We start from the raw sequence: 71,405 nt of genomic DNA on the forward strand, positions 1-71,405 counted from the left end.
GGCTGACCTTGCTTAGCTTCTGAAATCTGACGAAATCGGGCTCACCTAAGCTATCCAGATCAGGGCATGTTCTTGTATACTCTATCATAAAAGTATGACCAATTTTTGAAACCATGGGAGGAGAAGGAGGAGGAATTTTCCCACTATTACACTGCCCATTATGTAAAGACCAAGTTGAATTCCTTTCTCAATAGTAGAGTCCAATTGCACCTAAAGACCAATTAGATATCCAAAATATGAGTTTCAGATCTCTTTGACTCTCAAAAGCTCATACCTTGGAAATCTAATAGGTCTTTAAGGTGCTATTGGATCAGGATCTTACTGGAGACCAACATGGCTACCCACCTGAAACTATCTCAATAGTAGTCATCACAGACAGCGTACCAAATCTCGAAGCTGTACATGTGTTCTAGAATGGTTTTTTTCCCTAGCTATCTTGGATACTGTTGAAATAGAAAACACATTTTAAAGAGCAGATCCTATGCAAAAGGGAGAGGAGGGGAAACTTTGGCCTGTTATGAAAAAAGTCATTCCCAGCCAATAGCGCAGCCAGCTTCCTAAAGTCAAAGTATTTTATGATATGCAGTATTTAGATTCCCTAATCAGTTCCTCGTGCGTGACCTCACTCTAAACTGCCCTGTAGAATTAACTGGGTCCAACTCAACCCATTGCAAACAATCCCCTGAAGTGAATCATTTGTCTTCTTTTAATGAGCCAGTCGGAGCTGATGAGGAGTTGGGGGGATCTTAAGTTTCTTAAAAGCGAGCGCCGGGGCCCTGCTCGGTTTGGTCTGCCGAGACTGACGTTGCCTCACGTTGGAGGCTGCTAATTTGAAAACGACTCCTGGAATTTCTCTCTCCCGGCCCTTGCTTAGACATCCAAGTGCTAATAAGGAGTCGTGTTTCCTCCTTCAGGAAGGATTCTTAATTGCCTGCAATGTGAAGGTTTGAGAGATGTTATCATTTTTTCTTTTAATCATGGCAAGTGGCGCGTATTACCTCACTATGTTCCACCTTGGGAGGGGTCCAGTGTCCATCAAGAGGCACCGTCCTTTTGGGCATTCTGGTGACATCACCGAATCAAAACCTTGTTGCCGTGAGAAGGCAGAGCTCAAGAATGAAAGCTCCTTTGGAGAGCTCTGAAAAGCGTGTGCTGCTCTGACAGAGGCCTGCCAATGGCAGGCATCAGCATGAGAGATGTCACAGACGTTGGCCAATATATGCACATGACAATTGAGCAATGACATTCTCTGACATCTGACACGTGAAGAACACATGTTGGGAGATGCAGTGTTAACAGGGAAGGGTAGTTTCAAAAGACAGAGCTGCCAGTAGGGCAAAGGCTTTGCTAGACACTGGAGTTGTGGGAAGGGGTGGTGAAATGTCAGAAGGAAAACTTCAGCCCATTAGAACCTCTCCAGGTCCAAGCCCGGCTCTGGAAGGCAGCTCCAGCCCATTTCCATTCCTGGCTGCCCTCTGGTTGCCATCCCACACAGTTTTTGACTGGAGAGGTGAAACTGACAGAGCCTTCGAGGTGAAGTTGAAATTGACAAACCCTCTGAAGAGCCATCTCCACCAGCTCTGCCTTTTTAAACTACACTTCCTGGCTAACATTGCATCTCTCTACACTTGACAAACATGCGCCGAGGCATCTCGTGTAGAGAGACTCTCTGAAGACGGTAGACAATCGGCATAGATGTTAGCTGTGATGGCAGCCAAACATGACTAGTTTAGGAGACCCAGGGGTATATGAGAACAGACAAATGTGGGCTTATTTGCTGCACATTAGAATATGTGTGTGATTATTGTTCACAAGGTATGATTATTGGAAGGAGTTTTGTCTCAATGACAGCGCCCCTGCCTTGCAGGTACACGCCCCAGGTTCCGTCTTTGGGATTTGGCTCATTTGTGAAAGATAGTGTCTCCGCTGAGGCCAGTTCTTCAACCCAACCACCCAAGCGGCTACTTGGGGTAGCCACCACACCACAGGAGCTCAACTTGCTCCTAAGCCATCAGTGGCACATGTGGTTGAGTGGCATCTTCTCTGGACCCACGCTGCTACAGGATCTCATATTTGACCTGGCGGGAGGCAATGCAGGAAGAAGCTACGGGTGTACCTTGCTAGAGATACAGAACACCTTGAGCCATCTGCGGCCCCTCTCCTTGACATTTCCCACCAACACTGATCTGCCTCTGCCTGTGCTTGATTGAGCTGTGGGGAGGGCAGAAATATGGAAGAAAGTAACATCAATAGTGCTCTAGGAATCTTGTTAAGCCCAATGGTTTTTATGACTTGGAATTGCTGACGTCCTTTTCCCTACGCCCCGTCCCCAAAAGTCTTCCAGAGTTCCAGGCATGCAGTCCTACTGGCTTCTCTATGTCTGCTGTTCTCCTGAACCCCACTTTCAGAAAAAGTGTGGGATTCTCTCTTTTTTCATTGTTCATCTGCAGAACTTTGTTTCTCGCAGGTTCAAGTGTGGGACTTTTATTTTCTGACAGTGCATGTCTGACATAACTTTCCTAAAAGCTGCTTCTATGCACAGTTAGAATTCAAACACTCTTTCCGCTAGGGAAATATGTTTCTACTTTTAGCTGCCCTAGTTTCTCAGAAATTATTTTCGGCTAAGTTGTTCGATTTGATAAGCGCTGTTTTTCGAGACCAAAGCCCAACTGATGCTGGGTGAATGTTCCCCTCTTTTTCACAAAAACACTCTATCAATTTGTGGGGCACAGATTCACATTCAAAAGACCTAAATTCTCCAATCTTGTTGATGTCTTGGCTTAAGAAGGAAAGCTTCATGACATCCAGGCAATTAATGGATAAGATATAGATGCAACACACAGTGATTACTGGTATAATAATAATAACATTCAATTTATACACCACTTTTTTGACAACTTAATGCCACACTCAGAGCGGTTTACAAAGTGTGTTATTATTATCCTCACAACAATCACCCTGTGAGGTGGGTGGGGGTGAGAGAGCTCTGAGGGAGCTGTGACTGACCCAAGGTCACCCAGCTGGCTTCAAGCGGAGGACTGGGGAATCAAACCCGGCTCTCCAGATTAGAGTCCTGCCACTCTTAACAGCTACCCCAAACTGGCTCTCTGATGGTTTGGAGTGCAGAATTCTCTGTCTAGGTGTTTGCAAATTACTGTGATTTAGCTAGGCTAAAAGGATATTACTCTTCGCATCTGGTGCTCTTAAAATGCATTTACTCTGTGATTAGTGGTGTGAAGTTGTGCCTGTTTTTCTTGCTTTAATGTTGTCATCTGCTGTGCTTTTTCTTCCACTCGTTTTCTCATTGCTGCTGTTTCGGAGTCCGGTCAATCTTGGGCTGGGCCCCTCTCAAATAAAACATCTCTCTGTACACCTGCTTTGCTGATAAGCTGACAGTAATAACTGCAGCTTCTCTTTATACTGAATATCCGGCAGGCTTTTTTTGTACTGGGGATTGGGCATCTATGGCACACCCAGTTCATTGGTGCTGTGCCTGCTTCTCTGTCCGCCTTAAGGTTTCTGCTGGTGCCTGCCTGGGAGGGCTGAGCACATCGTATTTCTCACCACAGGAACTCCCTGCCTGTCTTCAGAAAGGCACTCCCTAGTAATGACTGACTGGAGGTACACTGGATGAACCCAAGGACAATGTTTCATCATGAGGCTGTCTTGAGTGATCCTGCCCAGGCAATGCCTCCCCAGTGAGGGTAATTAAAGGGCCACATACTTTGGGGGATTTGCATGTGTGGGAAGGGAATTGCATGAATCCAAGGGCTGCTTGGGGTGGCAAGAGAGGCTGGTTAGCTAGAGGTGTTGACAAGACAGCAAGAATTAATGCCCCAGTGCAAACCTGCTAGGAAAGGCACCGCTCCCTCAGCTGGCCTTCTGCTTGCATTCTGAGAGTTGCGAAGTCGGCCTAGAGAATCTCCAACAGCCCTCTGTTGACTTTGGTCAGGATGAACCAGGCTGCGCCATTCGAAACCTCTCTCAGAGGGCTGCTTCGTATGTATTCCAGAGTTTTGCTTTATGGCCATTGTGTTAATATTTCAACCCACCGTTTTCTTTATCACTCCTTGTTCTCTCTGTAGCACATGCTATTCTCTTTCTCTGCATTCCTTCTCTCAGTGAACCCCACTTCTTGGTCTCACATGCACAGGTATTTCAGAACCCCAACTCCCATCTTTCAGCTACCACTTGTTTTCTGTGTCTGCACCCCAAAGTTCTCTCTGCACCCCATATTACCTTTCTCTCTAAAAACCGTAGCTTTTATCCATGTATGACCACAGCGCCCCACTGCGTCTCTCCGCATTGCAATTTGTGATCATCTGTTTTTACTCTCCCTGCCCCCACATAATAACAACAACAACAACATTCAATTTAATATACCACTCTTCAGGACAACTTAACTCTCACTCAGAGTGGTTTACAAAGTGTTATTATTATCCTCACAACAATCACCCTGTGAGGAGGGTGGGGCTGAGAGAGCTCTAGGAGAGCTGTGACTGACTCAAGGTTACCCAGCTGGCTTCAAGTGGAGGAGTGGGGAATCAAACCTGGCTCTCCAGATTAGAGTCCTGCCACTCTTAAGTGACTGACTCAAGGTTACCCAGCTGGCTTCAAGTGGAGGAGTGGGGAATCAAACCTGGCTCTCCAGATTAGAGTCCTGCCACTCTTAAGTGACTGTCCCAAGGTCACCCAGCTGGCTTCAAGTGGAGGAGTGGGGAATCAAACCTGGTTCTCCAGATTAGAGTCCTGCCACTCTTAACCACTACACCAAAGTGGCTCTTGACTTCAATGTACCTCCATCTTGGTCCATCCTTTCATCATCCTTTTCTCTATTCTACTTCCATCCTTTGCAGCTCTGCTCCTCTTCTACAGCCAGAGCAAAAAAAGGCTTTCACGCTCCCAGCAATATACACACTGAGGCAGTCTCCTACTGAGGATGGGTGTGCCTCAGTATGGTTGCCAACCTTGGGTTGGGAAATTCCTGGAGAGTTTGGAGGCGGAGCCTAGGGAGGGCAGGATTTGGGTGGGGAGAAGGGACCTCAGTGGGGTATAAATGCTATAAACCCCACCCTCCACAGCAGTCATTTTCAAGTGATTTGATCACTGTTGTCTAGAGATCAATTTTAAGTCCTACCCAGAGACTGGCAAATGGCAACACTAATAATAATAATGATAATGATAATATACCGCTCTTCCAGACAGATTAGTGCCTCACCCAGAGTGGTGAACAAGTTAGTGTTATTATTATCCCCACAATACAGCTGGGGAGCTCGGGCTGAGAAGAGTGGCTTACCCAAGGCTACCTCCTGAGCTCATGGCAGTAGTGGGATTCGAACCAGTAGAGTGCTGATTTGCAGCCAAACCACTTAACCACTGTACTACAGCAGCAGCTCTAGCCACATGGTGCTGATTTTTCCATATCTAGAAAAGGACCAATGCAGTCAGTCAAATAATGCAAGCATTCTCTCAATTCTTCTGCACACACACACGCTTGATAGACATAGGTGGGGCGAAACTTCAGGATCTCACAAGTCTACGGTGTGCGTGTAGTGCTGTGTCTGTGGCATCAGGTGATGAATCAGAACATTGGGGGTTCTTAGGTTAGCCAGCCCCAAGTTGGGAAATTTCTGGATATTTGGGTGGGGGGGGGGGGTTGAGCCTGAGGAGGGCATGGTTTGGGCAAGGTATAATGCCGTAGATTTCACCTTCCAGAACAGCCATTTTCTCCAGGAGGGCTGATCTCTATGACCTGGAGATCAGTTATGATTCCAGGAGATCTCCAGGCACCAACTGGAGGTATATGTAATTGTGCAATATTACATATATGTGTTAAATGCACAAGCACTTTAATGCTCTGAGATACTCTTTTTGGATACACAAGATTTATTTGTTCTGTTAACAATACCCTTGGAGGCTTGTGTAGTATTATGAGCAGACTGGAGATTAACACAACCCACCTGCTATGCTATTGAAATGCATAGAGAACTTTGTTAGATATTTAAAAAGCTTTGTAAATGAGTGTATACATACGTACTTAAATTTGTTTGTATTATTAAGATCCTAATTGAACAATTCATAGGGTGCAGCGTTTTGACTTCTGGTTTAGTTAGGTTTCACAGCTTGTTTTTTGTTCCCCTTTGTTCCATGATGCTCTCACACCTGAGGGTTGGCAACCCTATCTAAAGACACTGCTTGGGGGGTGTTGATGTGTCACAGTCATTTCACATACTTTCAGTGCAATCCTATGGAGAGTTACTCCAGTCTAAAGCCATTGACTACAATGTCAATGTTTGTGTTGCAGTCACTGAGCGATTAACACAAATGCGTGAGCCCACCCTTAGAGAAATACCGCCGAGGATCCCGAGATTTATGTCGTGCTTTTCCTATGCAAACAGTCAAGGCATCTAAGATGCTGTTTATTTATTTAAAACATTTCCAAGCCCGGCTTTCTCCCAGGCAACTGGGACTCAAGACGGGCTGCTTTTTCCTTTGAACAAGTATGGGACCCGTCAGATTTTTCCAGATGACACCATATCGTATATGTTGACCAAATGGAAGATTATATATAAATAGTATAAATGTATATATAAAATGAATGAAAACTTAGTGGAGAGGGCAGCATGCTTTCCTTCAGAGTAGGATTTCCTCTACCAAGTCGTCATCAGGGCCTGTCAGAAGCTGGGCAAATCTCCAAAGGTTAGAGTCGGGGCCAAAACACATAATCTCTGCTTTACAGACGGCCATTTCTGTCTCTGAGATTTTAAACAGCATCTCACAGCAGCTGCGAAGCAGACTTTTCATAATTCAGTAGGCTGTGCAGACTAGATCAGCAGCCACTCCTTTCTCTGCAGAGCTCCTGCACCAGTTGCATGACAGAAATCCAACTGGTGAAGCTTTTTTCCTGACCTGGAAATAAGGCACAGGGGAAAGCTTTGCCTGTTAGTGATGGGCAAGCAGCCCTCTGCTCACTTTGCAACATGACCCCCCCCAGGGCATTTTTTTCTGGGAAAAGAGGTGGTGGGACTCAGGACCGCACAATGACATCACTTTGGGTCAGCTGGAACAAGGGGGGAGTTTTTTAAAGCTTAAATCGCCCTTGGCGAAAATGGTCACATGGCCAGTGGCCCCACCCACTGATCTCCAGACAGAGGGGAGTTTAGATTGGCCAGTGGCGTGGAGGGCAATCTAAACTCCCCTGTCTGGAGATCAGGGGGCGGGGCCACCGGCCATGTGACCAGGGGTCATTTCGTAGAAAAAGAGCTGGAGGAACTCATTAGCATAACTCTCATTCGCATATGCCACACCTCTTACCATCACAGGAAGTGTGTCATTAGTATAACTGATTTGCATATGCCACACCCCCTGGCATCACCTATTCTGGCTGTTTTGGATCCAATCCAAGCCATGCAGGGCTGAAATTGGGCCCAAAATGGCAAAAAGGGGCTGAAAATGGCTGAAAAGAGGCCCAAAATGATCAGGATCAGGCCGCTGATGAGCGGGAGAGTGATCCACCACCCGTCAGAGGCCTGATCCAGGTTGTTTTGGCCCCATTCCACACCGAAACAGGCCCAAAATGGCCAAGAGTCAGGTGGGCGGGGCCACCTGCCATGTGACCTCTTTGGGGAACTGCCGGAACTGCATTTCTGTGTGTTCCCCCTCAAAATGAGCCCTGCGTGTGACCATTTTCAGGAGGTGCCGGAACTCCATTCCACCACTTTCCATCTGAAAAAAGTTCTGACAAGCAGAACTCATCAACACTCGAAAACAAGTTGTTCCATGTTGTACTGTAAATGTCTTGCTCATGCTCATTCTCACAGCCCTTTCCCACAGTTGTCTCCTCCTCTGCCCCCACTTCCTTATCTGCTGTGCACCCACCCACCTGATCGGAAAAAGATATTCACTTACCAGTGGCGTGCTCTCCATGACCTTCAGTGCAGCTGGAGCACGTGGAGGGGTGGGAAGGTTGTCTTTCTTATATCCCTACCTTTTTTTCCAAAGCTCAGTCATCAGATGTTCTGAATGGAATACAAATAAGGACCAAACTAGATGATACATGTGACAAGTGTCCAGTGGCTCCCGTCCCCTGATCTGACCCGCAGTCTCACATGACTTAAGGAAACTAATGTTCCCAAGCACATCGGGGCCTGTATCGACTTGGGAATACAGCACAGAGGAATGAGGGGGCTTCAGCCTTCCCTCCCACATCCTTTCCCAACATGAAACAGCCGGGGGTGTTGTTTGACCTGCTGTGGGGTTCCATGTACTGCAATCACTGCAAGTAGCCCCACATCAGGGCGCACATGGCCCTTCTTTCCTGTTTCAGTGTGGAAAATGGTGTGGGAGGGAAGGGTAATGTCCCTTGCCCCCTTCTCTGTACTTTGTGTGCTGGGGACCATTAGTTCCTGAAGTCACATGCACCTGCATGTCCTGACGTATTCCATGTATCATCTAGTTTGTTGGTTAGGTGGGCCTTTTTGCACTGCTGCCTGGAAACTGTAGTTTGGTCTGGAAGTTCTGAGCATGCACCAACATGATGAATGGCACTTACCATGAAAGAGCAACTAGGGATGCTCAAAGACCCGCTGGTTCAGCTCATATCCTGTTTGATAGTCAAGAAAAAGGAGCTGAATTTTCGTTGCTTGGCTCAACTATTCGTCAACCCGTTCATAGCTGTTTGGCGCGACACTTCGCTTTATTCCTTCTTAACCATGCAGTACAGTGAAGAGGGTTTTTCCCACATGCGTGTTCTCACACAGCTCAATCAGTTTCTACTACGTCCCTGTCCTTCATGTGTAGCTGTTCCGCTCAGCAGACAATGGTTTAAACAGACAATTTAATCAGCCACAAGTCATATAAATCAGTCACAAAAGTTTTAATAGAATCTTGCCCTTTGTGGTCCGTTTAAGTAGTTCTCAGAAATGCTAACAGCTGCTGGTCGGTTTGAATAGGAGTATCTTTGCGCCTGCACAGTTTTGCAAAAACCCAATTCAGATCTGTTTGGCAGGCATTTGTGGTTATTTGGCTCAAACTGAACAGACTATGCGATCTGCTCACGTCTGATTGGCACCTTCAAACATGGCAAATATGACCATTGCACATGTACATGGTGAAATCTGCAGGATCCCTGAGTGCAACGCTAGCCCAAAATGTAACTTATTCGAAATGATGCGTGACCTGTCTACATCTAGGGCATATGTAACGCAAGCAAGCCACTCGACTGCTAACCTGTCCAGTAGCCGACTTGCTGAATGTTGTCAACTACTCAGATGTGAAAAGGAGCCCCGTGGCGCAGAGTGGTAAGCAGCAGTATTGCAGCCCAAGCTCTGCTCACAGCCTGAGTTCGATCCTGGCGGAAGCCAAGTTCAAATACTTGGTTCAAGGTTGACTCAGCCTTCCATCCTTCCAAGGTTGGTAAAATGAGTACCCAGTTTCCTGGGGGTAAAGTGTAGATGACTGGGGAAGGCAATGGCAAACCACCCCATAACAAAAAGTCTGCCAAGAAAACGTTGTGATGCAATGCCCCCCCACCATGGGTCAGTAATGACTCGGTGCTTGCACCTTTACCTTTACTCAGATGTGAAACCTCTTAAAACGCTACTTTTTTTAAAAAATCAAAAAAATCCTCAGTGAGCCATTTTGGTGTATTGGTTAAATGTGCAGGACTCTAATCTGGAGATGCGGGTTTGATTCCTCAGTCCTCCACTTGAAGCCAGCTGGGTGACCTTGGGACAGTCACAGTTTCTAGGAGCTCTCTCAGCCCCACTCACCTCACAGGGTGTTTGTTGTTGTAGGGATAATAATAACACATTAGTTGTTGTAGAATAATAACACACTTTATAAAGCACTCTAAGTGGGTGGCTGTTTCCACACACATTAGATAATGCACTTTCAATGCTCTTTAGTGATCATTTGGAACTGGGTTTTTGTGTGTGAAACAAAAATCCATTTCCAAAGGATTGCTAAAGTGTATTGAACATGTATTATTCAACGTATGTGGAAATGGCCGGTGTTAGGTCATCCTGAAGGGCGGTATATAAATCAAATGTTGTTACTGTTGTTGTTGTTGTTGTTGTTGTATAGTTTGAGCCTATGGTATGCTGAACTCCAGAGACTGTGGGCATTGCAATCAGAGTCTTTCTGATTTTTCCAAACATATTATTCGCAAAAGATTGCGCATCATTGCTAAATTTCTGCCTGTCCCCCAGCTTTAAAGGCACAGAAGCAAATTTTGGTCAGCCTGTATTTGAGTACAGTGTTGGATTTCTGCCAGTGTAAATGTTAAAAAGGATCGGCCTTCCTTAGCAAATCAGTTATGGACCTCCAGCCAAACAGAGGTCCAAGATTTTTGGCATCCATTTCCACAATTTGGGCCTCAGAACTTCAGCTGACCCCTTTTTTTTATTTTTTCAGCTTCGCCCGGAGAATGTTTAACTTGCGGTTTGATCACCAGCAGAAAACAGCAGGTCCATTATGAAAACTTCGCCTAACCATAGCTTATATTAAAGACACTGCCTTTTTTTTTTCTTTTTACATTTCGAAAGGTCAAGAATGCAATCCATGCTTTTTATCTGGTTGGAAAAGGAAGAACCGGCTGAGGAGAGAGGAAATTGGGTTTGGTTCTCATTGACGTGCTGGTAAAGTGTACCACTCCGGAAGTTCGGGTTGGAAGGGGATTGCCTCCTCCATACCAATTGTTTTTACAACGGAGTCAGAGTACCAGATTAGCTGCTTGTGAAGAGCCCTATTGGATCAGCCCAATAGTCCATCCAGTCCCACCTCCTGTCTCACAAAGTAGCTAACCAATTGTCCTAGAGGGCCAACAACACGGCATAGAGGCCGAGGTCTTCCCCGATGTTGCTTCCGAACACTCATCTTCAGAGGTTGGCTGTGTCTGTATTCCTTTTGCTCACTACTGGTTAGTATCCATTGATGGTCCTCTCTTCCCTCCCATAATGAATCTGTCTAGCCCCCTTTTAAAGTCATATGTTTGCATGCCATCGCTTCATCCACTGGCAATGAATTGCTCGTTGAGCAAAGAAGTATTTATTTTGTTCTTAATAGTTTGCCCATCAACTTCGTTGGGTGTCCCTGAGGGCTAGTGTTATGGGCCAGGGAGAAAAGCTCCTTCGATCCACTTTCTCCACCCCATGAATAATTTTATAAACCACTATCATGTTCCCCATAAGTGGTCTTTTTTTCCAGACTGAAAAGGCCCAGACTATCTAGCCTTTCCTCCTAGGAATGATGCTCCAACCCCAATCTTCTTGGGCACCCACTTCTGTACCTTTTCCAGCTCTGTAATAGCCCGTTGAAGATAGAGCAACCAGAATTGTACATAGGGCTGCCAGCTCCCGGTTGGGAAATTGCTGGAGATTTGGGGGGTGGAGCCTGGAGAGGGCAGGGCTTGGGGGAGAGGAGAGACCTCGTCAGGATATAATGCCAGAGAGTCCATCCTCCATTTTCTCCAGGGGAACTGATCTCTGTGGCCTGGAGATCAGTTGTAATTCCAGGAGATCTCCAACTACCACCCGGAGGCTGGCAATCCTACATTCGTACTAAGTGTTCTAAACGAGGCCATACCATAGTTCGATACAAGAAAATTACAATAGCAGCCATTTTATTTTTAATTCCTTTTGTATCGTTTCCTAATAATATCCAGAATGGTGTTTGCCTTTTTCCACCACTGCTGCACACCAGGTTGACATTTTTATCAAGCTTTCTGCTCCTATTTTCTTTGGCTTCCCTACAGAATTTCTTAACTGCACCACTGCCCAGCTCTGATAGTGTACATCACTTCCTCTGGCCCCGCCTGCTGCGTATCCGCATTGAGAAATACAAAGCCACAGTACACCCAGAGGAGTTAGCCGTGTTCGTCTGTAGTTGCAAAACAGCAAAGAGTCCAGTGGCACCTTTAAGACTAACCAACATTATTGTAGCATAAGCTTTCGAGAACCACAGCTCTCTTCGTCAGATGCATCTGATAAAGAGAGCTGTGATTCTCGAAAGCTTAGGTAAAGGACCAATCTTTAGGTGAAGGACCAAGCTTGGTGCAAGCACCAAGTCATTACTGACCAATGAGGGGATGTCACATCCCGACGTTTTCTTGGCAAACTTTTTACAGGGTGGTTTGCCATTGCCTTCCCCAGTCATCTACACTTAACCCCCAGGAAACTGGGTACTTGTTTTACCAACCTCAGAGGGATGGATGGCTGAGCCAACCTTGAGCCGGCTACATGAACCTGGCTTCCGCCAGGATCGAACTCAGGTCATGAGCAGAGCTTGGACTGCAGTACGGCAGCTTACCACTCTGTGCCACAGGGCTCTTCTCAAAAGCTTATGCCGCAATAAACTTGGTTAATCTTAAAGGTGCTACTGGACTCTTTACTATAAAGCCACAGTACTGATCATTGGAAGTCTGTGTAGTGTAATGGTTAGAGTGTCTGGCTAGGACTGTGGTGGCCAGAATCCAAATCTCCATTCAGCTATGAGACTCTCTTTGGCCAGTCACTCGCTTTTAGCGCAACACACTTCAAAGCTGCTTAAGCAGGACTGGGATTCCCTTCAAAAGGAAGCTGCGCGAAAATGCTCCCCATTCTACATGGGAATTAAATATTCTACCCAGTTTGACCTGCCCCATTACCTTAGTATGCTGGTAGTTCCCAAACAGAGGCAGTCATACATGATTGCACATTGCAACACATTGTTGACAGCCCAAATGAAGCTCAAGATACCCTTGGACCATCACTTCTGTGACTGCTCTTTGGCTGAAGTTAACGCGCTTTCCCATACCTTCTCTCACTGTCCAAAGCCTGAACTAGCCAGAGAGAGATTCTTTAAAAAATGGCTACTGATGCATTTGAACATTCCTGACTCCTAAAAATTAAGACTATTACTGAGTAAGCTTGTGAACGCGGCAACCTTTTCTTTAACTGTTATTTTTAATTCTTAAAACTTTGTTACAGTGTATGGCCTATGGGCTGTTAAGCTGAATAAACTCAACACTTCAAAGGGCGGCTGTGAAAGTAAAAGAGGATTAGCACCTTTATTTTAAAAAGTGGAAAGTTGCTTCAGAATGCCTCAACCCACTCTGTGCATGGAAGTCCAAGGAGAAGGCAGCATCAGTCTGAGGAGTAACCAGGGCTTTTTTTCAGCTGGAACGCGGGGGAACGGAGTTCCGGGACCTCTTGAAAATGGTCACATGGCCGGTGGCCCCACACAGCACTGAGGGCAATCTAAACTCCCTTCTGTCTAGAGATCAGAGAGGGGGGCCACCAGCCATGTGACCATTTTCACTGAGGGCAATTTAAACTTTTAAAAAATCCCCCCTTGTTCCAGCTGACCCAAAGTAACATCATTGTGCAGTCCTGAGTTCTACCACCTCTTTTCCCAGAAAAAAAGCCCTGTGTGTAACCATTTATTTTGACCCTTCTATGGGAATAAGGTTATTTAACCACCACGCCACCCCCCACCCCTTCCTGGAAATCAGGATTTTCCTTCTACAAAAAGTCTTGAGGCCGGTCTTGCTAGCTCACTTTTGTTTCTTTAGAAGGCTCTCTTGAAGTTCGTTTTCTTTGGCTTCCCCGTAGAAGAGTGAAACTATTTCTTTTTGAAGTTTTTATTGATTAATGAGCCCCTATAAATAACTCTTCCAGAACCGCTGCCTCGTCTCCCTACATGTTCTGGAGCAATTGCAGTAACAGAAATTGGAGGGGGGGGGGATTGAGGACTAACTGATGCAAAATAATTTCAGTGGGCTGCCTACTTTTTTTGGTCTGATTTTTTCAGATGTAAAAGCAGCCCCGTGGTTGTCCTCTGGCCACAGGGCTGTTCCAAGAGAAGCAGCTAGAGCCTGCATTGCCGCAGGTATTCTGCTAAGACTTCCATGCCGTGCACAAAGAGCAGGGATAACAGAAAGAATTGCGGGGAGAAGACGAGATCCCTACCAAACGCATCTTGTGCAGTCATCCAGAATCAAATGCAGAATTGGTCACCCTAAAAAAAACCCTCCATATTCACGTATCAAAAACAAAACGTAAGTGATCACACCTCTTCGTGGCAAATCAGTTCTGACAGATATGTATGTGGCTTGCATATGTAGTCATAGCTAGGACGGCAACAGGGCTGATTCACAATTCATTATTTTAAACAAAGTGTTCTTTTTATTCGTGACAGTTTAGTTTAAAGAGTGAGAACTTGGTTTACATTAGGGAAATATCTGGGATTTTTTTAAAAAAACAAGTATTAGCTACCACTCCCCCATAGTTATAATTCTCCAGATTCCACCCCCCCACCCGACTCCAACTTTCCCCATTTTTTCCCACCCCAGATTCCCCCTGCTGGATTTTTCAAGGTCACTGTCACCCTGTGTGTGTGTTGTGTGCTGTCAAGTCGCCTCCAACCTATAGCGACCCTATGAATGAAAGTCCTCCAAAACGTCCCATCATTAACAGGATTGCTCAGATCCTGCAAACTGGAGGACGTCGCTTCTTTTATTGAGTCAAGCCATCTCGATTTAGGTCTTCCTCTTTTCCTACTGCCTTCCACTTTTCCTAGCATTATTGACTTTTCCAGAGAATCTTGTCTTCTCATAATGTGACCAAAGTACGTTAGCCTCAGTTTTGTCATTTTAGCTTCCAGGGAGAATTCAGGCTTGATTTGATCTAGTACCCACTTATTTGCCTTTTCCTGTCAGTGCCTGATTTCTTACGAGGTCACATTTAGCTCCCATGACTGCTCTTTACCTGACTCCAGGATCTGCACATGTTTTCTGTATGCTGGAAATTGCATTGAGTCCCCAAATATCTGTTTCACTCAAACTGCGCTGTATCCTTCCTCAGGCCCAGAGCTCCGTTAAATAGCCCTGTCACTGAGCAATTGAATTTATCCCGTTTGAGGTTGAAGAATCATGTTAAGTTATAATCATATTATAATGCTCCACCACAAGTTAAACAGACCAAACAAAACAAACATGGGGGGGGACCCTTTCAATTTTTCCTTCCTCTTGGCCGCTGGATCTATCCTTTCTTCATTGTTTCTGTTACATGGAATTCTTCCAAGTGCAGACTTTGATCGGCAGTAGTCGTAACCGGCTACCCAGGGTCAACTTCAGAGGACAGCAGAGCTGGGCATTTTTTAAAGGTTCCAACACCAACAAAGCTCCTATCAGATCATTATTCCTGCTTTTTAAAAGGAGCATTCCAGGAGGTCAGAGACAGTTTGACAGTTCTCGGTTTGCATGTCCCAACTCTTCCATGTTAAATGGCCCCACTGAACACCCCTTGTTGAAGAGACCTCCTCCCCTCCCCATACCAACCATTGATGTTGCCATGTGATGCTTTTCAGCAAATTGTCAATGTAAAGCAAAGACCAACAAGTTAAATGCATAACAGGGAAGGGTCAAATGTATTTACGCAGAATCACTTTTAATGTAAGAGCCAGTTTGGTGTAGTGGTTAAGAGCAGCTAGACTCTAAGCTGGAGAGCCAGGTTTGATTTCCCACTCCTCTGCTTGAAGCCAGCTGGGTGACCTTGGGTCAGTCACAGCTCTCTCGGAGCTCTCTCAATCCCACCCACCTCACAGGGTGATTGTCATGAGAATAATAACACACTTTGTAAACCTCTCTGACAGGGTGTTAAGTTGTCCTGAAGGGCGGTATATAATTCGAATGTTGTTGCTGTTGTCATTATTGTGTTTTTAAACTTTAAAAAAGTGTTTTTAAAAAAGTGTTTTTAACTTTAGGTGGGTAGCCATATTGGTCTGCAGTAGAACAGTAGGGTTTTCATCCATTGGCACCTTAGAGACCAACAAGATTTTCAGGGTGTAAGTTTTTAACTGTTGTTTTAAAAAAATTAATGCTGTTTATATTTTATGTTGTAAGCTGCCAGGAGCACCTTTGGAGGAAAGGCAGCTAATAAATGTTTCAAATAAATAAATAAACACACACACGGGAAAAAAATTAATAAAACACTGCTTTCAGTTTACAACTTCATACTCCATGTATTTCTCAATCTTAAGGAGGTCTGTCAGCCTGTGGTGTTCCATGCTCTGCCACTTGTAATGTGTTATAAATTGCAGCACCACTACTCCAATAGAGCCCCGTGGCACAGAGTGGTAAGTGGCAGTACTGCAGCCCAAGCTCTGCTCATGACCTGAGTTTGATCCTGGTGGAAGCTGGGTTCAGGTAGCCGCTCAAGGTTGACTCAGCCTTCCATCCTTCCGAATCTGCCAAGAATATGTCGTGGTGCGACATATCATACTTCATACTCCATGTATTTCTCAATCTTAAGGATGTCTGTCAGCCTGTGGTGTTCCATGCTCTGCCACTTGTAATGTGTTATAAATTGCAGCACCACTACTCCAATAGAGCCCCGTGGCACAGAGTGGTAAGTGGCAGTACTGCAGCCCAAGCTCTGCTTATGACCTGAGTTTGATCCTGGTGGAAGCTGGGTTCAAGTAGCCACTCAATGTTGACTCAGCCTTCCATCCTTCCGAATCTGCCAAGAATATGTCGTGGTGCGACGTTCCCCCATGGGTCAGTAATGACTCAGTGCTTGCACCTTTACCTACTCCAATGGTATTTGGGTTGTTTTTACTCCCATATGGACTGGATGGAAAATTGACACAATTCTACTTCCTTATTTTTTTCCTTAGAGTCTCTGCTATTGTCCTGCCAAAAGGGAATATTTAATGAAATATAGATTTTTTTTTCTGTGCAGATAGTATCATAACCAATAAACTCCACCCCCTCTTATTTAAATGTCTATTATTTCCTTTGGAATCTATTAGGCTTCATTCTGGGTAAGTAAAGTAACATTTTTGTTCTGTCAAGGGTTAAATATGTAAATGCCCAGGGCTCATTTCGAGGGGGGACGCACAGGAACACAGTTCCGGCAGTTCCCTAAAGAGGTCACATGTCAGGTGGCCCCACCCACATGACTCTCGGCCATTTCGGGCCCACCATCCTGGATTGGGGCCGAAATGGCCCGGATTGGGCCTCTGACGGGTGGTGGATCACTCTCCTGCTCAGCAGCGGCCCAATCCTGACCATTTTCGGCCCCCTTTTGCCATTTTGGGCCCTATTTTGGCCCTGAATGGCCAGCATTGGGTCCAAAACAACCAGGATAGGTGATGTCAGGGGGTGTGGCATATGCAAATCAGTTATGCGAGTGACACATTTCTGGTGATGTCGTGGCATATGCTAATGAGTTATCCTAATGAGAGTTCCTCCAGCTCTTTTTCTACAAAATGACCCCTGTAAATGCCCCATATGCAAGAACAACAGATTCAGATGATTAGCATTTTATTAATTATAGCATAAAGATTCTTCAAACGGCACGTGTTCCTTTCTGCCTGTATAGGAAACACACTTTGTGCAAGAAACAGCAACCACATTTTTGACCTGATTTCCAGAAATGTGGGAAAGTTTATTTATTTCTCCATGCATTCCTGATTTGCAATGTGCTCTCTAAAAATGTCGCTCAGATTTAGGCTGACTGAGCTCATGCTAAATTTAGCAATGATCTTTTAAACAAACATTCTTTATGCTTTGCTGAATGGGCACTGAAGTTGGATTAAAGCAAATTGTGTTTGCATGAACTTTACTCACAATATGTTTCATTCTTCTGCAAGATCTTGTCTGGGTTTCTTGTAATCTGATGGACGAGGTGCCACCAGATCTATATGACTTTAATCTTACCGTGGGGAGGAAGCCTGAAACGAACCTATTGTGAAGGTTAAAAGATCTCCAATTATTTTCCCCCTTTAAAAAACAAGTTTCTAGTCCTGGGCATGGATACGAAATTTCTGCGATAAAAACACAAAATTTGCCATATAGGGTGAGTCTACTTTTTCATCCACCTCTGCCATCTGTTTCCTCATGGTGGTCAGACACGTGCCTGATAAAAGTTCATAAGCAGGACACGATGAGTCATATCCATTCTCCAATCTCGGTTAGGCTGAGAGTGACTTTCATGACTGAGTGAGGCTTAGGTCGATATGGCTGCACCGTGACAGATTTTTTCTTAGATTTGTGGTAGATAGACAAGAAAACCGGGGGGGGGGGGGGGCTGCAAGGAATAACAGAGGACAATAAATATCACCCCAACTCAAACCTCTTTCTAAAATGTTAGATCTGGGGTAATTTCTTCCGGCTGTCCTGCTGTCATTGCTGTAAGTCAACTGCAAAGTGAGAGAACCTCAAAACACAGTGTGCCCCGTCTTCATCAGGTACTTGGGGAAATTGTTCTCATTTTTTAATTTACAAAATCATATTCTTCTGCACACTTCGCGCAGTATTCTGAAACACTTTCTTTCTCTGTGGGTGGGTCAGTTTTGTTAGCCTGCTGATAGGTACTAACACAACCATCAAGTTTGCTATCAGAGGGAACCAGCTGGTAGCCTGGAAGGAATCATACTGGATGGGAGACATAATTTGGAATTCCCCCTGCAAAAATCTGCTCTCCTCAAATTCTCCAGGCCAGTTTTCCCATCTCCATCTGTTGCCCTCCCCCTCCACCAGCTTCCCTTTATTTGATGCTCTCAGCTGTTCTCAGCATGCATTATATGTTGACACTTGCTCAGTCCTCTTCAGTCTATTTGGGGTTTTTTTTAAATTTTGTTTCGGTTCATTCACCAGGTGGTCTATTGCATTATACCCTGCTGAGGTCCCGCCCTCTCCAGGCTCCACCCACAAAGTCTCCAGGAATTTCCCATCCTGGAACTAGCAACCCTACTCACAATGTCACTCCCTCCACTCCAAGCCAACTCCGCCTGTGTTATTAACCAGGGCCAAGGCTTTTTCTGCCCTGGCCCCGGCCTGGTGGAACGCTCTCCCACTGGAGATCCGGGCCCTGCGGGACCGGTTACAGTTTCGCAGGGCCTGTAAAACGGAGATGTTCCACCGGGCCTTTGGCTGAGTGCCAGCGGTTGTCCTCCTCCTTCCATCTAAGACCACCACTTCTTCTGGGGCTGCCCTCTGCCATTTGCTATGCCCGTATACAGACTCCCAATATTTGTTTAAATAGCCTGCTCCTGGACTATTTTAATGACTTTTAAACAATTATTATTGATTTTATGTTTTTGTGACTTTTAATGTATTTTTTTAATGTTGTTAGCTGCCCTGAGCCCATCTGTGGGGAGGGTGGGGTATAAATCAAATCAAATCAAATCAAATCAATAAATAAATCACATCCAAGAGGCCCACTTTGATCTCCTGGTTCATGTTTGCTACTTTATAAACTCTTCTAATGCTAGAGCTGATGTTTTCCCCCAGTTGAACTTGCACTGGAACCCATTGAAGGTCACCCTATGAAGGATCTAGTCCATCAGAAAGCACTTAATGATATGTCTGGATGAAACATTGTAAGTATCCTACAGGGAACGATACTGGCAACAGCCGGCATGATGAATAACAGACCTTAATAGGCCATTCCCATCTGCAGCTTTTCTTAATGACTCTCTCTTCTCGCCCTGGAGGCTAAGATCAGAGGGGATGGCCTGTGGAGTACAGGATTGTGGCTTGACTCTGCCGTGCTTGTGTAAGAAATCCGGTAGATTATTCCTCACACCTTTCCAGACCCAAGAGGAGAGAAAGAGGAGAGACAGAATGCACAGACAGCAACACGCAAACACCAAGAAAAAAATGATACACACCATAAATATCCCTACATATGGAAAATCTAGCTTGTCAGGGATAGGGATTCTATCCTAGCCTGTTCTTTGATTTGCTAGTTTTCAACATGGAGGGATGGTGGGGGGGGGGGGGTTAATCACTCATGTAAACACACACTCCCAGTTTGGAGTGGTACCTTTTATGAAAGAGTTATAACACCTTCTCTGCTGTCTGTGAGAGCTGGACCTTATTTGACATAGATCGAAATAAAATAACCTTTTGCCAGAGGTCTTTTTTCTGGGCAGGAAGAGGACAATAAGACATTTTATTGAGAAATATTCAACCCTTCAGCAATATTAATGCTTAAAAAATTCAGTATTTCAGTTCACTCGCAAATTAAGGGGTAAAATCCACAGATGCGGAGAGGGTCTGTTCCTGAAAAAGTGTAGCACAGACAGGTGCCCAATGAAGCTGATGGGCTCTTGTTAAAGTGTAGATTTTTTTTCGCTCCCCGCACATAGAAAGCTAGTTCATAAAGGGGGGAAACCAGGTTGCAGCTTTTCACTTGGACAAGCTAGGGAGGTTGCTGGCAAAGGGATATTCAACCATGCAGGCCCCACCACTGCATGCTGAAATGGGGCAAATCCGAGTGGCTTTTTGTGCTAGCTGTGTTTGTTGTGGCTCAGCTCTGCCATGGTGTGCTCCCATCATCTTCTGCAGCAGCCCTCCAGCCGGGAAAGTAGAGAAACGCAGGAAGCAAGACTCATCGCATGCCGCTGCTTTTTGGCAGGCTCTTTCTCCCCTCGGAGCCAGAAAAGCAGCCAGGGTTGGCCTCAGGAGAGAGGTGAATAAACTCATGATGGAGGACAGGGATGGTGTGTGGAGGGAGACGTTTCACGGGCTGGGCAAGAAGCCACAAAGCAGGGGTGGACCCAGAGGCAGCCAAGAGAAGGGAAAGTCTGGGAGCCAAGTTGTGGGCGCGATTGAATGGGTTTTTGTTTTGCTGGGGACATTTAAATAGGGTGGGAGAGATTATTTTTGTGCATGCGGCTATTAGCCTGCACACAAAACCAAGCATTTCCCATGTCTGTAGGAATTTACAGTAACTTGCCAGCAGGAGGGCGAAACACTGTGGTTAGGAGCTGCTGTGGGCAGGGGGCTCCCCGGCAGGGACTTTTTTCTCTCCACTGAGCAAGGAAGCACAGGCACCTCAAACACACAGTCCCTGGCCACAATCCGACCTGTACTTGAATCACTCTCTTTAGGATTGCAGTGCCAATGAGCTTTGGGGCCAAGTGGGAATTCGAATCCAGATCTTCTCAGTCTCAATCAGAGACTCTAACCACTATACCACACTGATTCTCGAGCCTAATCAGTCCATGGCAGCACTGGTATGTATTTTCCCTTGCCATCTCCATCTTTTCTGCCCTTTCTCTAAGCATTGTTCGCGCTGATACTGTCCTACTGCAAATCATACAGATTCCCCCAAGAATTTATCTAGTGTTTTAAAGCCATCTGAGCTTTGTCTGGCTTTCCCCACTTCAGGCCAGGGTCACAGAAAGGGGCAACAAAGAAAGGGGATATTGGAATCCTACTGCCGTGAGCTAGTTTTCAAATTTATGGCTCCCATTCACTATTATATCAGTTTTCACTGAAGGTCCTGTGACCTTCATTGAAGGGTTGCTCTGCGAATGTCCTAGCTATTAATTATGTTGTATTCACTTGCAGTATGTGATCCACTTGGATCTCAGTGAGAAAGGCATCATCATCATCATCATCATCATCATCATCATCATCATCATCATCATCATCATCATCATCATCATATCATTTTCTAGCACCTTTTCCACCTGATGTTCCCATGAATTCTTTGATACTGGCAGATTATACTTTTTAATGACCAGTGAATCAGCTTTGAGACCCTCTCCTATCTACAGTAGCTTTGTAGTCCGTCTGTGCAATTTTCCTGCATTCACAAATAAGGTGGGACACAGTTTCATCTTTTTCATACACCAGACATAACAGTTGTGGGAAATAGAAAAGTTTGGATAATAGACATTGCAATTCTGGGGGATGCCAGAGTCGTAGAAAAAAAACAAGAAAAAACGATTAAATATAGAGATCTGTCAATAGAAACCACCCGACTATGGATGAAGAATACGACAGTAGCCCCCATTGTCATCGGGGCACTGGGAACTATTTCAAAAAAACTTCACAACTTATATGGAAAAACTGCAGCATTCTGACATAACACCTACAGAACTGCAAAAGACATCGTTACTTGGAACAGCGTACATTTTACACCGATACCTGGCTGATATTTAGGTCTCTGGTGGAAATTTGTATCAGCTCAGCAAGGCCGATCAATGATAACATGTGATCTTTATTTATTATTGACTGTATTGTGTGAAATTTGGATGATGATGATGATGATGATGATGATGATGATGATGATGATGATGATGATGATGATGATGATGATGATGATGATGATATTTGAGGCTTTTAAGTTTAGGGGGGAAGCAGCTGGGGAAAGGAGACACAATAAAATTATTCATGATCTAAATAAAATGGATAGAAATTGTTTGAGTGTGCATTTCTTCCTCTCTCATAATTCTAGAACTAGAGGTCACAAAAGGCAGTATTTCTTCACATAAGCCAGAATTAGGATTTGGAACTCCCTGCCACAAGACTGATGGTCACTGGTTTAAACAGCTTTAAATGGGAAATGAGGCAAAATTGTGGAGGAGTAATCTGTCAATGGCAATAAAAGGATCCTCCATGTTCAAGAGCAGTGTACAAGGCATGGCTCTTCCTCTCACGGCCTGTTTAAGACTTCCCCGAAGGTGGAGGGTGAGGGGCTCAAGGTGGATAGCAGGAGTCCATCACTCTGTTTATGTTCTTGTGTGTGGTGCCCTCAAGTCATAGCTGACTTATGGCGACCCCTGGTGGTGTTTTCAAGGCAAGAGACTAACAGAGGTGGTTTGCCATTGCCTGCCTCTGCAACCCTGGCCTTTGCTGGAGGTCTCCCATCCAATTACTAACCAAGGCAGACCCTGCTTAGCTTCTGAGATCTGATGAGATCAGGCTCACCTGGGCTATCCAGGTCAGGGCATTTATGTTCTTATGACCCATCATTTTTGTTCATCAAAACACCATGCACACTGGGGGCACTTTTAGAATCACACACGACACCGCACTTGTGCACGTCCCCTAGCCTCGCATGTCCAACAATCGCTGCAGACAACAGCAACCAGAAACAACTCCATCCCGAGAACTGTATTTCCCCGTCAATTTTATATTCAAATACAGGGGGAACGTGAGCTGGTCCCAACAGAGGTACTTCCCTCAAGGAACGAAACAAGCTGCCTCTGTTGCACTTTCTTGCAAAAACGGGATCTCCAAATTTTCTGCATCCAGGCTGCTATTCCTGTCTTGAAAGGATGAAGAGGAAAGAAACTTCAGCAGAGAGAGACAAAAAAATGCTTCTTCAGTGTCCGAGTGGGATAGGGTCCCTTCTGTTTCCCCTCCTCTCCCGCTCTGCTTCCACGCAGAATTCTAGTGCGTCCGCGAACTTCCTGAGTTCTCTGCCGCTTTTCCGCGGTGTTTCCCAAACCAGCTTTGCGGCAAAATTTTGGGAAAGAGCGCAGTGAAGCCTAGATGGCTGCCTTACGGGTAAGGTTCAAAGGCCCGTTGTTGGACTTATTCAAGACTATCGCAATCCTAAACGGAGATACTCCAGTTCAAGCTCGTTGATTTCAATGGGTTTAGACTGGAGTACCTCTTCCTAGGCTTGCACTGTAGCTTGCAAAAAAAGAAAGGTGCCATATTCTAATGTTATGCTGTGATTTTTTGTAATACCTTGTCCTAATAACCAAGGGCCAGGAATGGTAGATAAGAACACTTTGCATTAGTGGGGGGCTCTATAGAGTCATCTGGCCCCTGTAGGAAGGGTGGCCAATCTCGCACCAACTCACGCCCCCCCCACCCCTCTCTTCCCTCGTGGTTGGCAGGTAAGGGTGAAGTGAACCGGGGACATAGTGCACAGTCAGAACATAGGGCAGAGTTTGTTTTTATGCTGTTAAATCTGGCTTTTATCATTATTTAATGTACCGTTTTATCAATGTGTTTTTATCTGTGTGTTGTACAGAGAGCCAGTTTGGTGTAGTGGTTAAGAGCACGGGACTCTAATCTGGAGAGCTGGGTTTGATTCCCCACTCCTCCACAAAGCCAGCTGGGTGACCTTTGGCGAGTCACAGCTCTATCAGAGCTCTCTCAGCCCCACCCACCCCACAGGGTGATTGTTGTGGGGTAATAATAATACTTTGTAAACCGCTCTAAGTGGGCATTAAGTTGTCCTGAAGGGCGGTGTATAAATTGAATGTTATTATTATTATTATTAATCCGCCTGAGCCCGTCCACGGGGAGGGCGGACTATAAATTTAATAAATCATCATCATCATCATTTATACCATGCTTTCAATAATCAAAAACGTTTCTCACACATAGCATTCCTATCAGTCTTGTGAGGTAGGCCAGTAATCTCACACTATGTAATTCGCCTTGAGTCTCTGTGAGAAAGGCAGGCTATGAATGGCATCAATAAAATAAAAATAATGGTTATTGTTATCCTTGTGCTGTAAATAGGAGTCTCGTCTGGCAAACGGCTTACCTGCAGCCACCTTGTGAGTTTGTGGCAGAGGCCTTTGAAGTAGTAACCTCTCAGAACTTTCTTGTCCGTTCTCAAAGCTTGTTCGTGCTCTTGAGGACTAGTCTCACCAGATCTACAGTAAGGGGTGCCATTTCTTTCTAGCTGTTCATTTAGCTAGCATGATATAGCCCATATTTGCTTTCCCAGCCCTGTGCACTTTCTTCTTTTAGTACAACAAAGAAATCATCTGAAAGACTGGGGAAAGCCAGACACATTTGATTTTATCAAAATATTTTATTGAATATAAGTTTTGTTTCATAATGAAAATTCAAAATATAAGTTTCTTTTTTTAAAAAAAAATCCTTTAAAGGACCTTTACCTACTAATATACAAAGAGAGCCTCCGTTATTTATAGCAAGAATAAAAAAAGTAAAGCCCTGGATTTTCTGTAATATATATATATATATATAGGAATTTTTTTTAAGTAAGTCTGAAAGAAAATGATGTTGGTTTTTAAAAAAATATTTCTTGAGGATATCTCCAGTTTCCTATAAGCTAAACTTCACCTGAAGGTTTATTATTGTGGTCAATTGGCTTTGTTAATAACTCTAATGAGGTCCAGTTGGTGCACGGTGCACTTCAAAAAGCGCATGGCGTGAAATGTTTTCTGTCTAAATACAGACCCGCTATTAAGACTATTTTAAAAGCAAAAGCAACATGAAGCAAACGCTGTGGGATGCCCCCCACCCACCTACCAGTCAAGTCTTTCCAATATGCATTTCTTTGCAGTCAGAAATTCCATTTTGAATGGAGGTTGTTGGGGGGGGGGGGCTGTTAAATGAGATTTATTCAAAACCTTATGGCAATTTCCTATTCCAGCAACAGAATCTTTACCACAACTAGAAGAAAGAAAGAAAGAAAGAAAGAAAGAAAGAAAGAAAGAAAGAAAGAAAGAAAGAAAGAAAGAAAGAAAGAAAGAAAGAAAGAAAGAAAGAAAGAAAGAAAGAAAGAAAGAAAGAAAGTTTTAAACCAGAGACATGTAGAAGAAGAGCAGAAGAGACGTGGTAGTTTGGTTGTCTCTAATGTTATGTTTACTCGGAAGTAGATCCCATAAGTTGCAAATGCGACTGACTTCCCAGGTGTTTGCTGAGGATCGCAGCCTCACAAGGCGTTCGGAAGCTATTGGAAGAAGTCAAAGACGGAAGGGCGAATTCTTTCCTTTCCAAAGTGTGATCCGCAAAGCAGTTAAGCAAACCGCAGAGCTCGCTTTTTCCTTTTATCCTCCAAGATTCTAAACCGGAGGGAAGGGGAATTACTCCGGAGCAAGCAAGTTAGGGGGAAAGCAGCTGAGCTTACTTCGCAGTAAAGGGTTCTTCTGGGGTCAGAGGAGCTCCAGGCTTGGCGCGAACCGGGCCGCTGTCTCCGGGATTCGATCAGGTGGGTCCGGGTTCCGGATGCACGTGGGAATGCCAGTCACCCCCGTGTACTAACTTTTGCCAACGGCGGGCGAATGAACGGCCTCGCCCCCCTTCCCGGCTCGCCCAGTGTTTGCATTCAGTCGCTCCTGGCAACGTCTCCGGAGTCGAGGCGCCCACGCCGGCCGTGCCGGCGCCCGTCGGGGCTACTGGAAATGAAACACCGTCTCGGGAAAGCGGAGCGGCAAGTAGGAGAGGAACGGGATGCCGAGCTGGCAGAAGCGCCCCTGAACGTGGGAATCCAGCACCAGCGAGGCGTTGAACGCCGGGCGCACCTGGGCGCCGGAGAGCAGGCAGGCGTCCGCTTTGGAGGCGCCGGGGCAGGGGCCTTCCTGGCCGTCGGGCTCGCCCTTGGCCGGCCGGCGGAGGGCTTTCTTGGCCAGGATGCTGTCTATGCTGAAGCTCTGGGGCTTGGCCGCGCTTCTCGGGGCTTCGGGCTCGAAGGCTTGGCGAGCCAAAGGGGCGCGCCCGACGGCGCCCTCGCCGTCCAGGATGGCCCGTTCCTGGCAGGCGGGAGCCGGGCGCGTCGAAGGGCTCCGGGCAGCGGCGCGGCTGGACGGGGTCTCCTGGAGCCCCCTGGGGCACGATCCCGCCGCGCTCCCTCCCGTCGGGAGGTCGCCCCCTCGAACCCGGCTGGGCTCCCGGGCTTCCTCGACGGCGGCGGGCTGGCCGGAGGGGCTCTCCCGAGGCCTCTTGCGGGGCTCCCCGAGGGCCTCGGGGGCGGCGGCGGCGGCGCGCTCCTTCTCCTCTCCCCCGACGGCTTTGGGCTTCCTCTTCCTGCGCCGGTAGTTGCCGTTCTCGAACATGTCGGTGCAGCGCGGGTCGAGGGTCCAGTAGCTGCCCTTGCCCGGGCGGCCCTTCTCCCGGGGCACCTTGACGAAGCACTCGTTGAGCGAGAGGTTGTGGCGGATGGAGTTCTGCCAGCCTTGCTTGTTGTCGTGGTAGAAGGGGAAGCGCTCCATGATGAACTGGTAGATGCCGTTGAGGGTCACCTTCTGCTCGGGCGCCTCTTGGATGGCCATGGCGATGAGCGCGATGTAGCTGTAGGGGGGCTTCTGGGGCGGCTCCTGGCGGGAGAGCACGCCCGCCGAGGCGAAGCTCAGCGCCCCGGGCAGCCCTCCCCGCTCGGCCCCGTAGAGGTAGACCACCGGGGCCGACGGGAGCGGGCCGCTATAGAGGCGGCTCATGGTCCCGGGCGCGGGGGGCTGGCTGGCGGGCTCGCCGTCGAGGGGCCACCCTTCCCTCCCGGGCGCGTCCCCCGGCTCCGCGCGCGCTGGGACGGCCCCTGCGCCTTGCCTCTGCCTCGCCGGCTCGCCTTCTGCGCCCGCTTCATCGCGCTTTTCCAGAAGGAGAGCGAGGGACGGAGGGAAGGGGGTGGCGGGGGGAGGAAATGTGAAATAATTGTTGTAAGTTTGCGATTATATGTTGACTTAGCGCTGGAAAATAAATTGTCTCTGATAAACAGTCGTTGGGGCGCTCAGCCCACCCACATTAATTAAAATTTCATTGCACCGGCAGCCCCTTCCACGTGGCTCGCCTGGTACCAGCCAATGGGTCTCCCGGTTCTCCCTTCATTTGTTTATAGCATTAGTCTGTTGATAAGTCTGCCCACCCAAGTCGAATCAAGCTGTGTTTATTTGGAAAAATTTCCGGGCACCCAATATATAAACGCACTGATCTGATGTTTGAAATCTCACGTCCTCCGCACGCCCCCCCCCCTCCAGCCTCCAGCCTCCACCCCCGTCCGTTGACGCTGCAAACCCAAGCAGGATATTCGCTGCTGGGGCTCAGAGCACAACCAGCAGGAGGGAGCTAGGGGGGCTTCTTTCTTTCTCCTTCCCTCTCTCTTTCCTTCCTTTCTTTCTTCCTCCCTCCCTCCGTCTCTCTTTCCTTCCTTTCTTCTCCTTCCTTCTTTTCTTCCTCCCTCCCACTCTTTCTTTCTTTTCCTTCCTCCCTCTCTCCTTCCCTCCTTCCCTCCCTCCCTCCCTCTCTCTTCTCTCTCACTCTCCCTCCCTCTCTTTTCTTCCTTCCTTTCTTTCTCCCTCCCTCCCACTCTCTTCCTTCCTTCCTTCCTTCCTTCTCCTACCTGCCTGTCTCAACCAGAAACTTCTGAAAGTTTCCAGTTTATGAAAACTCACAGTTTATATATAATCTGCTCTGGTGAAAGGATTCTCATTGGCTGCAAACTGGTTTAGGAAACAAGGGCATTTTCTAAGGATGAATAAGAACTCCCCCCCCACCACCACTAGCCATAATGAGTCAGTTCATAGCCTAGGCTGTGCACTCTCATCCTCTCTGCTAAACAGAAGCTGTGAGGTTTTGCCTGGCTTAAAAAACTTGCCATGCCCGTTTGGTCAGAGATGATAGCTGGCGAAAAGTGTGTGTGTGGGCAGGGGGATCTCTCTTTAAAACTGCACTCCATCTCCAGCCATAGATGACCTCAAAAAGGATGCCTGAGCATTAGTCCCCCTTCTTATCATGCACACGTGCAAATAATTCAGCAGATAATCCGAGGTGTCCCCAAATATTTTAGTTTTGAAGACAGAAATGCCAAATGAACCGCCCTGGTGGTAAAGATCCAGAGGGGCATTGTGTTAGTCTCTAGTAGCAAAATAGTAGAGTCCAGTAGCACCTTTAAGACTAACCAACTTTACTGTAGCATAAGCTTTCGGGAGCCACAGCAAGAGTTGCGGCTCTCGGAAGCTTATGCTACAATAAAGTTGGTTAGTCTTAAAGGTGCTACTGGACTCTTTACTATTTTCCTGGTGGTAAAAACGTTGTGATAAGCTGATCCATGGATGTTTAGTGGCCCTTGAAACTGGCTCAGTGGTGGAAAATATGCTTTGCATTCAGAAGTTCCCCAATTCAGTCCCTGATGTCTCCTGTTAAAGAGTCTCAGGTAGCCATAACTCGGAAAGGCCTTTCTGTACCCTAAGACCTTCGAAAGCTTTCACCAAGCAGCGTGGATGATGCAAAGCTCGGTGTACCAGTGGCCTGGCTCCACATACATCATGCATGTTCACATTAATTTGTTTAAAACATTTCTCTCCTACTCCGTCTATCCTGCGCTGTCTTCTCAAACTCAAGATGGCTAAGGATGCAGCACAAAATATGTTAATGTTGTCATTGTAAATAGTCTGCTTTCGTTGGCTCTGGAGAGAATTCCAAAGGAAAATCCAAGCAATATTTCACATGAGCCTTAGGAACAGATTTAAAAAAAAATGAGGTATTGTTGTAAAACATAAGTTACACACATACATGCTGCAACCTTAACAAATCTCTAGCTACACTGGTGGAGTCTCTTTTCACATTGGCAGCATTCACAAATGGCACAAATCGTGCAAGAGAGACTCCAAAGTGCTTTTTACTACCTGGCATAAACACATGGGCTGGAGTCTGGAAAGTGTCAATTGTAAACATTCTTAAGGCTGGAGAGAAAACCCAAGCCATCCTGGTTTCAATTGAACATTTGTTCCCATCGATGCCTGGCTTTGTATTCAAATCCTAGAAGCAGGAAATCCATGATCCTCAACATGTTGGATCTGTGGGGCTACAGGTGTGTCCCAAGAGATGTGAAATTTGTTTCCCTGTTACACAACTCCCTCTCTGTAACCCTCATCTTGTCAGATTGGCAGGAAGTCTTTGGAGTGTTTCACAAGTGCAGCTAAAGAACGGCTTTTGTGCCTCTTGCTTGCAGTGTATCTAATCGCGGTTGAGTCAGCAGAGAAAGTCAAAGACTTTGTTTTGTGAATGAGCCTTTGGGCCGACATCCATTTTTAAATCGGTTTTGCCTAAGGACTGGAGCAAAGAGCAATATGTATAGAATTTATTACAGATCCCTAATTTCTTTGAGGAACGACTGGTCCCAGAGCAGTCATGACAGTTAAACGGACCTGTAATTTATTCCCATATATATATATATATATATATATATATATATATATATATATATTTGCAATATGGGAACATTCCTTGGGCATAAACCCAGAGCTCCTATGGCTCTTGACGCAGTCCAAAATGCTAGAAGGATGCTGGGAGAATGTATAGGCAGTGTAGCTCATTGGCAGAGGTACTATGCCTGGCTTCACCATTTAATTAATTAATTGTTTAGATTTATTTAAAACACATATGTTCTTCTTTTCCACAATGTCCAAGGTGACTTACAAAATGTACACACAATAATAAAACACAGTTGAACCATGTAAATGAAAAGACATCAGGTTAAAACATTGTTACTAGCAGCTACCAGAGACATTCATTAGTTCCTTCCACTAAAGGTACATCAAATGAATTCCACTTTGCATCTTTTTTGGCAGGAAGAGAGCATAGGAGCTTTCCATACCATGTGTGACAGGCTATGCCAATGGGTAGGCACAGATGTCTGAACAGAGGGGAACCATCAGAAGTGAGGCACTTGAATACCTCAGCTGAGGATAATAAACGGGGAAAGGCAGTCAATCAAAAAGAGTGACTCCTCCAAAAGAGAACTGACAGGGACCTTTACCCACCAGCAGAGTTACAACTCTTGCAACTGAAGAGGAGTATGCTGAAGATAAAATTCTCATCTTCAATGGTCTTGAATATTGCTTAAAAGCAGTCCCAAAACAAGGGGATGGAGAATGATTTGGAGAGTCCTCTCTCTGCTAATTCTCCACCAGCACTCCAGCCACTAGCAACTTCATTAAATCAAGGATCAAACAAATGAGGGCAGTAGTGTGTGGGGGGAGGGGTGTTTCTGCTAGGCCACATCTAAAAAAGGTGACCTGGTGAGAGGGTTTACTCCTAAAACGGAGTGTGCAGGCAAAGGAAGCTAAATCCTGTCCCTTCCATGCTTTACCTCTCTGGTTTCCATTTCTTTCAGCATTTTCCTCCAAGCCTGGTTTACTTCCACTTCGGGAGCCAGGCTATAATAACATTCGATTTATATACCGCCCTTCAGGATGACTTAACACCCACTCAGAGCAGTTTACAAAGTATGTTATTATTATGCCCACAACAACAAATACCCTGCGAGGTGGGTGGGGCTGAGAGAACTCTGAAAGAGCTGTGATTGACCCAAGGTCACCCAGCTGGCTTCAGGCGGAGGAGTAGGGATTCAAACCTGGTTCTCCAGATTAGAGTCCTGCACTCTTAACCACTACACCAAACTGGCTAAGAAAAACAGTGCTCCGAGTCCTGGAGCACAGCAGTATAAAATCTGGAGGGAGCAGAATTTCCCATGCATTCCATTTTTGTACGCAAAGAGGCCACCCCTTCCACTATTTCAGATGTGAATGGTACGATGGGAGTTCATACCCTGGAAATCTAGTTGGTCTTTAAGGACTAGAATCTCGCCCTTCTGCTGTAGACCATCTAGGCCACCCACCTGAAACTCTTACTTATTATTAGGCCACAACTTCTTGCGTGAATCGCCAAATGCCTCTTGGTGCCTGGTGCACAAGAGAAAGTTTTGATTGTCCATAAAAGAGAGTTCTTTTTAATTTCTCACCTGCATGATCAATCCCAGAGCATCGCATCCGAAAAGGGGAGAAAGGTACAGTCTACAATGTGTTTCCCATTGAAACCCAAGGAAATAAAAAACATGTAACACAAAACACAAACATGTGTGGATGCAGAAAATAAGGAATAACAGTGAAATCCGAAGCAGAATTACTTCGGATTTCACTGTAAAATTCTTTTTTTAAAAATTCTGTGCATGCTGTGCACGCCGCTATTGATTAACGCAACCAAGCTATTGATTAGACCACCCAGTATGGAGTTCCCTGTTTCTGCCCACTCTGAGAAAAGAAAGGTATAGTGCATATGCTGTTCTGCTAAAACAATCTAAACCATTTCCCCCCTGTTTGGAGGTACTGGATTGTTTTCTAAGCTCCGTTTTGGGGTCACGCTGGGATGATGAGCCCCAAAAGTCATATAGGGGCGTGGCTTGGCAGACTCCAGGGGGAGTCTGATCGTGTGTAAGCCCCGTTGCTTTATGTTATGTGCTTTCCTGTTTATAACCAAGAAAGGGATTTATATAACAACTTTACAAGTACTCGCAGCTGGCCCCTGCTTACATTAGGCCTTTAGGATGCTTGGCTTTTGTATAAACGTTCGGTGGGGTTGATATTTATCTCTGTTTTTATTTACTGGCGTCATGGATTACATCAAAGGTACCCCAGGGTTGCAGTTCAGAGAAAAGGTATGCAGGAGGGGCAGTAAAGGGTGGCAAATAAAATATTGTGCCCCCTCTTCCCCCACACACTTTTATTTCCTATGTCTTAAAACACTTTTCTGTTGCTGTCTCAAAAGCCACCCTCCCTCTTAAAACCCAAGCTCAGCATACAAGGTAACTGGTGCAGAATTCAAAACCGGGAGAATTGTGACTTGCCCTTTCTCTTTAAAAAAATTGAGAGTTTCTAGTCCTCAATATGTATTTAATGTTTACAGTATTTACAGGCCTGCCTTTCTCCAACAGATGGAACCAGGGTGGGGAACAAAAATAAAGCCTTTGAAAATAAAATAACCACAGATTTTTTAAAAATCAGAAGACTTTGCAACAGGCGTCAGGCTTCACAAATAACTAGTACTCGTTTTTTTGAAAAATGGCCAACTGTAATGTAGTCCCATGACCCCAGAGTTCTGATTTACAACTCTTACAAAAGTGTATCAAAGGCGGTAATTCAGCCAGGAGTGTGTCCCATAGTGCTGGAGCAGCCACCAAGCAGCCTCCAATGAGGTTGCCGTTGAACAAATCCGCACAAGGTGGTGGGGAGGGAATCCAACTGACACTGTTGAGCCCAGCACAACTGCCCCACAGACTCATAGCAAAAGAGACTGCCCTTCGAAGACTGTGGCCAACATTCTTAGTGGAATCTCAGTCCTTTAAATACCATCGGCGTGCTGAATTGTTTTTTCCCAGGGCACAGAAGCAAAGCTTCAGTGCTGGATGTAGCACCTCTTAAATAGCACGCAGGATTGTATGTTCTTTATGACTACGATATGTGGTGGCCGCAAATGGCTTTCTTCGAAAGGGTTGGGCAAATTCATGGAGGAGAATCGTCATGTTTGCTAAACAGCAGAAAGCGAAGAACTTGGGCACCTCTGAGCCAGCTGAATAAGAGCTGGGCAGAGCATTTCCCCCTGTCTCCTTTGCAGGTAACTCAAAGGGGGATTGGTCAAGGGCATGAACCTTTGGGGCAAGGCAAATAGCAAGAGCAAAGATGCCCTGGGCTTGTTTGAGCCATGCCAGCAATGCCATTCTGAGCTTGACATTTTCTCACGGCTCCTTGCCTGTTGATAGAAGGTTGTTTAAGTTTCTACTGTTTCTGTGTATTTTACTTTGTAATCTGCTTTTAGCCCTCAGCATGGGAGAAAAGCAGGATAAAAATATTAAATAAATAAACCTCCACGTACAGGAGCAGTCTATGCCTGAATGTCCAAAGGTTGGAGAGACTATCAGGGGAAATGCCAGGAACTTCCTACTCCTGAACTCCTCCAGAGATGTTTGCTGGCCTCTCCTGGAACAAAATCTGGGACTGCAGCAACAGCCAACGAGGCAGGCCTGCAGTGTGAATCACCAACCACAGCTGCGAAACAATCGTGGTGGGAGGAGAAAGCACACTCTTAACATAAGGAGGCAGAGAAGACCAGAGACAAGTAAGCACCGTGCAAAAGATCAAGATGGGTAGCCATGTTAGTCTGTCTGTAGCAGTAAAGAGCAAGAGTCCAGTAGCACCTATAAGGCCAACAAAATTAGTGGTAAGGTCTGAGCTTTCGTGAGTCTGAAGAAGTGAGCTGTGACTCACGAAAGCTCATACCCTACCACAAATTTTGTTATTCTTATAAGCGCTACTGGACTCTTGCTCTTTTCCACTTCACCGTGCAAAAGATCCCTTCCTAGCGTCCGCCTCTGCCTACATCATGGGCGCTAGCCAATCAGCTATGTTCTCTGCTATCAGAGCCACCCCAGCCTTAACCAGTGTCTCCCAATGAGTCCGGATATGCTTCCCATTCTCCTCTCCCAGCAATCAATAATTCCCACCAGTCAGCAATTCCTGCCTCCTCTCCAGCCATCTCTTCTGGACCAGACCGCCTTTTCTTTTAGTTCTTAAACAGTGTACCACTGCTATGGGTTGACAAAGGAGCCTCACACTTAAGCAGGGCTATTCCAACAGCCGGGTGAATAAATCATTGAACTGTCCAATCGCCTTTCATGTTTTTTGTTTGCATTTTAAAAAACGATCTCACTAGGCATCAAAATAATCAAACCTATATTGAGAAACTTGTCAGGGCTCATTCACACCTGACTTCTGAATTATTTTAGGGGTACACCTAAGAAGTTTCCTGTGCCCATTTGAAGGCGCCGTGTGTGGGCAACGTGGGGCCCACCTTGTGTTCGGCAGCTCATCGTTTGCCCGTGCAGTAATGCAGAATCCAAATTGCGTGCACACTTTAAGAAGCCAGCAGTGCCTTGTCAAACCTCAGTTTGTCGACATGTCATATGTGAAAAGTCCTATACTCTGATCTTTTCCAACAGGTTTTGGGGTTTTTTTGTTTGGGGGGGGGTTGCTTTCATCTGTATGCTGGCATTAGCCATTCTAAAGCCACCTGGCCTATTTGGGAAAATGAAAAGAATAAGAACACGGGCAGCAGAAGTAAAATCTGACAGACGTGTGCTGCATTATGGATAAAATAAAATATTACTAAGCCTGACAATTCTTGACTGAGATGGTTGCTGGAAAGAGTTGTGTGGTGTAGTGGTTAGAGTGCCACACTGAGATAAGAGAGACCCCAGAACAAATCTCTGTTCTACTACAGAAGCTTGTTCGGTGACCTTTGACCCATTATATCAGCCTAACCCACCTCACAAGGTTGTCGAGAGGATAAAATGAAGGGGGGAACAATGTAAGCTGCTTTGGATCCCCTTTGGGAGAAAAGGAGGGGTATAAATTAAGTAGATAAATAAAAACAGATCAGGGGTGGCTTTGACGGGGTGAGAAAATGGCACGGGGGAAAAAAGAGTTGAACGGCCTTTCCCTTCCCGCCCAGATTTCACCCTTAATAAAACAATCCCTGCAGGTTAATTCCCAAACCCTATTGCTTTGATGATTGGCTGTCAGCACCATTGATTGTATCGACTGACTCTATGTAACCCACCTTGAGTCTCAGCGAGAAAGGCGGACTTTAAATAAGGGAACGAATGCAACAGAAAAGAAAAACTGTCCTTGAAAACAAACACGGGAACTTGTGGCATGTTAAAGACTAAGGGGAGTTTTGCAAGTTCATTTTTACATTTTCCCTGTTATTTATTTAGACAATTTCCTGGACTCGTTCCATTATAGAACACACTCATATCGCATTAAAAGCCAAACATAAACTAGAAACATATATAAGCCAACAAATCTAAAAGCAATCTCCCTTTCAGCGCAGCAAAAGTATTGCTCACCTCCTACTCTGTTGAGCTGGGAGGTCTCCTTTTGTTTTAACCAACTTTACTGTAGCATAAGCTTTTGAGAATCACAGTTCTCTTCGTCGGATGCATCTGACGAAGTGAGCTGTGGTTCTCGAAAGCTTATGCTACAGTAAAGTTGGTTAGTCTTAAAGGTGCTACTGGACTCTTTTCTATTTTGCTGCTACAGACTAACACGGCTAACTCTGGATCCTTTTGTTTTATTACTGTTGTTGTTGTTATTAAATAATCTACTTTACCTGTGCAATGCTATTTTAACTGATATTTTTGAAGATGGGGGGGAGTGGTTTGGCCCTGCTCTCTCTCTCTCTTAAGGAGCTGATATCATGAACTGAACTAGATTTTGAAGGTTGGAAAATGGGACCCCTTCAGACCTGCCTGTCACCACCGAGTGTTCCTCCAGGTGGGCTTGTCGACTTCCTTGTGTGATGGAATGTAGGCTCCCCAGCAAGTCCTTCTGCTCGAAGCCCCTTCCCCAAACTCTTTGAGTTTCTTGACTGCTGGCTTACCTCGCCTAGTTTAAAATGCAAAGGGTTGGGCTTTTGCTAAACTGAGAATCCCTCCAAGGAAGTATTATAGTAAGAGCTGGACTTTGAGATCAGACATTGTCCAAAAACATAGAAATTAAGGAGGGTGGAGCACTGGGGTGCAGAATCCCAGTTTCATTCATCTGAAGAAAGGAAAGGCACAAAAAGGCTCCATGGGGGTTTTGCTCTTTCAAAGGGCTGTATAGAGCTAGGAATGGGGGGGGGGGGTTGCTGCATTTCTCCACCTCTTCCCGGACAGCACGATTACCGGTACTAGTTCCATATAACTATATTGCACAGAAAGCCAAAAGCGAATTAAAAAACCCCAAAGCGCAATGCATAAATCCTAAATCAAGGGTGGAGTGAGGGGTTGAGGAAAGAATGCCCCACCAGTCTCCGAATACCCCACTTTTCATGAACTTTAAAAGGGAATTCTGGGGAGTGGCGCGTTTGGAATCGGCGTGGCTGCCTCCGAACGGAAAGTCGAAGGAGCAGCGGGTCAAATCCGGCCGCGGGGTCAGATCCCAGCCCGGTCCTTCGGTCGGGAAGCCTCCGTCTTTCTTCCTGCCGCCGCTTTCTGGACCCTTCCTAGAATTCAGTCTCCCCGGGATGGAATCGTCCCACGTACTGTCGACTCACGGTGCAATCCTAAACAGAGTTACTCCAATCTAAGCCGATTGGTTTCCAGAGGGATTAGACTGGAGTAATTTTGTTTAGGATTGCACCGTAAAGTGGAAGGACCGGAGACGTTTCGCTGCTGAGCCGGAGTTAAAAAGGAAAAGGTGCCAACCGAGCCTGGACTGCCTTCGGGAGCCGCTGATAAGAAGCCACAGCCCGGGGTGGACGCGATTCCTCCTCCGGACGCTCCAGATGAGACTCGGGAGGGCAATCCCCGGAGGGTCTACTCAAAGGGAAGCCTCATTTTATTCAGTGGGGCTTATTCCCAGGAAGGAAGACTGCGGTTTTGGGGACTGAGACCGCGGGAGACACGGTGTCGCAAGAGATCTTCTTTCGCCTTCCCCGGGGAAGGGAGAAATCTCCTGGACTCCAGTCGCTTCTCGAGGGAAAGAGCAAGAAATCATAACGGGGGCAAGCTTAAGCAGATCTACTCAGAGGCAAGCCCCGTTTTCTTAAGTGGTGCTTACTCCCAGGAAAAGGTTCTTAGGGTTGCCGCCAAAGAAGTCCCAGAGGAGATTCAGAATTGCATTCGACGGCTCCAGATGCAATTATAGGGGATGCATTAATAAATCAACCCGGGCGGCCAAATCAGCTGCGGGAACTCCCGGGAAGGAGAGAATTACGGTAGAAGCGGTCGGGACTGGGAGGCCACCAATCAGAGGTCCCCGAGCTTCTGATTGGTCCCTGGGGCGTCCTTCTCCTCCTGCTTTGAACTAGCAAGGTAGGGGGCGAACACCAGGATTGGAATCAGCGTTGCCAACCTCCAGGTGGAAGCTGGAGATGTCCCGGAATTGCAACTGATCTCTAGATCACAAAGATCAGTTCCCCTGGAGAAAACAGTTGGGCTCTTAGGCATCATACCCGGCTGAGTTCCCTCCCCCAACCCCACCCTCTCCAGGTTCTACTCCCCAAATATCCCGGAGTTGGCAAAGTGGAAATCTGGAAGACGTGAGACTGGAGAGCGTTTCTGAGCATGTCCAAAGTGTATCACCCAGTTCCCACAGCCTGCCTTTAGGATTCGAAGAGCAGTTACTTGGAAATAGAACCGCTCTGCGCCTCCCCCAGGCCTCCCGTTAGCAATTAAGCAGTAAGCACTAGACAGATCCGTAGTCGTTCCGTGATAAGGCAGGCAGGTCCCTTGCACGATGATCGCAGGGGCTGGATCCTGGCCTGGGTTCATATGGTTTGCCTGTTAGAGCAGACCGTATGGAGCTAAGCAAGAACTCCAAAAGTGCCTTGCAGATCAGAACCAGTGGCCTGTCCACACTAGGATCCTCTTTCCCTCAATAACAACAGCAAACGCTGTGCTTATATACCGTCCTTCTAGACAGATTAGTGCCCCACTCACAGCAGAGAACAAAGCCAGTGGTATTATTATACCCCCAATACAGCTGGGGCTGAAAAAAGTGGTTTACTCAAGGCCACCTGCTGAGCTCATGGCAGCAGTGGGATTCGAACCAGCAGAGTGCTGATTCACAACCCAACCACTTAACTTCTATGCTACAGCAGCTGTCCAATAACCCTGGAAGGGCAACAAATAGGGCATAGAGGTCAGGGACTCCTCCTGTCGCTGCCCTGCTGAACTGGAATTCAGTGGTAGACTGCCTCTGGAAATGGAAGTTCCATTCACTTAGCATGGCTGATTGCCATTAGCTGGCCTGCCCTAAAGCATCGAAGTGCTCATGCTCTGAAGGAAAAATTCCTCCCTGTCCACTCTCTTTGCTGCTAAACAAACCAAGAGTCTAGCTTTGTAAAAAAAAGCTTCAATCCATCCATATTTATTTAAGGAAAGGGCCACACCACACCTTGCCATAAGAAGGCCCCCTGGTTCCATCCCTCTTAACGTCTATTGAAAGGATTTGGGGGTAGCAGCATACGGGAAATTTGAATTTTCGGAGACCTGCAAAGAAAGTAGCAAAGGGCTATCTCCCCGCAACAAGACTGCTCTTTGATACTCCCAGCATCTTCTTACAGAAAGCGCTGATTCTCAAATGGTGAGAGAGAGAGAGAGAGAGAGAGAGAGAGAGAGAGAGCTGCCAGTGAGCGATTTTAAAAAAATATTTAAAGATGAACGGCTCTTATGAACCGGAAGCGATGTGCATACCCTCGGAGGAACATGCTTGCAGCATCTCTGAATGATCCATTATTCTGTCCTAGCCTCTGTGACATCCATTTCTGCAGAGGCCAGGTAATTCTACCCAATCCCTGCATGCAGAAATCATCTCCGTAAGAGCCGAGTTCCAATCCCATGAATCCATTATGTAGCCTCAGTCAAGACAACCTCTCATTTTGCGGCTCTGTCAAATGGGATCCTAATGAAGCTTCATACAAATTTGTTACAAGGTTAAAATATCATAAGGATCCTTGCAACCTAAAATGGTACGTAAGGAATAAAGAGCTGAAATCGCTATTATCAGCACCCAATTACTGTTATTAGTACTAAGGCACTGAAAGATTGCAATAGGACATCAGCAGCGCCCCAAACCAAAATTATGCGGCTATTCTTTTTATCTAATGCAGCACAGTCCCTCTGCAGTATTAAGCCTGGTTTGCCATCTCTTAGTATATACACAAGCTCTGACTCTGAAAAGCACCTGCCCTGGAAATCTAGTTGGTCTTTAAGGTGCTACTGGACCCAATTCTTGCTCTTCTGCTACAGACAGACACCGCTACCCACCTGAAACTACACTTAAGCAAAGTGTCCAATTCACACGGGCACACACCACACTTGTTTACTGGCAGATGAAAGCATTCCTTGGAAAAACCTTGCATTTAAAGTGATGCGGTACAAAAGTTCTGTTTGTGGTTCACACATGCAGGGCATCCAGTGAAGAGCATACGGGCGTGAACCAGTCACACACAGACATAACCATAAAATCCCCTCCTCACAAAAAAAATTATTGTTGGCACTTGCAATTGCAAGGAGGGAAGGAACCGAAAAGATGTCTAATCTCCTGGCTTGCAGTGAGTCAGAATCAATGTCCCGCTCACTCCCACCCCCAGATCCATCTTTGTAACCCAGACCTCTGAGAGTCACAAGCAAAAAGGATGATGCAAACGGCCTCGCAGAGAAGAAATCCCCAGTGACTCATGCAATTGAGTTGGGGGGGGGGACACATCACAGAGGAAATTTTTAAAAGGCTATCTGGCCAATCTTGGACGCTTGCCAAGCTGGCTTAGCCATGAAGCAAACTGAAGGGGCTGTCTTTGGGTGATGCATTTTGGACATTATGAAAGGCAACCAAGTGGGAGCACAATCCACCGGGAATCCCATTGTAATGAACAGGAGCTGTGATCCTACAAAGGTGCCTTAGCCCAAGTCAGCCATTGGGCCACCCCGCTCAGTACCATCTGTTGTGACTGGCAGGGGTTCTGCACAGTCCTGGGCAGAGAAAACTCTTTCGAACACCTCCACATCTTTTCATGGAGATGCCCAAAAGCTGGCCCAAAAGCTAGCATCAAAAGTTCCTCTTTTGCTGAGCCACGATCCTCGCTGACTCGGATTCAAGTCAGCCACCTATGAATTTAACAGTGCAAGCCTAAGAAAAATAGTAGAGAGTCCAGTAGCACCTTTAAGACTAACCAACTTTATTCTAGCATACGCTTTCCAGAACCACAGCTCTCTTCATCAGAACCATAGAGAGCTGTGGTACTCAAAAGCTTATGCTACAATAAAGTTAGGTAGTCTTAAAGGTGCTACTGGACTCTCCACTATTTTGCAACTACAGACCAACACGGCTAACTCCTCTGAGCCTCCAAAAAGTTACTCCAGCCTAAGCCTATTTCATTGCTGCTGCTGCTCAGATCCACGACACAGGCTTTCTCTGTGGTGGCCCCTACCCTGTGGAGCGGCCTTCCTGAGGAGGTCAGGAGAGCCCCCACTCTACTAGCTTTCTACAAACGATGCAAAACCGAATTATTCAAAAAGGCTTTTGTATTGTAGGGAGGGGCTCTCGGATGCTCCACGAATGACTTAGGGACCATAGACTTCACCACTATGTTGCCTTAAATATGTGCTCCTTTGAGCTACTTGAGCTTCACATGGTCAAATGTCAGCCCTAGAATTGTTTATGTTCTGTTTCAGCATTTCTTCAACTCTGTATCGGATTCTTACTAATGCTCTGTCTTTGTACAATTGTGTTTATTTACTCTACGGCGTTGTTTATGGAAATGCCCTTGAAACTGACTGTACTAATCTCACACTGTGTAATCCGCCTTGAGTCTCATTGGGAAAGACGGACTATAAATGGCATAAATAAAATAAATAAAAATAAATATAAGACAAGTGGCTCTGCCTGTGCTGCAGGCCCCATTGGGCTCAGCTTGCTCCTGGCTGCCAGTGAACTTCCAGGAACTTTCCCAGTAAGTTCCCAGTAAGCAGTCCACCCAGGTATGAAAAAGAGAAATTATAAAACCAGACTCAGCATCTGGAGTCAAAATAACGCAGCAGCATCCCCAAACATCCACGCTTTCAGCTTGCTTGGTTCAAAACGCAGTTCTCGAAATTGCTTTGGAAAATGAAGGGAACTTTCAAAGCCCTTTGTGATATGCTGTGAAGTGCCCTGCTATCCAAAGATTTTTTTTAAAAAAAAAAAATGGGCATCCTTAGAGTACTTTTTCAGACCCCAGCCTTTGGCTGAACTTCTCCGTGGCCCATCAATCTTCATACGGCTTCCCTCTTCCCCTCCTGAGCAGTGTCTCCTCCACCCTCCTCAATCTCTAATAGGATCTGCTGCTCACTCTGGCAGCGAAGAGGCTTTTTAAAAATAAAATAAAAATAAAATAGGACATAAGAATGCCATCTAGGAGGCAAGGCATCTGTTTAAAAGGCAGACGGATGCAGCCAGTGAGCCAGGAGTGGATATATCCCTTCCTAAAGTCACAGCAGGTGAATTTCCAAGCAAGAACAAAATATCCAATTCTCTTTTGCTATGTAACAGAGAGGAAATACACTTGTTTTCTTGGTTTGGCTGGCACAACTGGAAAGATATATGCTACAGAAGAGTGCGGCTGTATTTCAGGGCATACTTTCTCAGATTAAATCAGGATCTGGGGTGGGGAGGTGGGTAGAAGGTTCTTACACCGTCTCTCTCCCTAGCGAGGCCAAAAGTTTTTAAGTGATTTTGGCATTTGGTGTGCTTTATATTCCCTTCCACAGGTTCACTTAGGCCAAAATAAACCTTGGAGCGCAAGCAGGGGGCCGGGCAAGGCCTTAGAGGGAGAGAAGGTAACAAACACACCATTGTGCCTAATGGAAACGTTTTGTGGCTGGCCCCTCATTTCCCTACCATGAGGATAGGTGCAGAAAAAGGACAATCAAAATGTTCAAGGGGTTAGCAGCACACTTTCACTACGGGGGGGGGGGGACTAAGCACTTTTCAGACAAGTGGAAAGACAACAATATTATTATTGTTAACTTTGTTTATACTCTGCCTATCACCCCAAGGGTGAGCCAAAGAGGCCTATGTTGTTCTACTCTATTTTATCTTCACAACAACCCTGCGAGGTAGGTTAGACTACCTGCCATGGAAGCTACCAGCAAGCTTCCATGGCAGAGCGGAGATTCGAACCTGGTTTTCCCAGATCCTAGTCTGAAATTCTAACCACTACTCCATGTTGTCTCTCCACCAACTATTCCAGCACCAGGAATCCTTGCTACAGATCTCTCATGAATTATGCGCAGAGAGGAGAACATGTTTTCACCACTGTGTACCAGAATTTGGGGAAACTTAACGAAACGGATAAGCAGTAGACTTAAGGAGCCATAAAAGGAAGACATGATGCATAATTTATCTGCGGAACTCAATGCCACAAGATATAACTATGGTCATAAGCTTAGATAGCCCTAAAAGTAGATCAGACAAATCCCTGTAGGCTTAATTCATCAGTGTCTATTAATTAGGATGACTAAGGGAATTGCATTAAATCTCTCAATATCAGTTACTCACGGGCAAAGGGGGGAAAGGTTTTGACCTCAGTGGTTATTTTGTGTAGGCTTTCTAGAACATCAATTTGGCCCCTGTGAGAAGGCAGCTACAGGACTAGATGAACCTGCAGCCTAATCCCACAGGATCTTCCTATTTTTAGTAAAGCAAGACCCTTTTGGGTTTAAAAAAATGTCACGGTCCATTGGTACAAAAGTCAGTAGGAAGACAGCACCAACCAGAACTCATTTGATGCAGTTAATTTAATTCTGGTGAAAATCTGATTACAAACATCTTATATGGTTTATTAAAGTCCTCTCTCTTAATTAAATTCTCAATCTGCTCACTCTGCTAGTACTTCAATTTCAGCAATAGCATTTTGTACAGACAATTCCAAATGTTTGTGCTTGGGATAATTGCATGAGGGGGGGAGGGGGATCATGTCCTTAAGAATATAAGAGTCCAATTGGATCAGACACCAAAGTCCACTTCATTCTGTACCCTGTTTGGCCAGTTATAGGCCTCCAGGAAGGCCAGAAGCACAAGGGCGACTGCCCCTCCCTTCTGGTGTCTGCAACATCTGGAATCCAGAGATAAATACCTGGAGGTTTGATCTAGCTGTCTTAACAAGCAGCCATTAGTAAAGATGCACATCCACAACCTCATTCTCTAGGCGGTCATACTAGTCCTGGGTCCACATCGACTCTAAAGACCTCTTCTTTCTTTCTGGCGGAGCAAAATGCTGCCAATATCCAACTCCGGCCATTTAGCTTGGTTTAATAATATATAGGCGCGGCCTCATTTTTGGCAAAGAAATCATTTTATACTGTTAACCTTTCCAAAATGGGGTGAGGGTGGGTGGGGAGGAAAGAGCTGTCTTTAAAACATTGCCATTGTTCTTTAAGGTGCTACTGAACCAAAATCTTGTTCTTCTACTACAGACCAACACAGCTACCTACCTGGAACTATCTTAAAAACCCATGTTCATGTTTTTCCCCAAGAAGAGAACAAAGATCGTCCTTCCATTTAAATATCACCCAAATCTAAAGCGCTTTCCTTTTAGGACTAAAGCATATTTTGAAGTGGCAGATTTAGAAGGCAAAGAGATTCAAACCGAAGTGTTTTGTCTTTTTGAAAAAAAGGCTGTAGCAGTTTTTACTTAGAAGCATGTAGCCTTGAAATCAGTGGGATTTACTTCTGAGCGACTGAGTTTAATTAGGACAGAAGGAAAAGCAAAACATTTAATTTTTCAATGGAACCTAAATTATATAGTAGGTATACAGTAGCAATGAAACTACAGCAGTGTTCCTATGTACAAAATCCATTTAACCCCCTTATTAGGATGTAGATCCAGAGGAGTTAGCCATGTTAGTCTGTCGTCGCAAAATAGTAAAGTAGCACATTTAAGACTAACCAACTTTATTGTAGCATAAGCTTTTGAACGCTGACGATGCATCTGACAAAGTGAGCTGTGGTTCTCAAAAGCTGATGATGCATCTGATGAAGAGAGCTGTGGTTCTCGAAATCTTATGCTACAATAAAGCTGGTTAATCTTAAAGGTGCTACTGGACTCTTTACTTATTAGGATGAACGTTTTATACCAAGAGAAAATGGAGGCAGAGAAGTTTTCCATTTCCTTGAGGACTCTGTTTTCGACACTGCTAGGAGACAGCTTCTAGGCATTTGGGCTTCCAAAAATTAAAACAGTGATGGAGGAAGCTAATTTGAAACAATATTTGAGGCAGGGGTAAATGACATTGTGCAGGCTTTGATGCAAGTGCCTTCAACGCAGCTTTTCACCTGAATGACCACAGCATGAGTGGCGAGAAGCACACTGCAATTGCAGATCAAATACAACTGACACACAGCCTGCAATGCAAGTCTTGCCCCAAGGAGATTCGTTCACACATACAGAATGCAAACAATGAAGTGGCGGGAAAAAAAGAAGCCTCACGCAACATACACATGTGTGAACTCAGATTCAATGGGGTTCACTATACTATTCAACCCTGTGGAATGTCCCTACCTGTAGAAACTTCCTTTAACTGGAAAAGATGAGAAAAATATCACCCCATTATCAAATTGACCTGTATCATTTTTCCTCTTCATTTTAAAGGGGAGAAGAAGTTTCCTGACTGCAAAGTAAAACTTTGTGTAGCCAAAAAAAGGACCAGTCTTAGCCGGAACTCAGAGTTGTCTTGGTCTACACACTTCTGCATTGAAATCTGCCTAGAGCTTAGTGTTGGAGGCTGTGCCTCTCTGTTACGTGATGTTTGAACCTCAACGCGAAAATCATTCTTTCGACTCTATTGAGCTACGTCGCTGCCAAGAGAACAAACCCTCTGGAGGCTGCATCTGCCTTGGTTATTGTGCTGTCCTGCCAAGACCAATGATCAAAATGTTCAGATATTTTTAAATGCTCAGCATTTTTTTCTATCATGCAATAAAAGTGTTTTAAACTATAATTTAAATTATAGAATCACCAAATCTTGATTCTCACATCTAGAGAAATGGCCTGGCCAAAGCTAGCATGTCACCAACAGGAAAAGTAGGATCCGCATCTGGTAACACCTTAAAGGCTCAACTAGATTTCCAGGGTATGAGCTTTCTAGAGTCACAGCTCCCATCATCAGATTCAGGAAAAATGAGATTGTCTGATCCTCTTAAGCTCTAAGCCCTGAACCTCCTTAGCATCAACGTTTCAAATGGACCAGAAATGAACCTAGACAGTGGGTAGTCTGAAAGGAGGAAGATTGTTTTTACCCTTCGCCAAATGTGCCTGGATCCGGCCTGGATCCGAGGCATATTTAATTGGAAGTAAGTCCAATTTCCATAGTGGAAAGTTGGACTTTATATCAAGAAACTCGATAGTTTGATGCCATCGAGTTTGATGAACTGCTGCAGATAGCCGAAAGAACATTATGTGTTTAGAAAAAAGTTATACTAAGTTTGGGAAAAGAATACCAGTACTGATTCTCACAAGGACAAGTTGTTCTGGGTCTACTGGGGACATTACTGTCTTAATTCTAGAGTGGTAACTGTGTCAGTCTCTTACATTAAAATTAAACGGGAGACTTGTGGCACATCAGGACTGGGGAAAAAAAAAATTTTCCCCCAAAAGAAGCTTTCATGGACGAGAAACTTGGATTTGTCCTCTCTATGCAGCCAGTTTTATGTCGGGGGTATGAAAACAAACAAGCAAACAAGAAGGTCAAGGGGCAGGAAGTACAGTGAAATGGGATTAGGTATAACTCAAATTGAATCAAGAAAAAAATACAGAGACCACTCTTACGCGCTGTAAACAAATCTTTGATCAGAACTTCAGGGCACAAGTTGCATGTCTTTGGTGACATTGAGGAGCTCAGCATTAATTTTCATAGTAGCTGATGACTAGGGTTACTAGCCTCCAGGTAGTGGCTGGAGACCTCCCGGAATTACAGCTGGTCTCCAGGCCATGGAGATCAGTTCACCTGGAGAAAATGGCTACTTTTGGGGTGGGCTCTATGGAATTATGCCATGCCAAGGTCTTTTCCCTCCCCAAACCCCACTTTCTCCAGGTTTCTCCAGGTTTCACCCCCCAGATCTCCAGGAATTTCCCAACTTGGAGCTGGCAACGCTACTGATGACACTTTGGTGCTACGATCTTAAGAGGCATTTAAACAGCACCGCGTGTCAGCTGCTCTACAAATTGTCTTTTTGCATTGTTTCGACAGAACTTTCTTTCAAGTGAGGATACAGCACTGGCTTGCTATATGTCTGCATTATTAGGGAATGTGGTTTTCAAAAATCTAGCTATGTAAATCAGACTGGGACTGCCAAACAAATAGAGGCAATCACCTGCTTTTTAACCACTTAATTTACATAAATATTGATATTATCATACTCTTCCTTGAGATAAAACGGGGATCCACCCTCACTGCTCTGAGCTCCTTGGAGAAGAGGGGCAGAATTTTTTAAAAAATGCACAAGACAAGATAGATGTTAAAAAGTGTGTTGCAATCTAGGAGTAATAAGTAGCTTTAAATAAAGGTCAGTGTTAATTATTATCATTCATTATGTTCATAGCCTCAAAAAAATGCTCTTAAAGTCTCCCAGTGATTTGAATCAACTAAAGTCTCCACTGATTTATATGCCAGTTAAACTGCTTAAAGCTTAGATCCTAAGGAGTTAGCCGTGTAAGTCTGTAGTTGCAAAATAGTAAAGAGTCCAGTAGCACCTTTCAGACTAACCACCTTTATGGTAGCATAAGCTTTCGAGAAACACAGCTCTCTTGCTTCTGACAAAGAGAGCTGTGGTTCTCGAAAGCTTATGCTACAATAAAGTTGGTTAGTCTGAAAGGTGCTACTGGACTCTTTACTATTTTGCTTAAAGCTTGCGGCCCAAAATGAAACTGAGCATCATTAGACCTGCAACTCTATGCCCATTTACTGGTGAGTAAACCTCACTGAGTGAGATGTGACTTCTTGCTAAGTAAATATAAATGGGCTCTAAACATGTCCTGTTGGTAGATGGGGAGATAAATGGATAGATATTAGTTACAGAAATATTAGCCTGCCTTTCAAGTATACATGCATATCATGTTTAATAGCAAGACTTTTTTTGGGCTAGGATCATAAATGACTAGTTCTCAATAGCACCATCTTAATATTATTAATAGATAATAAAGACAATATTTGCAAAGAACTGTTTTCCAAAGGTTCACCATGCATCAAAAGTGGTTTCCTGTGCACATTTACTATCCCACTGTTTTATATTTGCAAAGTAGGAATGTAGAGTAAAAATCTTTTTTTAAAAAAAACCCAAGCATAGTTCATCCCTGTAAAGAAATCCTACATCTCCACTCTGTCTTAAGAATATCCCAAGGAGTGTTTTCTGGCTGGATCAGCGCAAATGCAACCTAATCCAACCCCTAGACTAGCCAGTAAGTCAGTGAAAACTCACCAGTGATTCAAGCACCTCATCCTTACAACAACCCTGTCAGGTAGACCAATACAATTATACTCCAATTACAGGCTGAACCGGAGAGAGGCCAACCTCTGTCCGAAACTGATAAAATTATTACATAGTCAATTTCCGCCCCTCCCCAAACAGATTTTCCCTGTTTTGATGTATTTCTTTGCCACAAACCCTTCTGCTGGCCCCAAACAGGCCCCTTCTCCTTTTTCTCTTCCTTGTAAGGGTTTGAAGTGAAACGTAGAGATCACAAGTCTACCAGAGTCTTGGATTTGCTGGGAACGAGTTTTCTAAGAACTGGGAAATATCAGGGAAAGCAAAAAGTGGAGCAAAGAGGAGCGAGCAGACAGAGAAAGAAAAGGGAAGTCGAAGCGTTTCCTGGGCCGTTCTTGTGCCTTACACCTACTTCTCAAGTAAACTTACACTGGAGGAGTAGGCAACTTCAGGTGGCAATTCAGACTAGTTCAATAGACTCTTAACACGCACACCCTGAGTAGTAATTGATTTCTAAACAGCCACAGTAACTTGCCTGAAAAATCACCAGTTCTAGCCTTCCTTAGATGCCTGGGAGATAGTTGATGGCTACACACTTTATACATGCTCAGGAGCATGATTTTACCCTTCGTGGGCAAGGAGCTGCAAGAATAAGGTCCGGGAGTTAAGACTGTAATCCTATCTTACTTGTGAGTAAGTCCAAGGGGCTTCTGACTAACCTTCAGGCTGCCTGCAAACCCATGCTGCGAAGTACTTTTGCATGGAAGAAAGTTCAAAAGAAATCAGTAGGGCTAATGGGATCTCAAATTCACCACATTTAGGAATTGGGGTTGGGGGGTTGGGGGTGGCTTTTTTCTGTGTGATATGGTTAGGGCTGGGGTAATTTCTTTGCTGAAGGATTGGAGAAACATCCAGTTTAAAGAGAGATTTAAATATAATCCCCCCCCAAATCTTTTCCCACTTTCAAATGTATTTCTTTCCTACATATTAATGCTTATATATTAATAGCAATAACTTTAAAACTTCATTGCCTTTGAGAATATAGGCGTCCCCCTTTTTTTTCATTTTCTGCCTTTGAGCTCATTTTAACCTGAGAAAAAGTTTCACAAAAACCTCTCAGTATCAGTTCTAAACCGGTTCCTTCACCAGGGATGGCAAAGAGAACCCTTTTACAGTGCAATCTTAAGAACGCTTTCCTGAAAGTAAACCCTATTGAAAAGAGTGGAATAGAATTCTGAGTTGACTTACTTAAGAGAGCTCTCTCGGTTTAGAATGTCTCATTTATGATGCTTATATTGGATTTTAAACATTGGGGTGCCTGCCGTGTGGAGGTTTGACCCGAAGTTGGCTAGAACATCTCTTTGGGTCCCACCACAACAATATTCACAGGTGACACATCCTCGACACAGGGCAAGTAAAATGATGTTCTGTTTTGGGTTTTTCTCTACCTCTCCCCAGCACTCAAATGAATTCCCTTTTTCCAGCTGCTTGGCTTATCTAGTTTCTTTCGAGTTTTGGGGCAAAAGTGGGGAGAGTCGGAAGAAATTGCAAAAATACAGAGACATGGGTCAGATTTTTGAAGAGAAATAAACAGCATGGAATTTATTTTTCAAGATGAGTACAACAATCGAGACCACATGATGAGACAAACAAAGGTGGCGTAGAATTCAAAAGAGAATGGTTTCAGGATCGGTTCAGAATTGGAAAATCTATTATACAAAAAGAGAATCGCACACTGTTATTGTCACTTTTGAAGGCAGCGAATGCTTTGTTTTGTTTCAAATTTTCCTCCCTTCCAGAAAGTCCATCAAAGGGGAACAAAAAATAAATTATCATATATATATATATATATGTATATATATAAAAGAATAACTTTAAAAGAAAAGGCATTTCCATGGGTCCTTGTACACACTCACACAAACACACACACACAGAAAAAAAGTTAACTTCTTTTTTCAATTTGGCAGCGGGGAAATATGGAAGGAAAAAAAAACCTTGGGATCATCCAGTGAACTCAACTTTAAATATTATATTAACGGCTCTCCACACAAGCCCAATTAGAAATCCACACATATTTTACAACGCCAATAAAAAGCACTTTCTCCTTGCCACCTCCCAGCAAAAGAAAAAAAACCCTTCCAACAACCAGGACATATATATTTGTATATATATATATAAAATCGTATCTAAATTTCTTTTTCGAAAAAAAATTTATCAGAGGTCGTTGTGGAATTGGCGTCCCATCATAATTTATTTTGGAATTGGCGACCCATCATAATTTTTTTTTTCCTCCTGGAAGATCACCATTCCACTGGTACAGAAATTTGGCCTTAAAAAAAACTATCCTATTTTACTGAAACAAACCAACCCAAAAAAGACACCTCCTCAATTTTCTTTCTTTTTCTTTCCTTTTTTCAAGTAGCACTTATTGAGCCTGGAGCCAAAGGCGAGCTTATCCGTCCGCAAGGCGCTTGGGACTCGCGGGGGCGGCCGGCCGGCCTTCCGTCGGGGCGTCCGCAGCGCTGGCTTCAAAGCCCCCCGTTCTCTGCCGGGCCTTTTAAAGTTTAAAGCCCCGCCGGCCGCTCAATACTTGGCGCAGTCGTAGGAATAAGGGGCGGCGGAGTGGCGGTAAATGGAGGGCGCGGACCGATAGGGGATCTGGCAGCTGGCGTTTGTGCTCACCTGTGGGTCGCTCAGCGGCGCCGCCGAGGTCTCCAGGCCGAGCCGGTGAGAGCCGAACATGTCCCGCACGTTGGGGAAGCCGGGCTGCTGAGAGCCGAAGGGGTGGTGGTGGCCGGAGAGGTGCGGGTGGTTGAGCTCCGACGGGGCGTTCAGGTACCAGGAGGCCTGGCCGCTGGCTTGGTGGTGGTGGTGGAGGTGGTGAGGGTGGTGGGCGGCCGCCGGGGGGGCCTCCTGCTGCTGCTGCTGCTGCCCCGAGGCCAAATTCAGGGCGGCTAGGGGCGAGGCGGCGCCGTCGGGGGGCTGCTGCTGCTGCTCGGCGCCGTCGTCCAACAGGTGAGGCGCCGCCCGTTCGCCGGCGTAGAGGCTCATGGCCCGCATGCTGCACTGGTAGCTCCCGCCCGCCTCCCCCAGGCCGGCCTGGCTGCAGGCCTGGCTGTAGACCGACGGGGCGGGCTGCGCCTGGGCGTAGCTGAGAGGCACCAGGCCCGCCGTCCGGCCCGCCGGGCTCAGCTCCCCCGGCGGGGACGTCCGCAGGGTCATGATATTCTCCACGCTGAAGCCCGAGAGGCCGTTGCTGGCGCCCGGGTGGTGGGGGTCCCCGGGCAGGGAGCTCTCGGTGGACACCGACGGCGTGGAGGCCACGCTGCGCGGGCTGTCCTGCAGGGCGCTGCCGCCGCCGCCGCCGCCGCTCTCCGGGCTGAGCGTCTCCACCTTGGTGATGACGGGCAGGTCGGGCGAGGCCGCCTCGCTCTTGATGACCACCTTCTTCTCCGACGGGGCGGGGGCCGGCGGGGCGTCCTTGGCGTCGGCGGCCTTGGCGGGGTCCTTGAGGTGCCGGTCGCGCAGGGCCTCCTCCTTGTCCTTGGAGACGTCCTTCTTCTTGAAGCGCCTCCGACGGCGCAGGAAGCTGCCGTTCTCGAACATGTTGTAGGAATCCGGGTCGAGCGTCCAGTAGCTGCCCTTGCCGGGCTTCTTGTCGTCGCGGGGCACCTTGACGAAGCACTCGTTGAGCGAGAGGTTGTGGCGGATGGAGTTCTGCCAGCCTTGCTTGTTCTCCCGGTAGAAGGGGAAGCGCTCCATGATGAACTGGTAGATGCCGTTGAGGGTGATCTTCTTGTCGGGCGCGTTCTGGATGGCCATGGTGATGAGCGCGATGTAGCTGTAGGGCGGCTTCACCAGGTCCTTGGGCGCCGTCGGCTGGTGGGGGTGGTACGGCCCGTAGGAGCGCCCCATGCCGGCCGCGTAGGGCTCGGCGTGGCCCGAGTAGACCCCCATGGAGCCCGTCATGGCGCCGTAGGTGCCCGCCGCCCGGTAGTAATTCTGCTCGCTCAGGTAAGGCACCACTCCCAGGGCGTTAGGGTCCGACACCGAGTAGCGAGCCTGCATGGCGGGACCCCCGTCGCAAGTGACCCGCGGGAGACCGGCTGGAGGGGGGCCCGGAGGCGGGAGGGGGCAGGAGGCGACGGAGCCGGGGCGGTCGAAGCTGAGAAGCCGGCCTTCTCGGGCGGTTAGACCCCAGACTCCGGCCCCATCCTGCGGCCGTCGGAAGAGCTCCTGCGCCCCTTCTGCCCACCTACTGGGCTCGCACGCCAGGCGAACCGCTTGAGAGCGAAGAGATTCTCGCCGGGAGGGAAAAAAGAAGAAATCTCTTGCCAGGAGGTGGAGGAGGAGAAGAAACCCAGAAGGCGAAAGTCGTGGCTGCGCGTCCTGCGCTCTCGGGCAGGCTGGCTCCGAAAGGCGACGCCGCCGTCCGGCCCGGAGGGGAGAATCCGGCCCCGCCACATCCACTCGGGATCCGAACCGACGGGCCGGGCCGGGCCGGGCGCGTGCCTTCGGAGCAGCCCCGCGCCGCGCCAGGCGAACTCCCCGGACGGGACTTGGCGGAAAGTTTCCAAACTTTTCCTCGGCCCGGACCCTTTTTGACTCCTCGCCGGCCACGCCCCCGCCCGCAAACTTTGGCCCAATGGCGGCCCGCCTTGGGAGCCCCTCGGCCAATCGGAAGGCCGGAGGAAGGCGCCGGGAGGAGGACGTGACATCGGGGAAGCGCTCGGAGCGCGCCGCGCTGGGGTGGCCGCGGGCAGGGCCGGGCAAGCCGGAGAGGGGCTTCGAGCAGGGCCAGGAGGGCGCTGCTTTTCGTGTTCTCTGCCCCGAAACTCCCATTTTATTCTGTATTTTAAACTAATAAAGCAAAAGCAACAGCAGTGGGCCTGGAAAAAACTCTCTTTTCCTGGCTAAATCCTGTGACTTTGCGCTGCGCCTTTGGGTACCTGGCGCAAGAGCCGTCTCCTATCTGACGAAGGCAGCTTGGACTCTGCAAAACTTGGAAAGCTAGCTGCTCTTTAAGGTGCCGCTGGGCCCGAATCTTGCTCATCTCCCTGCTTTCTGGGTCCCTTTGGGCCTCCTCCGCAGGCGGCTTTCTCCCAAGAACTCAGAAATTCTGCTTGAGGTTGCCAGTGGCGCTTTCTTTACACCCCGAGCCGAAATCCATTTACACCCCCAGCCTAAAACCTGCGACTCTTGATCTCTTGCCCGAGGAGTCGCTCAGAGTGGAGTTCGATTGCTTCTCAAGACTGCTTTTTACAAACCCGTTAAATCTGCTCAAGAAAATACTAGACGAGGCGTTTAATTTCGGTGCGTGTTTTGGGAAGGGAGAGGGGACCTCTGGCAACGGATTTGATGCCTTTCGCTCTCCTCCCTCCCGCTCATTATTTCTCTAATTATGCCATTAGAGGTCATCAGGCTCGGGTAATGATGGGCGCGAGTCTATAGCTTAGGTGTGAACTTCTGAATTTCCCCCGCTCCAGCTAATGCCCAAGAATTGCAGAAGCAAACGGGAACTGAACACACAAAAGCGCGCGCACATCCTCTGTCCCCCCACCTTCAGCCCAATAAAACCACAATTGCCGCGAAAAATCTTGTAGGGCTATTGAATTAAAAATTAAAAACCTCGTATTTCCTTTTATTCGGCGTTCATTTTGCTTTTTGCACATTTTCTAGGTCTAATTGGTTTTTTAATGAATGACATCGAATGGGGTTTTTTTTCAGAGGAAAGGGGCTTAATTCAGGAAAGCTTCGAAAGAACGGGGAGGTGGCGCGGGACCTTTCCTGTCTGCGTTTTCTCGACTCTATCTCGACCCCGATCTAGGACCCTTCTACCGGAACCCAGAGCCAGTCGCTTTACCTCACGTGCCTCCAAGAAAGCGGATTTGAGCTGTCTACAGCTTTTGTTTTATTTCTGTAGTTATTCATTTATTACATATATAGGACCAGACAGGAAGAATTCGAGTCTCTATTGGCTTGGGATACTGAGAGATTTCACTGAGGAGGAGGAAACTTTGCGCTCTGAATAGATCTGAAGCAGAGGGGAAATCTACTGGGGAGCTAAGCGAATCCTTTGTGAATTTATTTGGGCGAAGAAAGAAAGCGTGGATGTAATGCTCCGATGTGAAATGTTCAAAGAACTATCTACCGCCAGAGAATCGCCACTATCCAGTTTTAAAAGCCTTTTGGATCCTAAAGAGGGAGAAGAGATGTACAAGATACCTATCTTTTGAAATTTAGGATCTTAACGTCCAGCTGTTTTGAGGAAAAGGCAATGCAAGACGGAGAAATTGAGAAAAGGGGAAAAGCCAATTCCTCGTTTTTGTTCTGTAGCTTCCCTAGAAATCCTTTAGCATCTTTAAAAACAAACGCCTGAGGAAAAATCTCGAGAAAAAAATGGAATATGAAATTCACCCCAAGGATGCTAGTGTTTGATTAAGCAGGTATACCCTTCCCAAGTTTCTTTCATTCAGCAAATAATCGCCGTGTCTGTCTTGAAAGTGACCCTTACTGAATTCTCTTCTAAAGGTCTGTAAGGAAATTTATGCTGAATTTCGTGTTCAGGAAATTTGTATAAATGAATCCATCGGTCGATGAAAGGGCAATTTTGTTACGTGTCAAAAAACATAGACAAGCAAGTATTTTAAAGAATTGGGAAGACAATATTCCTTTCTCCTTTGGGGGAATGATTTATCTCTTGTTCTACTCCTCTGTCCCTCTTCTGCAATGTTTCGACTAAACCGTTTGCAGTTATTTATTTGTGGTTTGTACTGTGGCTTGCATTTATTTATTTATGGCTTCAGAGTATTTAAATAAATAGATGCATACTTGTAAAAGCTGGTACAAACTTTGGAACAATTTGTTTTAGGTACCTCTGCTTCTTCTGCTGGTTTTTCTTCTTTTTAAATTCACATTGCCTCGGTGCAAAACTGGGCGACCATAACGGAAACTGAAGGCTTGTATCTCAAGCTCTACAATCCTAGAGGCAAGCTTTCGAGATATACAAGACCCTTCTTCCGGCTTAACTAATCCATTCAATCATGTATTTGTTTTCTAAAGTATTGCATTAACTAGACAGGCATTTACCTTTAGCTGCAGCGCTTTGGTGATTTCCCTGAAACCCCGCAGATTGCAGCAGAGCCCTTTGGCGATCATGATACGTGGTCATCCCATTCTTTGCTTGTCGGGAAAAGACACGACAGAAAAGACACGGGTTCCCCTTCCAACATCCTGCTTTCTCCCAGACCCCGACTCACTAGCTGGAGTTTGCTGCCCTCTTCAGGCGAAAGGTGGCATTACAATTGCCCCGGAAAAACTTCCAGTCTGTATGGCGGAAATGGAGAGGGCGACATCTAGTGGTATTGGCGCCGTAGCGCAGATAAATGGGGACTTCCGTGTGCGATTCAGTTAAATGACACATTACATACAACTTCGGGCTTATTGTCAGCTTCCAGGAGGAAAGTTGGTCTGCAGTAGAACAGCAGGATTTGAGTCCAGCGGCACCTTAGAGACCAACAAGGTTTCAGGGGCTAGGGCCCCAGACCAGTTCAATACATCATAAACGACTTGCAGCCTAAGTTGGACAGTGATAGCCTTCTCTGGCAAGCATTGTCCACAGGCACTTCTTGCCCACAGGCAGCTCCCTGATCTGTTACACCATCTCAAGTTCATTCTGCGGTAGCATAGTGGTTAAGTGGCTGGGCTGCAGATCAGCACTCTGCTGGCTCGAATCCCACCACGGCCATGAGCTCAGCAGGTGGCCTTGGGTCAGCCACCCAGTCCCAGTTCCCCATCTGTGTTGTGAGGATAATAATAATGCTGACTTTGTTCACTGCTCTGAGTGGGGCATTACTCAGTCTAGAAGAGTAGTATATAAGCACAGTTTGATGATGATGATGATGGACGGAGATGTTCCACCAGGCGTATGGTAGAGGCCAGCATGAGATCCTCACCGAGCCTCCCACCAGCCTCCCACTAAGTGTGGGGTTATACAGTGTCCACGGCCGGTTGCCCAGCATAGGGATACAGCACGGGGCTATGTAGTGCCCATTCATTTGCTGACCCACGTATGGGTTGCACTACATTATCTGTCCGCTTCCCTCCCCCTGTATGTTGATGGGCAGGAATCTGGAATTGACCCCATCTTGGGACAGTTATCTGTTGATTTTATGATGAACTGTTGTTTTATGAAGTGTTTTAATATTTGTATTATATTTTTATAACTGCTGTATCTCGTCCAGAGCCCACTTGCGGGAAGGGCGGGTTAGACATGTAATAAATAATAATAATAATAATAATCTTCAAAGGTTATATATGCTACCAAGTGTCAGCAATGCCCTTCCACTCACTACATTGAACTAACAGAATGTGTGATTATGTGCCGTCAACGGATATTAATCTGACATAAACCATCACCGCACTCAAAAAACCAGCAGAGCATTTTAATCTTCCAGGACATTCCATTGTGGCTGTCCTCAGACAGAGAAACGGCAAGGGGAGATGGCTGAAATGGAGCTCATTCACAAATTCAGGACAGTAGAACCCCCAGGGGGGCTGAATAGAGACATGGAATTCTTGTCTCCTTCCAGGTGCTAATTTCTGCTCCCAACAAGCGGCATTGTACTTTCACATTCCGACTTCTTTGCTTCACCTCACCCACCTCCTGTCCTGACTGGGGTATAAGGGCTCAGGCACCTTCATTCTTCTATCTGAAGAAGGGAGCTTTGACTCTCCTATACCCTGAAAATCTTGTTGGCCTCTAAGGTGCCGCTGGACTCAAATCCTGCTGTTTCCAGGAAGGAAGGCTCCCAGCTCAGAATGCTTTGTGGCTTCTTGGAAGTTCACAGCTTTACAGACGGTGCCTTGCTATGCACAGGTGAAATCACTGGTCTTAACGCTGGAGTAACTGCATACAGCGCACTGTTGCTCAGGCTCAGAGTTTGGGAGCGTAGGGTCGCGAAAACCAGTCCAATGTCAGCCTCAGCTGGCAGCAGCAATGCAAACGGCTTTTTTTCAGGGGGAACGCGGGGGAATGGGGTTCCGGAACCTCTTGAAAATGGTCACATGGCTGGTGGCCCCGCCCCCTGATCTCCAGACAGTGGCGCGGAGGGCAATCTAAACTCCCCTCTGTCTGGAGATCAGGGGGTGGGGCCACCGGCCATGTGACCATGTGAGGGCAACCCACTGAGTTCCGCCACCTCTTTTCCCAGAAAAAAAGCCCTGAATGCAAATATGTTGTATAGATTGATACAATAAATGATAAACGAGAATGCGTAACGTGGCATCAAGTCGCTCCCAACTTATGGCGACCCTATGCATTAAAGACCTTCGGAACATCCAGTCATTGACAGCCTTGCTCAGATCTTGCAAACTAAAGACTGTAGCTTCCTTTATTGAGTCAAGCCATCTCATGTTGAGACTTCTTCTTTTCCTGCCTTCTGTGCTATTTTTTTATTATATAATCAGATAACACTGCTTAGGTAGCCTTGAGAAAGGCCAGTCCCCTGTCTGCAATACTGAGATGATCATACTGGCCTACCTTGCAGAGCTGTTGTAAGCTTTACCGTGATCACAGAGGTGAAGTGCTTTCAGCACTGAGAGTGAGTGGTGCACAAATACTTAGTGCCTATAGACATATAGGATGTGTGTATATGAAGGCAATATACACATATATGGAGAGGGGATTGTTAGGTAGTGGGGCCTGGAAGGCCATGAAACACCAGTGGTGAGGTCTGGGGCCTTTCTCTGATGCTGCATAAAAATGTTGCAAACTGCACTTCTCACATTTCATGTTATAGGCGGGCTGTACTGTAAGGAAGTGGTTTCAGAGATGCATAGGGACTATAGGCTGTACTACTAGGTACTGTCTGTTGCGGTAAATGTGCTACTACTGAGTAGTTTCTGCGTCGTTTAATAGATCAGGCTTAGAATTTATTTATGCTCTGTTTCAGCATTGCTTCAACTCTGTATTGAACTTCTGCTTGTTTTCAAAGCTCTGCAAAGTTGCATTTATAGACCCAATTATATTGTTTATCGAAATATCCTTGAAATTGACGGCACTGACTCACACACAGAGTAATCTGTCTTGAGTCTCAGTGAGAAAGACAGACTAGAAAAAACGCAAATAAATAAACAAACAAACCGGGCAAAGCAGGTTCAAATGTTTATTCCACAATTCAGCCAGTTCGTCTTGGACGTGACAGCAGACTCTCTGCTTAATAAATCATCTCAATGCAATGTCTCTCCAATACGGTTGCCAACTCGTTTGGGAAATTCCTGGGGATTTGGGGGTAGAGCCTTTGGAGGGTGGAGTTTGGGAAGGGACACCAGCAGCAGAATATTATGCCATCGATTCCACCCTCCAAAAGCAGCCGTCTGCTCCAGAGGAACTGATCTCTGTAGTCGGGAAATCAGCTGCCGCAGATCTCCAGGCCTGGTCTGGAAGTTGGCAACCCAACTTTCCAAACAGGCCGCCTATGGAATATCCCCCCACTCCATTATGATCGTTAGTATTCATCAACAGCAGTAGCAGTAACCTCCCTGCCCGGGCACATGATGTTTGCATAGCCTGCTAATCGATCCTGCTACCCAAGATCCCTTTCCCGCACCTCTCCAGTCCTTCTCCCAAGCAGGCTTTTTGCAAGCCACCCAGAAAACCCACACGGATTGCATTTGCTTCGCGCGCGGAGCCCTTCCGCGGGGCGGCCAATCAGCGCCGCCGCCGCCGCGTTTCGCTCTGGCGGTGGCGTCTGGCCCCTCTGGGCCGCCGTAGTCAGCAAAAGCACGTGGAGAGCTACAGTGCAGCCGCTGGTGGGCGGTGCTGCTGCAGGGGAGGTGGCATGGAGCGCGCCGCGGAGGCGCGCCGGAGCCCCGGGAGTCAAGGCGAGAGCCGGGAGGAAGCTGCTTCGCGTTGCCAACCTCCAGGTGGGGGCTGGAGATCTCCCGGAATTGCTGCTGATCTCCAGACTGCGGGCATCAGCGCCCTTGGGGAAAAGGGCTGCTTGGCAAGGGAGACTATGGCATCCCTCCCCGCTGAAGTCCTTCCCTTCCCCAAACCCTGCCTCCAAAACCTAGCCTGCAGTTGGCAAGCCTAGCCAGGGGAGAAAAGATGGGGAGGGAGGCGATGTTTTGTTTTCCATAATTACCTTCAAGGAGATACAGACAAAAGGAATCCATCTGCATGCCGTGCATTCGTAGGTTGTGGCTAGGGTTGCCATCTCCAAGTTGGGACATTCCTGGAGATCTGGGGGCCGTTTTCTCCAGGTGAACGGATCTCTGTGGCCTGGAGACCAGTTGTAATTCCAGATCTCCAGCCACTACCTGGAGGTTGGCAAGCCTAGTTGTGGCACTCGATCTTTGCTTGATATTAAAGGAGGTGGGGGTGCAGACTGCTCAGTGTGCTCTGCAGGGTTGAGTGGGGAGATCCAGGTTCAAATCCCTGTTTTGCCACAAAGCTGTCCGGGTGACCTGGGGCCAGCAGATCTCTCAGCACAGCCTACCTTACAGGGTTATTGTGAGGATAAGAGGGGGAAGGCTATAGAAAGCCGCTATGATGAAGTGGTTAGAATGTCAGCCAAGGATCTGGGAGGCCCAGGTTTGAATACCCTCTGCGAGGGCCATCTCAACTCCCCTCTGCCTGGAGATCAGGGGACGGGGCCACCAGCCATGTGACCATTTTCTCGGAGGGCAACCCACTGAGTTCCACCACCTCTTTCCCCAGAAAAAAAGCCCTGAGTAACACTATTATAATCTCTGGTGGATGTGGCACTGCAGAATGTTAAAATGAAAGTAAGCATGGGAATAAATTACTGCAGTTTGGAAAACTAGGGGTGTTCAGGAAGTCTTTATCACCTTTGGTGAAAGGGCATTACGAGTTACCAAAAAAAAACAAACCCAAAATGAAAAAGATAGTTTGGAAACACTGTCATTTTCTGCCTCTTTCTAAGGCGTTTCCAAGTGGGACATCCGACAGAAGATTTGGGATTACCTGGAAGCCAGTAATTTAGCTGATTTCCCCAGGCCTGTCCATCACCGGATCCCTAATTTCAAGGTACAGCAATGCCCTTAACAAATAATAATTAAAATGCAGAGAATTCTTAACTGAACGTCGTTCGCCACAAAATACAAAGCAGGACTAAGATTATCTTTTGTCTCTCCGTAAGCGATGTCAGTTGTGCTGCAAAGCAGCTTATTGTATTTCCATTCCACCCTTCCTCCAAGCATCCCAGAGGCCAGTGGTGTTGGCCTGTTCATCTGTCTCAGCAAAACCCAAAGGCAAGTCCCGTGGGCTTCTTCTGCAGTGAGTTTTATGATGCCACAAGACCTTTTTGCTGAAGGAGTGGAGGGCGATGGATATAGTTATTTTGCTTGCCCCACTTTGTCCTTTCAGTAACCCCATCTGTCAGACTGAGAGAAAGGGATTGGCCGATTGGCCATAAAGCCTCAAAGCACTAGCCACATGTTGGACATCTGCACACGTTTCAAATCTGGTTGTCTCTGAAGAGTCTCTCCATACAAGACATCTGACACGTGAAGAACAAGTCTAGAGATGCAATGTTCGCCTGGGAAGGGTAGTTTAGAAAGAGCTGGCAGCAGGGCAAAGGCTTTGCTAGACACTGGAGCTGTGTGAAGGGGCTGTGAAATGCCAGAAGAGAAACTTCAGCCCATGATAACCTCTCCAGGTCCAAGACCAACTCTGGAAGGCAGCTCCAGCCCATTTCCATTCCTTGCTGCCCTCTGGTTGTGATCCCACACTGTTTTAGACTGGAGAGGTGAAATTGACAGAGCCTTCCTGGAGGCGAAGGTGAAATTAACAAACCTTCCGAGGAGCGATCTCCGCCAGCTCTGTCTTTTTAAACTATACTTCCCGGCTAACATTGCGTCTCCCTACACTTGAGCAAGCGCCAAGGCATCTCGTGCAGAGAGACTCCGAGATAATGGATAAATATGTACACTATGAGAAACAGCCAGTCCCATTTGTGAGAATTGTCCCCCTCCCACCCAGAAGAGGTGGTGTAGTGGTTAAAATATCAGACTAGGATCTGGGAGACCTAGGTTCGAATCCCCACTCTGCCATAGAAGCTGACCTTGGGCCAGTGACACAGTCAGCCTAATCTACCTCGCGTGGTTGTTGTGAGGATAAAATGGAGACGCTGAGATTGACATAAGGCACTTTGGAGAAAAAGGCCGGGTTGTAAATGAAGTAAATAAATAAAATAAAATGCTTCTCTAGGATACGTCTTATGAAAGGGGCAGAAGAACATAAGTAATGGTTAGTCAGTACTGCCATACCTAGAAGAGGCCAGTCTTACATCAGCCAGGATATTATCTGAGCAAGGACCATTTTTACTGCCAACTCCATTTTCTGGAGCCGCAGGGAACAAAGAACTGCCTTCCACCCTGCAGATGCCTCTGGGCAGAGAAGTTCCTTTGCCTGGTGAAGGAGAAGCTTTCTGACCGCCTGTCTGTGGGATCTGGTGGGCATGACGTGACGCCTCTTCCCAAAACAGGGTGCCCCTCGGGCCTGCGCAAGAATCCCGGATTTGCAGGAGTTCCAGTGCGCCAAGATCATTAAAGTAAACCCTGACGCACCCCAGAAGAATGCCCGCTTTTTAACCCTGGAAGTGAGTATGTCATTTCCAATATTCTTCTTGATGCAGGGGTCTTTCCAGATGTGCCACTGCATACAAAAATGGGAGGTGTTTGATAAAGCGCGGGAGGTCAAAGTGGATCCTGACAAACCTCTGGAGGGAATCCGGCTGGCTGCGCTCCAGGTAACGAACCTTTCTCTCCAAGAGGTGCTTCTTGCGTGCTGCCCCAAGGGTGCCTGGCTCAGATTATCTCCTGGGGTCAAGGAAAAAACTGGCCGTTCTGGATTCTCATACTTTTCCTGTCTACGTTTGTCACAGGCCAGGAAAACCCTCTTGGTGCCAACCCCGCGGCTGAGAACTGGACTTTTCAACCAGATTGTCCCTCCCCCTGGAGCAGGCAAAGACACCCTGAGAAAATGTGCTACCTCACAGGTATGTATTTATTTTTATTTATTTATACCTTTCTCGCTGAAACTCAAGGCAGATTACGCAGCGTGTTACAATACAGCTGGCAGCTGGGACGTTCAATAAACAACACGATAGGATATGGATTGCAGGACAATTTGAAAACGAGCTGAAATCTGATACAGAGCAGAAACAATGTTGGAACACAACGTGAGCAATTTGACATGGCATAATAAAACAGTAGCAGACAGTGCACAGTAATATCGTCTACAGTCCCTGTACCTTTATCAATGCATCTCTTTAACCATTTCCTTACAACACGGCCCTGTTACTTGTGTAAGAAAGCCCTTCTGAATAATTCAGTTCTGCACGGTTTGTGGAAAGCCGGGAGATGGGAGCTTTCCTGACCTCTTCAGGTACATGTAGCTGTTGGTTTTGCCCATGTGCTGGATAGTACCCGAAGAAGGCCTTGTTCAGAAGAGCAAAGCTGCCATGACGGAGCTTAGGGAGAGAGGGGCCCCTGCAAAAATGGAGCCAAGGCCATGAAGGGCTTTCTGTGTGATAGCAGAAACCAAACGAAGCAAAACTGAATTATTCAAAAAGGCTTTTGTATTGTAGGGAGGGGCTCTCCGATGCTTCACTAATGAGTTAGGGACCACAGACTTCAGCACTATGTTGCCTTACATACTACCGGTTGTCTTAAATATGTGCTCCTATGAACTACTTGTGCTTCGTGTGGTCTAATGTTAGCTCTAGAATTGCTTATGTTCTGTTTCAGCATTTCTTCAACTCTGTATTGGATTCTTTCTAATGCTATGTCTTTGTAAACTTGTGTTTATTTCCCCTATGGCATGCATGGTTTATGGAAATGTCCTTAATACAGATTGTACTAATCTCACACTGTGTAATCCGCCTTGAGTCTCAGGGAGAAAGGCAGACTATAAATGACATTAACTAATTCATTGAGCCTGGTAACTGATGGGCACCAAAGGATTGAGTATACATACTCTGTCTGGCTCCCAGTAGTAATTGAGCACCAGCTGGAGCACTAACAGTGGGAAAGAGCAAGAGTCCACTAGTACTTATAAAACTAACAAAATTTGTGGTAGGGTAGATGCAAAATTTGTGCATCTGACGAAGAGAACTGTGATTCTCAAAAGCTTACGCTACAGTAAAGTTGGTTAGTCTTAAAGGTGCTACTGGACTCTTTTATTTTGCTGCTACAGACTAACACGGCTGACTCCTCTGGATTTGTGGTAGGGTATGAGCTTTTGTGCGTCACAGCTCATTTCTTCAGATACAGTCCCTTTCCCTATAGAAAGTGTATCTGAAGAAGTGAGCTGTGACTCATGAAACTTCATCCCCTACCACAAATTTTGTTAGTCTTATAGGTGCTACTGGACTCTTGCTCTTTTCTGCTGCTACAGACAGACGAACGTGGCTACCTATCTTACAGAATTATAGAGTTAGAAGGGACCTCCAGAGTCATCTAATCCAACTCCCTGAACAATGCAGGAAATTCACCCACACGCACACCCAGTGACAGAAGAAGAGCCCTGCGGGATTAGACCAGCATCCCATCCAGTCTAGCATCCCATCTCATACAGTGGCCAACTAATTACTCTGAAGGGCCAACTGCAGGGCATGGAGTTCGAGGCCTTCCCTTAGGTTTGCTTCCTGGCCCTGGTCTTTAGAGATTGACTGCCTCTGGATGAAGAGGTTCCCTTTAATCACCATGGTTAGTAGCCACTGACAGGCCTCTCCTCCAAGAAAATGTCTTTTTAAAGCCCAGGGCTATCATAACATCCTCAGGCAGTGAATTCCACACTTCAATCACTCAATGTGGAAAGAACTTCCTCTTGTCTTGATCTGGAGACTCCAAGTTTACTTTGAAGGGAAACCTATGTAGAGTGCGTTTCTGTAGTCTAGTCTTGATGTTACCGTGCCATGGATCCAGGTGGCCAGGTTGGCTGTGTCAAGGTAGGAATCAGAAGCCAGGTTAGAAGGAAGAATCTGGTTTCTCACTTCTGTTCCTTCCAAGGGCACCATTAGAGAGAGAGATTTATGTTGTATTTCCACCCTGCTTTTCTGCCAAAACTTTCAGCAATTTAAAATAAAGGTATGTCTGAAATATAGTGGAGCTCTGTTGCCCTCTAGTGGATAAGGCTAGTATGTCTCAAGGGAAATTTTGCATTACCAAAGTCAGATTCGAGATGTGATTTCTTTCAGCCGGAAGTCAGTCAAAAAGGACGACTTGGCAGGTTGCTGAGGAGTAGACACAAGAAGCTGTTGTGGCTACAGAAGATCTTTGTCCTCTCAGAGGAGGCTGGGGAGGGAAGAACGTTGGCTCGAATTTCCTTCTCTCCCTTATTAATAATTTTTCCCCCTTTTCAGGGTGTCAGGGATTATAGCGTGCCGATAGGGCTCGATGCAAATGTGCACGTCGACCTCGTGGTGGTGGGATCCGTGGCTGTCTCTGAGAAAGGTACCTGCCGGGAAAACTTGGAACATAACAACAAGAACAATAATAATAATTACATTTATATACCTCCCTTTAGGACAACTTAACACCCACTCAGAACGATTTACAAAGTCATTGTTATGATTATCCTCACGACAATCACCCTGTGAGGTGGGTGGGGCTGAGAGCGCTCTGAAAGAGCTGTGATTGCCCCAAGGTCACCCAGCTGGCTTCAAGTGGAGGAGTAGGGAATCAAACCTGGCTCTCCAGATCAGAGTCCTGCTGCTTTTAGCCAGTACTCCAAACATGAACATACGTGATTTATTTTTTATTTTTATTTTTTATTTTTTTCTACTTTATTAAGTTTTTTTAAAAAAAATACAACATTTTATTTTATAGTCCACCTTTCTCACTGAGATTCAAGGCGAATTACACAATGTGAGTCAGCACAGTCAGTTTCAAAGACATTTCACTAAACAATGTAATAAGGCATATAAATCCAAATTTGCAAAGACTTAAGCCAGCAGAAATCCAATACAGAGTTGAAGGAATGCTGAAACAACATAAGCAATTCTAAGACCGACATATTAAGCAACAGAAATTACCCAGTAGGAACATACTTAAAGCAACAGACAGTACATAGTAGTAAAGTCTATAGTCTCTGTCCTGTTACCGATGCAGCTCTTTGAGACCACTTCCTTATTGGCAAGACCTGGATTCCAGTCTCCACTCAGCCATGAAGCTTCCTAGGTGACCTCGGGAGATGGTCACATTCTCTCCCTCCAACCTACACTACAGGGTTGCTGTGGCCACAAAACAGGGGAGGGAGAACTGTGTCTAACAAACTGGAAAGGCAAGGTAAAACAGCAAGAGCTAGAAAAGCTCCCCCTGTGTTGCCCCTCCATTCCAAGGCAGCAGTTGCAGGAGTTGGGGGGGGGAGATATAATGAAACGATGAAACCTTTGCCCAAACGTGGAGGTTCACTTTCTTCTTTTATGGTGCTGCACTTCAGGCTGGCGAATCGGGAAAGGGGAAGGCTTTGCAGACATGGAATACGCCATGATGGTCTCCATGGGTGCTGTGAGAGAGGACACGGTAGTCGTTACGGCTGTTCACGACTGCCAGGTAACGATATTGTGCAAAGGGGCAGCGGGCTTCCCGAAGGCAGAGACCGCTGGGCAGAGGGGGGCAATCTGCTCCAACTCATCCATCGGCCTGTCAGATTTCCAGGCTAAGAGAAAGCTAAAAGTATAGATGGCTGCCCGACATTCTGCAAGGGAAACATATTTGCATGGGTGGAGAGGAGGGTTGCAAATGCTACTTCTGTTTGTCACGGGGTGAGGGGCGATGCCTCCTTTTCCTCCCCTTGTTTTCAGCAACTGCTTTGGAAACCAAAATGTTCAGAAGCAGGACAGCTAATAGAAACGAGGGGGGGAGAGGCAAGCCTTTGGGATGGGGGAGGTTTTCGGTCTCAAAGCTCTTGCCGTGGCTCAAGTCTCTTGTGTCAGGAGTAAGCGGAAGGAAATCACCCTTTTGCTAGTGGGCTAGGTCCACAGGATACAGCCCGTTTCCTGCATGGACTCAGGGGTTGAGCTAGATGGTCTCTGTGACTCCTTCCAGCTCTAGGGCTTGAGGCAAACCCTGTGGCTGTCTCTTCATCACCGCTGTTCTTAGGGCTGGGAAACTGAACTTTTAAAAACGGCAGAATTTGAAAATGGTGGTTTTCTGTATTTGTTCTGGTAAGCTTGGCCTCCAGCCTTTCTTCTGCTCCTTGTGGCAGGTAGTGGATATACCAGAAGAGCTGCTTGGTGACCACGACATGACTGTGGACTACATTTTCACCCCAACAAGAGTGATCCAGACGGGCTGCAAGCGTCCAAAGCCCCAGGGGATCCTATGGCACAAGGTAGTTTGCGTCTTCAGCAAGCAACTCAAGGCCTAGAGAGGGTAGGAGAGCTTCAGAGCCCTCCTGCCGGGAGCTCGATCGATCAAGTACATCCCCACCAGGGTGCTGGGAAGAGAAAAGGGCTTTCTACCACCTGCGGTCTTTTGCTGGGAGTTGGGAGAGAGGCTGAGACTCCCAGCATGGGAAGCAGGAGCTTTGCCAAGACCCTTTCACAAGCTCTGTAGGATCCCCTTTCCCTCTTTCTGCAGGACGTGTCCTTTGTCCCTCTGGAGAGCAAGACCAAAGTTAATGGGCTTAGTTTACAGGAGGGTAAACTAATCTGACCATGGAACCAGTTATGGATGGGGTGGAGGTGTGTGAATTGTCCCTCTCTGCAGAGACTGGGCAGCTGTCTGTCAGGGAATGCATAATCCTGCATGGACGAAGGGGTTGGGCTAGATGGTCTCTGTGGCTCCTTCCAGCTCTAGGGCTTGCCGCAAGCCCCGTGGGTGTCTCTTCAGCACCGCCGTTCTCGGGGCCTTGGGAATCCGGTTTGCCTGGCTCCACCTCGCTAGCTTTGATCATCTCCTGCTCTAGTGTCAGAATTGGGTCCCCATAAATACTTTCTCGGCCATCCCTGGCTTCTAATCACAAGCGATATCTGCAGAGATATCTGGCCAAGACCTCCGCCACCAAAGAACCCTTTCATCTCGGTGCCACTTTTGACACCCTAGCAGACGGGGCTGGCCTGCCATGCCCCTTTATCAAAACTGGGCCTTCTTTTGCATTTCCACACTTATCAGCCAGGGGGAAAGATTAAAGCTTGCAATCTCGCTCCAGGCAAAGGGTGCCTTTCCCATTTCACTCCTAAGGGTCTGCCATCTGTTCTCATTCCCTGCATGATTTGAACTGTTTTCTTTTTGGCACAGAAAGGTTCTTGTGTTAATCTCTCTTTGGCTCTCGGAAGCTCACACCCTAGAAATCTTGGGTTACCGGACCCAAATCTTACTCTTCTACTACAGACCAACACAGCTACGCATTTGAAACTAGCTTTGTATTTGGTTTGTGGTACCTTAAAAGAAAAAAATATCCCAGCCAAAGGTTTTCTGAATCGGAGGTCCGTTCGTCAGCTGCATCTATCAAAGTGAACTGTAGTTTATGAAGGCTTCAGTGGGAATAAAATGTTATTGGTCTTCTAATGTGCCACAAGACTCCCATTTTTTTAGTGCTCAGTCGATCTTTTTTGCAAAGGCTTGATTTTCCAATCTCTGGTTTGTTTTCTGATTCTGAAAAGCTTGTAATATCTCAGTGCCAGTAATAACAATCCAGCTGCTCTGCCCTCGGGGCATTGATTTACTACTTCTTCTAAAGAACAAAAAGCAGTAATTATTGTTAATATTTGGGTCCAGAAGCACCTTAGAGACCAACTAAACTTCCAGCTTTTGAGAGTGAAAGCTCCCTTCGTCAGACTCTCGAAAGCTCACACCCTGGAAATCTGGTTCTTCTCTAAGGCACTACTGAACCTGAATCTTGCTCTTCTGTCACAGTCCAACATGGAAACCCACCTGAAACTATTGCTAATATTGTCTTCTTCCAGTTTGATGTAGTGGTTAAGAGCACAGGACTCTAATCTGGAGAACCGGGTTTGATTCCCCACTCTTTGGCTTGAAGCCAGCTGGGTGACCTTGAGTCAGTCACAGCTCTCTCAGAGCTCTCTCAGCCCCACCCACCTCACAGGGTGTTTGTTGTGGGGATAATAATAACACACTTTGTAAACTGCTCTGAGTGGGCATTAAGTTATCCTGAAGGCCAGTATATAAATCAAATATTATTATTATGTATACTAGTATTATTATGTATTATGTATACTAGTATTAATATGTATACTAGTGCTAGGAGAATTTCACTTTTGAGAAAACATTTAAATAATTTACTTCATTTATTATTTAAATTTTATTAATTTATTTAAATTATTAAAAATTTGATGTATTGTCGAAGGCTTTCACGGCCGGAGAACGATGGTTGTTGTGGGTTTTCCAGGCTGTTTTTAAAAATTTATTAATTTAAATAATTTACTTCATTTATTATTTAAATTTTCTCCCCAAAGTTAAATTCTCCTAGCGCTAGTATGCATAATAATAATAAGCCCCGTGGCGCAGAGTGGTAAGCTGCAGTACTGCAGCCCAAGCTCTGCTCACGACGACCTGAGTTCGATCCTGGCAGAAGCCGGGTTCAGGTAGCTGGCTCAAGGTTGACTCAGCCTTCCATCCTTCCGAGGTCGGTAAAATGAGGACCCAGTTTCCTGGGGGTAAAGTGTGGATGACCGGGGAAGGCAATGGCAAACCACCCCGTAAAAAGTCTGCCAAGAAAAGGTCGTGATGCGACTTCCCCCATAGGTCAGTAATGACTCGGTGCTTGCACAGGGGACTACCTTTATCCTTTTGCTTCATTTATACCCCACCTTTCTCCCCAATAGGGACACAAAGAAGCTTAACGTCACTCTCCTCTCCCATTTTATCCTTGCAACAACAACCCTGTAAAGTAGGTTAGGCTGAGAGAGAGTCACTGGCCCAAGTCACCCAGCAAGTTTGGCAGAATGGGGATTCGAACCCGGGTCTCCCAGATCCTAGAGGTAACCAAAAAGGTTAGAACAAAAGAAGAAAAAAAGTGTAACTGATAATGTAAGAAGATGGATTAAAAACACCAGTATATAGTTTAATTCCTCAATTAAAATACATAGATTTAAAATCCACAATAAGGTTCAATATATAAGTAATAAAAACCTTGTATATATACATAGTAAAATCATTCATATACCAGTATTTTAGTACATATACAGTGAAATCCTAAACAGAGTTACTCCAGTCTAAGCCCATTGATTGAAATCAATCTCCATTGATTTCAGTGGGCTTAGGCACGATTAATTCTGTTTAGGATTTCACTGTTAATCTCCATATGTACAGAATCAAAACCCAGACAAGTTTCAGCCCAAGGGAACCCCATATACAGACCTGATCTCCTTAGAGGAAGATGGAAGAAAAAATGTATTGCTAGAACAGCGTTGCTAAAGATAAAGCCTGCAGCACTGATCAGCAATATAGACAAAGGCCCCACTGTGTATTCCCAAAGCAAAAAGAGGAATGATTTTATTGGCGGGTTTTGCATCTCCCACCTCCTGAGTGTTTTCCAAAATTGCAGCTTTCGGGAGGTCTCCTTATGCTGTAGATGCTTCCTGTTCCAGTACAGGTGCTTGAAACGTAGATGCTAATCCTTTTATCTCTGTCAAATCTGGGATTTGCAATCTCCTTTGGGGGAGGGGAAAACAAAACACAAAACTGCAGCTCCAGAGAGGAACTGCTTTGCCTGCACAAAGCTGCCGCCTGGATTGTTTTTTTGTTTTTCCTGCCTGCCTCGTAAATCACCCTTGGAAAGCAAGGCTGGACTGAGCAAAGACAACAGCTTAAGGGCTTCTTTTAATAGAGAGGTCCTTGTTTTCCAGCCTCTGGGAATTCTGTTGATTTGGAGGGAAGCTGCTCAGGTGAACTTGTTTGCAAACAGGTAAAATGTGGGAGGGGGCATTACCAAAATGAGTAGACCAGGAGCAGAGGAAGAGGATGTAAGCCACTTTGGCTGGAAGACAGGTGGGGTATAAATGAAGGAAATAAATAATTAGAATCTATTAGGTGCCCCCCCCAGTGGCTTAAACAGTGGGTCCATGTCTATTTTGTGCCAGCGTCAGTAGCACCTCTAAGACTAACAAAATTTGTGGTAGGGTATGAGTTTTTGGGAGTCACCGCTCACTTCTGTTATCTGAAGAAGTGAGCTGTGACTCCTGAAAGCTGACGCCCTACCACAAATTTTGTTAGTCTTAGAGGTGCTACTGGACTCTTGCTCTTTTCTACTGCTACAGGCAGACTAACACAGCTACCCATCTGGATCTATTTTGTGCGGAAGCAGCTCAGGGTTTGCACCTGGAAGAGTGTCATTCTGTGGCCTCTCGAAGGTTATAAAAACTCCTGTTTTGTAATCTGGTGCTGATGGTTGCAAGGAAAATTAGGAAAGGGGTGGTTAGGAGGAGGGTGGGTCTAACATGGGGGCAATAAGGAGAAGCCCACGAGTAAAGTATGGGGGAAGGAGGTATTAATCTCCAGGGAGAGCACAGGCAGTTCCCCCCCCCCACGTGCTGGCAACTGCAGGTTTCTCCCCCTTTTGCAGTTTAGAGGATTCTAAATAAAGCTTCCAATATATGTGCAAAATACCCATATGCATGGATTAAATCCCTCTTGTGGGGTGAGAAGCATTTGTGTTGGAACTCTCCAGGCCTGGTTTGCTTCCAAGAGTGATTAGTTATGTGAGAATGGGGGTGGGGGGACATTTTTCCTGTTTGGTCAAATTAGCATAAAGTTTGGGCATTCTACAAGCTGACAAAACCCAGCGAGCCGTTCTAATTTTGGGCTCCGGGAAGGGGAAATGGCGAAAATCCCTTTCCTCCCATTGGAGAGTTTAGAAATCTCATCGATGAATTTAAATGAGATGTCATGAGAGGATCTGCACCGGAGAGTTTTGCACAGCTGAAGCCCTGGGCTCTTCTCAGAAATCGACAGAGGTGTCACTTCAAGTACACGCTGGCTGGAACTTCCTCTTCGACCACGATTTCTCATGCCACTAATAGGCCCTGAGGCTGGCCTGGGAGCACCACGTCTATAATTATATTGTAGCTAGCGTCATCTATGTCCCCAGTTCATTTGTCAGTGTCAGACCAGAGAGAGCATTGTGGAAGCCACCGTGAATACATGGACCGCCTTATCCTTGCCTGCTCTGACTGGCAATCACTCTCTGGGAACTCAGTATTACTATTATTAATTATTATTATTATTAACAACAACAATGTTTCTAACAACAACAACATTTCTAACCCGCGTTTCCTGCAAGCGGGCTGGCTCTGGGCGAGGTACAGCAGTTATAAAAATATAATTTAATTTAATTTAATTTAATACATTTATATTCCGCCCTCCCCACATTAATACAAATATTAAAAACAATTCATAAAAACAACAGTTCATCATAAAATCAACAAACAGATACTGTAATAACTGTCCCAAGATGGGACAGTTATGTCCCATATGTTGGGCAGACGGCTGGTGGACATTGTGTAACCCCACACTTAGGGGGAGGCCGGTGGGACGCTCCATGAGGATCTCATGCTGGCCTAAACCATACGCCTGGTGGAACATCTCCGTCTTACAGGCCCTCCGAAATGATAGAAGATCCTGACGGGCCCGGGTGTCCTCAGACAGAGAGTTCCACCAGGTGGGGGCCAGGACCAAAAAGGCCCTGGCCCTGGTCGAGGCCAACCGAGCCTCCTTGGGGCCAGGGACCACCAGCACATGTTTTCCAGCTGATCGGAGCATTCTCCGGGGCACATATGGGGAGAGGTGATCCCTTAGGTATGCTGGTCCCAGCATACTCAGTATTTTCTGTACCACCCGCTCCCTGATCTTTTTAATGAGAGATGCTGAGGATTGAACGGGGTACCTTCGGTGGGCCGAACAGGTGCTCTGCCATTGACCCATGGCCCCATAACGAGCCTTCTATTGGAAGTGTGTATGTGTGTGTGTGTTATGTGCTGTCAAGTTGCCCCCGATCTATGGCGACCCTATGAATGAAAGACCTCCAAAACATCCTATCATTAACAGACTTGCTCAGATCTTGCAACCTGGAGGACGTGGCTTCTTTTATTAAGAGTGGGGTGTAATTAATTAATGTGCAGCCATCCTGTATATCCATCAGGAAGGCA

At 46.4% G+C, this 71,405-nt stretch overlaps 3 protein-coding genes across 4 annotated transcripts in view; 1 reads left to right on the forward strand and 2 right to left on the reverse strand.

Annotated features, from left to right (window-relative positions):
• Positions 1–25,884: 25,884 nt before the first annotated feature.
• FOXL1 (forkhead box L1) lies at positions 25,885–33,642 on the reverse strand. Its single transcript, XM_055000273.1, is given in 3 exon segments — positions 25,885–27,122; positions 27,125–27,192; positions 33,638–33,642. Coding segments are annotated over 3 exon segments (1,311 nt in total).
• Positions 33,643–49,162: 15,520 nt separating this feature from the next.
• Positions 49,163–51,333, reverse strand: FOXC2 (forkhead box C2). The gene has a single exon (XM_055000657.1). The coding sequence runs from the start codon at positions 51,331–51,333 to the stop codon at positions 49,849–49,851; it is 1,485 nt and encodes a 494-aa protein (XP_054856632.1). The 3' UTR covers positions 49,163–49,848.
• Positions 51,334–58,088: 6,755 nt separating this feature from the next.
• Positions 58,089–71,405, forward strand: part of MTHFSD (methenyltetrahydrofolate synthetase domain containing) — a 14,962-nt gene continuing 1,645 nt past the window's right edge. The window contains exons 1-7 of one of the 2 annotated variants that reach the window (XM_055000618.1): positions 58,089–58,191; positions 59,214–59,317; positions 60,777–60,890; positions 61,176–61,289; positions 63,657–63,747; positions 64,736–64,848; positions 65,504–65,629. In XM_055000618.1, coding sequence (XP_054856593.1) covers positions 58,107–58,191; positions 59,214–59,317; positions 60,777–60,890; positions 61,176–61,289; positions 63,657–63,747; positions 64,736–64,848; positions 65,504–65,629 — 747 coding nt within the window. In that variant the 5' untranslated portion in view covers positions 58,089–58,106. Of the gene's footprint in view, positions 58,192–59,213; positions 59,318–60,776; positions 60,891–60,926; positions 61,041–61,175; positions 61,290–63,656; positions 63,748–64,735; positions 64,849–65,503; positions 65,630–71,405 lie in introns of both variants that reach the window. The other variant, XM_055000617.1, reaches the window with a different exon arrangement.

This window comes from Eublepharis macularius, chromosome 16 (genome assembly GCF_028583425.1).
Source record: "Eublepharis macularius isolate TG4126 chromosome 16, MPM_Emac_v1.0, whole genome shotgun sequence".
Lineage (NCBI taxonomy): Eukaryota > Metazoa > Chordata > Lepidosauria > Squamata > Eublepharidae > Eublepharis > Eublepharis macularius.

Excerpts from the sequence above, each read along its gene's own strand:
- FOXC2 (XM_055000657.1), bottom strand. The coding sequence starts at position 51,333 with ATGCAGGCTCGCTACTCGGTGTCGGACCCTAACGCCCTGGGAGTGGTG.